The sequence below is a fragment of the Zingiber officinale genome, chromosome 3B (assembly GCF_018446385.1).
Source record: "Zingiber officinale cultivar Zhangliang chromosome 3B, Zo_v1.1, whole genome shotgun sequence".
Taxonomy (NCBI): Eukaryota; Viridiplantae; Streptophyta; class Magnoliopsida; order Zingiberales; family Zingiberaceae; genus Zingiber; species Zingiber officinale.
This window is the reverse complement of record NC_055991.1, coordinates 125744304-125814892: the sequence shown is the minus strand read 5'-3', so window position 1 is coordinate 125814892 and position 70589 is coordinate 125744304. Positions and strand designations below refer to the sequence as shown.

The window sequence follows — 70589 nt, the reverse complement described above, 5'->3', positions numbered from 1 at the left end:
GATAATTGTATTAGTATGTTGGTATTATTTTATGGATTTAGGATACGATGATCGTTCCAGATGTTAGCAGAATCAGAGTCATTTGTATTAGTAGTGAACTTGTGGGAATAAAAATTTTCCAAACTGTTTGGATTGTTTTTAATTGAACAAATTCTAGCGTGGAATTTGACAATCTTTTGCACATTGCACCTCACTTACCCCAGGCAAAGACTCATACGACGCGAGAGTTTTTCAGATGAAAAGTGGAAAAAGGTTTACTATGTGGCCAATGGAAATGGATCAGAGATGAGATGGTTGGTTCCTTTCATCTGAAATAGGAAATGACAGGTATCAATAAGAACCTTCATCTTGTAAACAATCTATTGCATCATACTGTAGTTAGTTGCTACTGGTTTACATGTTTTGTAATTTTATTATAGCTATCCATAATATGGGTTTATTATTTGACCAGGTACTCTTACTACAAGCTGAAGCTTCCGAGTATTTGAACTTGTTTCCTCTCATCTCAGAGACTTTCTTCATTATTTCCCCTTATTGCTGCATCTCTGCAACTCGCCGTTCGCCATCAAACCAAAATATAGCTTCCACCAGCTCAACTTCACCACCGGAGTCAGACAAATTCTGTAGCATGACAAAACGGACTTCATGTTTTTTTTCAGCCTTGTTGGCTTAATTATGCAACGATTTGATTGAAGATCATTATGCAACTTGTTATACCCCAAACCTAATAACGAAAAGCTGATCTCTTTGTTGATCGGGAAGTTCCTCTACTGACATCCTTTCATCGATGCAAAATTTGTAGCAGCAGATCTGGAGTATGTATGCCAATGTTTTTCTTTGGCTTTGTTTCGTGTTCATTGTATCTTTGAAGCTGTCATTATTTAAATCCAGACTATGAATGAACCCACTATTAGCTTTTACTATAAATGATACTGCTTTATTCCGATTGAAAAGTCAAAATATGGTCAGGGAACAAAATTTTAGACATTATTTGGAAGAATACACACATTACGATTTACTTCATGGTAATTTATGAATCAAATATACACTCCAAACAACCTTTTTTATACCTTCAACCTCGTGGCTGGATTAGGGTGATAAAAAAAACAGAAAACCATGAATGAAAGAAAAAAAAGTGTTTCTTTTTGGTAAAATAAAAAAATCATTGCAAAAACTTGAGACCTCAGTCTTTAATCAGAGAAATTCTCGACCGGAACATCTGATCGAGGACGACGACGACGGCCATCGCGAGGCACGCGTCAGCCGCCGGTTCCACCACCAGGCAGTACACGTCGTCGCCGAATCCCACCCCTCTGGCGGCTTCCTTCCGCCGTACCTCCGCCACCGCTCGCCGTCGCTCGTCATAGACCGTGCAGCTCCGCCGGTAGTACGACCCCTCCACCTCGTACCCGGCAGCGGCGCCGCCGCCGCCTCGCCGCCTGCAGTCCGCCACGCGAGCGAGGGCGGCCTTGGCACGGAGGCGGCTCGCGTACTTCTTCTTGACGGAGTACAAGGGGTCGACGGCGTCCTCGCCGTTGTATACCTTCCAATTCTCACCGAGACTCAGTTTCTGCGATCATTCAACTAGTTTAGTCCAATCAAATGCTTCATATAAAAACTGATTTAATAACTGGTCACACACCTTTCGCCGGATGGTGAGCAGAGGCTTCCCGGCGGCGTCCATGAGCACGATCTCGCCGGCACGGCCGGAGCCGTAGTTATCGACTCGAAAGACCAAATTGCCCTCCTCGTCGAAGACCGTGAAGCCCCTGCAACCGAAGAGTAGAGACTTCCTCCACACCGTCAACACCCTACTCTTATCTTTCCGGCCGCCAGCGTCGACCTCCATGCTGTCGACGCAATTTTCTTCAGTGTTGGGGTGAACCTTCGCCATGATCCGCAGGACTTGGATTTCTCCGGTTGACTGAAACTCGAAGAGAAATCAAGAAGAAGCACTTGTTCAACTTGGCGATTGCTGCAAGAGAGCTCGAAGATATATATGCATGATTGATGGACCAAAACGCCATAATATTGATCTTTAAAATCTGTGTAAAATAATAAACAATTTATAATCATTATTATTTTTATTTATTTATTTTAATTGGTATCATGTATTTGATTAATTGGGATGATCGATTTAGTCCTATAAAATTTTTTTTATTAGTTATAAGAATAAATCAGGAAACACGTGAATAATTCATCAGTCCAATATTCTTAGATCAATCATCCATTAAAAAAATTTCATCTATTAATTTATTAAAATTGAAAATAAATCCTTAAATGTCAAGGATACATATAATCATTATTACTGTAAAAAGATGAAATTTATCATCCTAACGGTACGGTCTCTCACAATTATCTATACTTTGTAAAAGAGTAAATTAGGTATTAAAGAGCCTATTTGGGACGATATTTTATATCGACTTCACTAACATTCAGCCCTTGCTATATATTATAAATTTATCGTATGATTAACGAGGGCTGCTTCATTATTGATGAGACAGAGGGAATAATACAGACATTTTCCTACCAATTTGCCACACAAATGCACAGGTAGTTAGGCTGAGGAGCCCATCCACACAAATTGGCAATAAGCACAGTCAACTCAAATGGAGGCTTTTTATTGTTGGATCCCATCATTTGATTTGATGATTGCTCAACAGTCAGTTATAAAAAAAAAAAAAAAAAACATGTTTCTCATGTTTTAAATAATCCACCTGCCTGAGATATTATCTATTAGGGTCTAGTCAGCTCTCAGCATAAAACATTTTCTTTTCAATAATTTTCTACATTTAATTAGCTCGCAAATCTTGCTCCTATTTCTTTTATTTATTTATTTTGTACCGTATCATCTTCCTTCACATTTCCATGCGATCATAGTTCAGTGCACCTTCCTCCCTTCAATGTAGCAGCAGCACCATTATCTTGACTGGTACTAGATTTTGGAAACCATATTTGTTTTGTTTAGGCCTGTTACTCACTGATCATGATGTTGTATCATGTCCAAAGAGAAATCCACATTTTGAGCATTTATTGGGTTTCCTGTCATATATCAATAGGAAACAGAAAAAAAAGTATGAATAGGGGTTTTGACACAAAATAATGGGAAAGCTTCTTTTAGTCTTTGGTTTTAAACAAATTTGAAGGCAATTAATCTTAGCCACTAAATAACTCCAAAATCTTCCAAGTTATAATGAGTATTTAAGGCCATTCATATTATCATTGTGTGAAAACCCCTTTTATATTAAGAAAGGTAATACCGAGTCTGCATCCCAAGACACTCTTAAGGTATTATAATAAATGCAACTGCTACAGATTGTCATTATTTTGACATTTGAAAGAATATACAATCCAACAGAATATGCTATTTAAAACAGCACATAGAATGGCATCTTTTGGCCATAAATTTAAGGTCTGTTGAATTCAGCTCATTTGCCAGTACAACATAATCAGATTGTCAGTAGAACAGAAGAGGGTATTTGCAATGGAGGGAGAATCAAAAAACCATTTCCATATCAAGCAATATGCAAACATGATCCAAGTTACTGCTAACATGCAAGTTAAGGTAAAAACAACCTTAGAATAGAACTAAACTGCATGTTTATACCTGTCATATGTTAGCCACAGAACTAAACTGCATGTTTACAATTGGTCATCATATATTCATATTCCTTAGATCTCAACAATACATTCATCTACTACATCATCTATGTCATATATAGTCTTACCCTCTCCCATTAGTTCTGATACATGGAAACCTATCCCTTCCATATCTGTGTTGGATATTGACAATTGAACACCAATGCTCGAGTGGTCACTCAATATTTCTATTGGTTATGTGTATGTTTTTTCTAGAAATAGTCCATTCAAACATTAGGATCCACACCCATGTCAAAAACTCATATCAAGTAGCATAGCGGCCATAGCCCATTGGAACCGGAGCTCTACTCCAAATTGTTCTTATCCCAATGTTTCCCACCTGCTAGATTACTTGAATCTTTTGCCTAAATTGGACCTTATAATATTGACTCCATGTAGTGCAAGACAGCATCTGATTCCTCTTGAGATATCTTTACTTCTCGATTGGACTGGTAACTGGAAACTTCAAATCCAAAATCATAGTGGAAAGGGATTTGAAGTTTGATTTGGATGGTGAACATGATGCTGGTTCAGCAAAGATGGGAAGAGATGACCAGTGGGATTTGGAACATCCCCGACAAAGGAAGGGAAGGGATTGGGGATTACTAAGGCCTAATTACATAAGGCAAATAGTACTCTCAACATGCCCTGTCCAGCATTTATTCATTTTTCTTAGTTAAACTAGTTTGTAATATGATTCAATTCAGATGAACGAAAGTCAATTATAACTTTGATGATGCTATTATAGTATTTATAAAAATATCAGTTGGGTTTATTGACTAGGCAAGGAAAGCAAACAACTGTATTTTATTTTTGCCCATGGCGACATTGTTTCTATATTTCTAATGAAGAGCTTTATGGTTGCCAATTCCAAGTCAATACTGCATATTTTTTATGAAACAAGCAGGATGCTTGGTATCTTATATCTCAAATAAACTTTTCTGCTTGAAATCAAGAATATCAGCAGTGCCAATAAAAATAATCTCCTATGCTAGGCACTATTATGCATAAACGCTAACACTAAATAAAAAGTGAGAGTTCAACATGCTGCTTTATTATACCTTTTGAAGTTTCTTCAATATAGAAGCTTCATACTTCATAGTCTTGAAATTCAGCACCAATGATATTCTCATGCATAGGGTTCGTAGGTTCAGAAAATTTTGCAGAAAAAGGACTTGGTATATCAGGAGCCAGAGTTTGAACAGGAAGAACAAATAGAGGGTTTGAGAGACAGCCACACACAGTGTGTAGTAGCCACCTGTCATAATACATCAATAGTTAGTATATCATCTAACACTATGCAGAAACAATTAAGAGTCTAGGAGAGGACGAAATGGTTTTCATTTGTAACTTTTATATAGCATTGCTAAATTCTTACTAATCTGCTAATATACACATAAGACAACGAAACAAAGAAAATAAAGCAGAACTAAGGCCAGATCACTTGTGCTGCAAGCCTCAATCAACCATTTACTAGTTACATATTTTTGCAAATACACTTGAGTAAATTCCAGACTTTAACTACAAGAGAATCTTTGTACCTTGCCCCCTCTCCCTTGATGTTTTGTATAGTAGATTCACAATATTTTTGTTTCCTTCTATTCTTTTACTCGTAGTTTTATCTCCATCTTCCTGTCATTGTTGAATGGAACTACACATAGAAGTGCAGTCTTTTAATGAATTAACCATTTAAAAGAGCAGTCCCCTGTCATTGATATATGTTGTATAGGATATCAAGTACATCCCTAACTACATAACAGGCATGTACAAACAAACTCTTCATATGAATAACTTCTGGCCAGCGTCACCAACAAAAGAGAAACATAACGAGAGAATGCTAGGATTGAGAGATATTGAAGAGAAATAAATTAGATCTTATAAAATAACATACATAATTAAAAATAAATTTAATTTGTTAAAAAAAGAGCTCCTTTATGACTTTATCCGTTAGAACCATAATGAGTTCTTTTGTAAAATTTGAAGCTTTGATCAAAGAATGAGATCATGCAAATCTTTAATCATGTAAGCCTTATTGTTTTCCATTCTCTTATAAAAATATATTTAATATATTAAAAATAATGGTCCTAATTTTTAGAGAATAAGCTCGTGCAAATCTTTTATCACGTGGGTCTTACTATTTTCCATTATCTTTATAAAAAAATATATAAAAATATATTTAATATATTAAAAATAATGGGCCCCAATAAAAATTGGGGCCTTAGGCCTGATCTCTTGGACCACTTTTTGTGGTCCAGGGGATGTGTCACTCGCATTCGTGGTCGGATCATGATCGCGATCCGGCCGTAAATGGTTGTGATTCCTTCCTAAGTCCACCGTCCCCAACAGGCAACAAGTTATAGTTTTTGTTCGGAGCGGGCGGCCGGAGGCCGCTCGGATGACACCCTCGCTCGGTGCCCAGTAACCTGACCACTTATCCACCACCGGAGGTCTTCGGGAGGCCTCCGGCCGCCCGCTCCAAATAAAAACTATAACCTGGTGGGGACGGTGAACCCATGAAAAGATCGCAACCATTTGCGACCGGATTGCTGTTGAATTTTGTATTAAATTCAAAGCATTTGTTGGTAGTGTTTTTAGTCCCACATTGCTAAGTGGAGAAGCTTGGAAGGGCTTATATAGGAAGCCCTTCCATCCTTGCTTAGCAATGATAAGGGGACCTACACGCATGCGCGGGCCAAGCCCAAATCGAGTGGATTTGGGGGGTTCGAGCCGGAAATCCATAAACCGGGCGTCACGTACGCGATTAACGCGCGCAGGGGGGGTGCAAATCCCCAGCCCGTGGGCCTTGCGCTCACGGGCGGCCCGGTCTGTTTTTGCTAGTTTGGTTCAGTCTGAACCAAACCAATTTGGTTTCCAGTTCGGTTGGTTCGAACCAAACCAGAGTTTGGTTTTTGTTCCGTGTAAGGAACGGACGCAACACCGCGTGAGAGGAGACACGGACGCGACACCGCGTGTGAGGAGACGCGGACGCGTTTCCTCGTTAGCGAAGCAGTGCTTCGTACCTCCTCAGAGTGAATAAAAGGGGACAAGCGCCTCTATTCTTCACTCAATCTTCCTTCTTCTCCCTTCTCTATGCGATAAATTCTGCACAGCACCTCCTCTATTTTTCTTTTTCGAGTTCGAGTCTTTCTGCGCCTTTGTTGTGTCCTGAGGCTTGGTCTTTCGGCGATCTGAGGTTGGGTCCGAGTGTCGCGTCCGTTTTGGAGTGCACCTACGGACAAGACGAGTGGTTGTCGGATTTTGGGGGAATTTTGCCGGGGAGCCTTTGCACCGTGAGGCGGCAATAAATTCTCTAAGGACAGTCGGCGTGCCGACGCTTCAACCGGATAACTATATTCTAAACCCGACTACTTTATTTATCTGTCTATTGCATGCTATTTTTGTGTCAATATAATACTGCTGTTTATATTGCTTTAAATATATTACCAACATTCTTAGAGAATTTATTTGCCTGCATCTATAGACATGATGAATGATAGGGTAATAGGATCTGATGAGGCTAGTGCTAGACCCGAGAAATTTTACGGGCAAAACTTCAGACGTTGGCAACAACGGATGAAATTTTAGCTTACTACCCTAGGGTTATTCTCCGTTATAGAAACATACCCTCCTTCACCTACTGAAGAGGAACCTGCCCGTAGTGCTGCCTTAGAGAGGTTTAAGCAAAGGGATTATCTCTGCCATGGGAGAATCCTGTCTGCCCTCTCAGACGCACTATTTGATGTATACTGCTCAACCTCTTCAGCTAAAGAGCTGTGGAAATCTTTGGATAAAAAATATAACTCCGAAGATTCTGGTTTAGAAAAGTATACTGTGGCAAAATTCCTGAACTTCAAAATGGTTGAAGGCAAATCTGTGGTTGAGCAGACACATGAATTCCAAGTTCAAATTCATGGTCTTGCTGAAGGAGATATGCCATTACCTGAAAAATTTCAGGTCTTGTCTATCATCGAAAAATTGCCTCCGAGTTGGGAAGATTTTGGCATGACTCTTAAACATCGGAGAGGTAAAATCTCTCTAGAAGATTTGATGATTGCCTTAAATATCGAAGAAGAACATCGGAAGCAACATAAAAATGATGATACAAGAATGCCTATGGATTTTATTCCAAAGGCAAATGTAGTAGTCTCATCTGACAAGAAGAAATTCAAAAATCAGAAAATGAAGAACAAGATGAAACCCAACCCAAAGGTTCAAAAGAAAACTGGAACTAAACCTAAGCCTTGCTGGGCATGTGGACAGGTTGGACATTATGCCAAATTCTACCCTAAGCGAAAGGACAAGAACCAAAGCAATACGTCCAACACCAAGGCACAAGTAAATGTCGTGACTGCTAGTGACGACACCAGCGATAGGTTTGTTACCTTCAAACCCGAATTAAACTTGATCTATCAACCCAATGAATGGTTAGTTGATACAGGTGCTAATGTACACTGTTGTGCTGATCGATCTGCCTTCCTTACTTATCAGGTAATTGAAGGCACTTCCGTGACCATGGGGAACCATTCTGCAGCCAGGGTGTTTGGGATAGGACAAGTTGACCTGAGGTTCACCTCTGGAAAAGTCCTGTCACTGCACGAGGTGCATCATGTTCCAGCGGTCCGTCGGAATTTGATTAGCGGATCAAAGTTAGTCCGTGCTGGTTATGAGTTGAACTTTAAATGTAATAAAGTTGTAATATTACATTTAGGAACCTTTATTGGAAAAGGTTACCTTAATGAAGATTTATTTAAACTCAATGTAGAAAATGCTACTTTAAATAAAACTTCTGATATTGGTTGTTCATATAACATTGAGTCTTATGATCTGTGGCATGACAGATTAGGACATGTCAATTTTAATACCATAAAAAGGATGATGAATCTTGACATGATCCCTAAGCATGCTATAAATGATAAGAAAAAATGTGAAATTTGTGTGCAATATAAACAAACCCGTAAACCCTTCAAATCAGTTGATAGAAATTCTGATATTTTAGAATTGATTCATACTGACTGTTGTGAGTTTAACGGTGTAATAACGAGAGACCATAAAAGGTATTTCATTACCTTCATTGATGATCACTCTCGTTATTGTTATGTTTATTTGCTAAAAACCAAGGATGAAGCTTTAGATAAATTTATGATTTTTAAATCTGAAGCTGAGAATCAAACCGATAAAACTATTAAGAGGTTAAGGTCTGATAGGGGTGGAGAATTTACCTCGAACCTGTTTCAAAAATTTTGTCAAGATACAGGTATAATCCATGAGGTAACTGCTCCATATAGTCCTCAATCCAACGGTATAGCAGAACGAAAAAATCGAACCCTTGAAGATATGATTAATTCCATGTTAGGCAGTTCTGGGTTACCCAACTTTATGTGGGGGGAGGCTCTATACACTGCATGTCATGTGCTAAATAGAGTCCCAATGAAGTCAAGGGATAAAACCCCATATGAGCTTTGGAAAGGCCGAAGGACAAGTTTGAAATACCTTAAAGTGTGGGGGTGCCTTGCAAAGGTACTAGTACCTGAACACAGAAGGAAAAAACTTGGTCCAAAGACCGTAGATGGTATCTTCTTGGGTTATGCTCAAAATAGTATTGCATATAGGTTCCTGATTATTAAATCAGAAATTCCTGGAATAGATGCAAATACTATTGTAGAACTTCGCGATGCTACATTTTTTGAGGATATATTTCCTATGAAGACGAGAACACCTCAATCTAGTATTCCTACTAGAAAAGAGTCTTCTTCTGTAGAGGTCCCATTATCCGTAGTGGGTACACCTTCCTCAAGTCACTCTAGACTAGATGAATCTAGTGAGTGTACAGAACCGAGAAGGAGCAAGAGGCAACGTGTGTCTACGGATTTAGGCCAGAACTTTATCACCTATAATATAGAAGGTGACTCTGTGACATATAGAGATGCTATGGCTTCTCCTGAAGCTAAGTACTGGAAAGAGGCCATTAAAAGTGAAATGGACTCTATTATCTCTAATGCTACTTGGGAGTTAGTAGATTTACCTCCTGGGTGTAACACTATAGGATGTAAATGGGTGTTTAAAAGAAAACTAAAATCTAATGGGTCAGTAGATAAATTCAAAGCCCGCCTAGTTGCTAAGGGATTCAAACAGAAAAAAGGGATTGACTATTTTGACACTTATTCTCCTGTTACAAGAATTACTACAATCTGAGTATTAATAGCATTGGCGTCCATATATCATCTTGAGATCCATCAAATGGATGTTAAAACGGCATTCCTTAATGGAGATCTTGAAGAAGAGATATATATGGATCAACCTGAGGGATATGTAGTTTCTGGAAATGAGAACAAAGTTTGTAGGTTAGTCAAATCTCTTTATGGTTTGAAGCAAGCCCCAAAGTAGTGGCACGAAAAATTTGATAGAGCTATGCTATCATTTGGCTTTGAAGTGAATGACTCTGATAAATATGTATATGCTAAAATGAAAGGTGATAATTGTATTATCCTATGCTTATATGTAGATGATATTCTACTGTTTGGAACTAACCTTTCTATTATAAATGAGACTAAGACCCTCTTAAGTGGTAAGTTTGATATGAAGGATATGGGTTGTGCTGATATGATTTTAGGGCTGAAGTTGACTCGATCAACTGATGGAATAGCAATTTCTCAGTCACTCTATGTTGAGAGACTATTAGAGAAATATGGCTATAGCCAAGTTAAATCTGTAGTCACACCCTATGATCCTTCAAAAACTCTTCACAAGAATAAGAGTGGTGTGGCAGTGTCTCAATTAAGATACTCACAAATAATAGGTAGTCTAATGTATTTAGCAAATTGTTCTAGACCTGATATTTCTTTTGCTATATCGAAATTGAGCAGGTTTACCAGCTGTCCGGACAGAACGCATTGGGATGCATTAGACAGAGTACTCAGATATCTGAAAGGCACTATATCCTTGGGCTTGTGGTACGGGAGATTCCCTGCAGTCCTGGAGGGATATAGTGATGCTAGTTGGATAGCTGACACTGCTGAGTGTAAAGGCGTTATTGGTTATGTCTTTACACTTGGAGGCGGTGCAGTTGCTTGGAGGTCTGTTAAACAGACGATTATAACCCGGTCTACATCTGAGGCAGAATTGTGTGCTTTGGTTACCACAGTAACTGAAGCTGATTGGATTAAGGGTCTTCTTTCTGAAATTCCCTTGATGATGAAGCCAATACCTTCTATTTCAGTACACTGTGATAATCAAACAACAATAGCTCAGATTAGAAGCTCCAAGTATAACCAGAAACAGAAGAGACATGTACGAATAAGATTAAAGTCTATTCGTGAGCTAGTGTCTCTTGGAGTGGTGTCATTGGACTTTGTAAGTTCAAAAGACAATATTGCTGACCCACTCACTAAAGGACTTGATTCTGAGAAAATCAAGAGATCCAGTAAGGGAATGGGACTGAGGCCTGTCCTGGTTTCATTTATAGCGGCAACCCAACCTATCTGATTGGAGATCCCAAAAAGTAGGTTCAATGTGGTACAAACAAGCTATAAGGCTGAAACGTAAGTATCAAATTGATTGAGATGTAATCTCATAGTCTCTTCCCTGGATAGATGCTTGACTGCTAGTAAGGATGAGCTTAGGAGCTCTTAATGAGTTCAAGGTCTTAATGACAGGATGCTTGCAGTACATCCTTGGAGAACTCACCTATGTAAGTGTAACTGTGTGGCCGCAGTGTGGGGGGTCTAGGCAACTCCCCTTAGCACTTATGAAACAAGATTCGGTGGCATGGTCGTAATGCACCAACCCAGAAGGATTCAACCGTCGCCCGTGATGAGTTGTTACCAATTGACTTCACATATAAAAAAGAAGGTTTAAGTTCAAGACCTAGTTCACTTCAAACCTATGTGAATAAGATTGGTGTACTCAGGTGAAAATTCAAACCGGAAGGTATTTTCACTAAAAGCTCATTGCAACCTAGCCTCAGGACATATTTTATCTTTTAAACCGAAATGATTTGAATTTGTGGGGGATTGTTGAATTTTGTATTAAATTCAAAGCATTTGTTGGTAGTGTTTTTAGTCCCACATTGCTAAGTGGAGAAGCTTAGAAGGGCTTATATAGGAAGCCCTTCCATCCTTGCTTAGCAATGATAAGGGGACCTACACGCATGCGCGGGCCAAGCCCAAATTGAGTGGATTTGGGGGGTTCGAGCCAGAAATCCATAAACCGGGCGTCACGTACGCGATTAACGCGCGCAGGGGGGTGCAAATCCCCAGCCCGTGGACCTTGCGCTCACGGGCGGCCCGATCTGTTTTTGCTAGTTTGGTTCAGTCTGAACCAAACCAGTTTGGTTTCCGGTTCGGTTGGTTCGAACCAAACCAGAGTTTGGTTTTTGTTCCGCGTAAGGAACGGACGCAACACCGCGTGAGAGGAGACACGGACGCGACACCGCGTGTGAGGAGACGCGGACGCGTTTCCTCGCTAGCGAAGCAGTGCTTCGTATCTCCTCAGAGTGAATAAAAGGGGACAAGCAGTGCCTCTATTCTTCACTCAATCTTCCTTCTTCTTCCTTCTCTGTGCGATACATTCTGCACAGCACCTCCTCTATTTTTGTTTTTCGAGTTCGAGTCTTTCTGCGCCTTTGTTGTGTCCTGAGGCTTGGTCTTTCGGCGATCTGAGGTTGGGTCCGAGTGTCGCGTCCGTTTTGGAGTGCACCTACGGACAAGACGAGCGGTTGTCGGATCTTGGGGGAATTTTGCCGGGGAGCCTTTGCACCGTGAGGCGACAATAAATTCTCTAAGGACAGTCGGCGTGCCGACGCTTCAACCGGATAACTATATTCTAAACCCGACTACTTTATTTATCTGTCTATTGCATGCTATTTTTGTGTCAATATAATACTGCTGTTTATATTGCTTTAAATATATTACCAACAATTGCGATCGTGATCCGACCGCAAATACGAGTGACACATCCCCTGGACCACAAAAAAGTGGTCAAGGAGATCTGTTCTCTAGGCCTAAAGCCATCCCTGTGTATTATTTTCCATTGTTTTTAAATTTTTATTTAGGATTTTCGAGCATTTGCTTGCATTCCATATAAGCTACTTTCCATCCTGTTGTATAGTTGTTGTTTTTTGACATTTTTACTGTGTTTTGATGGAGAAATTTATTTGTCAAAGTTTAAGTTCTAGGAATTGCTTCATAATATTACTATTATACTATTATTTTACACTTCTAGATTTAAGCCGAGTCTCTATTATAATAGATATATGAGTAGTCAATGCTTTTGTTGAATGCAGTTGAATCACGCAAGGTAGGCCTTTGAGGTTTCTCATTCCCATTTGCTTTGACATATGAGAATTGTTCTAATGATTTGAATATTTACTTCATACTGTATTTATAAGTGCAAAAGGATGATCTTTAAATATTCTTATGCCTATCCCAAATATGACTGTCTCTGTAATTTGTTAGGCATCTGAGCAAAAAAAGAGAGAAGGTAGTGGAGGAATTGCAAAGGATAAGGAAAGGATGTTGAGGGTCTCTTGGAAGAGTAATTTGGGAGACTATACTGCTATGAAGTTGCAACAGCTGTTTGAGATGTTTGGTGGTGTAGAGGATGTTGTGATCAGGTCTAAGGCATCGAAAAAGAAACATTCTGCCATTGTTGTCATGGCTTCCAAAGATGCTGAGTCTAGAAAAGATTATCATGAAATGCTATGACTCTACAAACGCTTTCTCCTTTGATCAATAAGAATATGAATTAGAAATTTTTATCTTATCTATACAATGTAAAATAAAAATACTATTTTTTTTTTTGAATTCCCCTTCTTCCCCTTTTCCAACTCTCTTTCTCTACTTCTCTTGCTCGTTGAGATTGAGGAAGAGAAACCACACCTAACACTATCATGCTAATCTGGTTGATGCTATTATGCTTCTTGCTTGATTAAATTCAAATGTTGATGTACTCATTCATATTTGTCTGATCGAAATGGAAGATTTTATTATTTTTTAGCAATAACGAGTTAGATACCTCTACCATTTCACTTCCTTGATAGACAAAATTTACTTTTATTTAGATGTATTTACGGTCATAAATTATTTGATTTCCCCTTTGTCTCCATTCTATCACTTACAATTATTACCGTTTAGGTGATGAAAAATATGATTCATTTTTTTCTTTTAATTTGTGCCTAAAAATAGAGGTGAGCATTCAATTAATTCAGTTAATTTAGTATTAATTTTGTATAAATTATTTTTATTATTTTTTAAAACAAATTTAGTTAATTTAGTGTTAACCAAAATAATCGACTTTTAATTTGATTCGATTTTAATAAAACTTTGATTTAATTCGGTTAGCCAATACTAAATCGATTTTTGATTAATTCTGTTAATTTATTGACGGAATTAATCAAATGCTCACCCCTACTTAAAAAGATTCTAATTTAATTCTTGATAAATGATAATGGCTGGTTTAGTCTTATTACGATCTTTATTTTCTAAGGATTGTAATGAGTTTTGTCATTTTGTACATGTGCTTTTTATTTTTTTGTACTTTGCAGATGATGATAAGTTGAGCAAAGCATGTTTACTTATTATCTACCTAAATTAGGTTATCAAAATTTAAATATAAAAATTTAATTAATAATTTTATATTTTAAAAGAGAAAAATTAAATTTTATAAAAAAACTTATTTTTTAAAATTAATTTTTAAATTTGTTAAAAAAATTTAAACCTTCATTTCGACTCAAGTCCTGATAATTTTTTAAAACTTATTTGAGGATTTTTTTTTTTTCAAATAATGTCAAAGGGCTAAATTTTTTTTTAGCCCAAGGCCTGCTTGAGCCGGCCCTGATAATACATTACCTTGGAAGTCAGATAAAAAGCAAAAGTAGGTTCTTTGCCTTCATTACTGGAACTCGGCGAGTTCCTCCTGCAGACGGGCCGATTAGTTGCGAACTTTCTCCGCTTAGCATCGCGAGCGAAGTCTCAAAGGACTCGCTCGTGGCAACCGCGAAGGCAGGCATCAAACATGCAACGGGCAGCCTCATCCTTGAGCACCTCGAAGGAAGGCCGGAATTTACCCATGCTACATGCGAACCAAACTCGTACACTATAAAGACTAGCAGAATGACTCTATTTAAGCAATTTAATTGTTTTGACAAAACTATTAGATGATTTTTTTAAAAAAAATCAAACAAAAAAAAACAAATGCACAAAAGACTTCAAACATCCTAAAAATACAACAGATAATATGAAATTTAATATTAAAACTACTAAAAAATATTTTAAAACTTGTTAATAAAAATAATTCCACAATAGGACCATAAGTACCAAATAAACATAGAGTAAACCCTCATCATTATCAACTATCATCTTCATATAAATATGGATTCGAGCCCCGATCTCACTCACGAGTTCGCATTCGTAGTTTTATTTCTTGGGCGGTGTGAATGAAAACCCCAAGAACCCAAGATCAATCTTACAAAACTAAACGCCGTCGTAAAGCAAAAGCTCTGTAGTAATGACTTCTTACGTACACTAGAACAAAACTAATTCTTGGTGTTGATCAAGCTCCTAATGACGTAATGAAGGATTCCACCATGGTCATAGTATGCCAGTTCCACCTGCATCAAACGCACCTTAACTACTATAACAAAACAGTAGGGCGTAAAATACATTGGTGCAACAGGTACTAATATACCTCAGTGTCGAAGCGAACAGTGCATGTGAAAGACTTGCCATCGTCAGTAGTTACAGTGACATCTTGTCCAGGTTTAATGTCGCTCACATTGCTTGGGAGGTGCATAGTGTAACGTTCGTGGCCTGTCAAACCAAGGGTCTCTGCGTCCTCCCCAGGCTTGAAACACAAGGGCACGATTCCCATGCCAACAAGGTTGCTACGGTGAATTCTCTCAAAGCTCTTCGCTATTACTGCTTTAACGCCCTGCAATGGTGCCAATGGTTAGACGATATTTGCAATCAGGAACGATCGTCACACTACGACAAGTTGCTCAATTTGATAGTAACAAGAGGGAAATACATACTTGAAGCATGGGGCCTTTTGCAGCCCAATCGCGAGAACTTCCGCTACCATATTCCTCACCCGCCAATACTATAGTATCATGGCCTTCACTTTTGTATCTCTGCAGACAAATTGCAAGAGTGTATCAGTCAAATGGAGCCAAATGCTAAAGAATTTGAACAAAACCAAGGACCATAAATGCGGGTTTACGCAGTATCTAGTAAACTATTTATGGCTAGAAATCCCAACTAGCTTACCATGGCAGCATCAAAAACAGAAAGTTTCTCTCCTGTGGGAATGTGAATAGTTTTGGGACCGACTTCTCCTTTCAGTAGTTTGTTAACAAGACGAATATTTGCAAATGTTCCCCTTGTCATCACCTCATCATTGCCACGCCGACTCCCATACGAATTAAAGTCTTTTGGATCAACACCATGCTCCATCAAGTACTTGGCAGCAGGACTATCCTTGGGAATGGCTCCAGCAGGTGAAATGTGATCTGTTGTGATACTGTCACCAAAGTTTAGCAAGCAGTAGGCATCTTTGACAGGGTGTGGCCCAGGAGGAGACATCCTCATGTTTTTGAAGTAAGGAGGTTCATGAATGTATGTTGATGTATGATCCCAGGTGTACTCTGTACTTGAAGGAACAGAAAGCTGATTCCACATGGGATTGCCTTTGGTTATTGCCTCATAGGTACTCTTAAACATGTTTGGCAACACGCTGGATTGCACAACCTTAAGAAACAAAAGATAGAAAAGTGAGATTTAACCAAGCCTTATGGATGAAGTTCTTTGTAGGAAAAAAGGGAGCAGGGTTAAATATACCTCTGCTATCTCTTCAGTACTAGGCCAAATATCTTTGAAGTAGACCTTCTTTCCGTCCTTTGAGGTCCCTATAGGTTCTTTTTCAAAGTCAATATCAACCTGCAAAATGATTGTCGTTAGGCAAACAAATGGCAAGTGTTAAAATCCTCTCCCTAACAGTTCTTTTTCTGTCTTTCTTTTTCCATTTTTTGAGGTATCTTTCTATCTCTATGTACGTTCCTGCTCTCACTCTTAATACATCTCTTCCTCTTCGCCGTGAAGCTACCCACCAAGCATGTCATTTGCTAGAGAGCATCAATCCCCTTCTCTCCTCTCTGCTACTCTTCTCTCTCCCTCAGTCTCTGTCCCTCTTGTCTCTCTGTTTCCCTCGTGTGCACCACATCCACTTGGGATGAGTCGCAAAGCAAGGAGAGCAATCAATCTATTCATGACTTGAGAAGCTCAAATGCTAACAACTAATTTGTCTTGCATGTCACTTGGCGGGCAGTATAAAAAATTCACTTGCGCCGCAATCCACACAGCTCGACACTTTAATCTATGATACAAACAGATCATCTTAATGTTGGTTTCTCTCTCTCACCTCTTGAAATACCATTGTTATAATTTCTTTTCTAATTATCTATTATTTCAGGTCATTAAAGAAGATTGGTTTCCATTTTTTCTCCGCCAATATCTTTCTTTTCCAAAAGTCGGTGTCACACTTTCATTGTGTTTCTTCCCTCTATTAGAATAAAATGATCCAAAATCACAATTTCTCTTAGCATGTCTCCTCTCAAAATGCCTGTCGGAACTCGGAACCCTAGTTCTCACTTTTGGTTGCAACATTTTTATCTATTTATGTTGTTGCAAAGCTTTGCAAACTTCAGAATTTTGTGATACCTTCAGAATGAGAGGCATCAAATAAGCACATGGTTCTGAAAGTAAAATAAACTCATTTTTTGAGGATCAGATCAGTTCATCAACTTCAATCTAAAAATTAATGTCCTCAATGAATCGTTGCTACTTAGAAATCTTGATCATGTATTTTTTTTTTATTTACAGAATTATTTTTGATATAACAAGATAAAAGAACAATATTTATAATTGAACAATGTTTTCTATTTGTGTGTGTGACTACTTTATTATTTCTTACTATGTTCAGCAAATGCTAAATAATAGAAATCACAGAAGAAGCTCAACTTTGTTTTCTACTTTCCCATAAATGAACCATAAACTAGCATAGCATATGTACCGTGCCAGCAAGAGCGTAAGCTACGACAAGTGGAGGCGATGCTAGATAATTGGCTCTGGTCAAAGGATGCACACGCCCCTCAAAGTTTCTATTTCCAGACAATACAGCAGCTGCAACTATGTCTGGAAGTGCAAACCAATTTCAGAATTCATTTCGGTAGAGAAAAAGTTGTAGAATATAGGAATTATAGGAATGAGAAATATCACCATTCTCTGCTATTGCAGCAGAAACAGACGCATCAAGGTCCCCAGAATTCCCAATGCAAGTGGTGCACCCATACCCGACTATGTTGAAACCAAGTTGGTTTAAATACTTTTGAAGGCCACTGAAGCAAACATTCCAGTGTAAAAATTTTAAAAATCAGAGGTTAGAAGTTACAATCAGTAAGGGTATTGCTGCTAATATCATTGAAGCTACCTTTTCTCCAAGTATTTGGTTACAACTCCAGAGCCAGGAGCAAGGCTCGTCTTAATCCATGGTTTGACCTGAAACATAATGAAAGAAAATCAAAATTCGGTAAACCATTGGCATCAATTATAAAATACGTCCTGAACTTCATCATGGAAAATCAAATTTATCCAACTCAATAATGAACAATTTTACCACAGAAACTAATGTGTGGATAAAATGCATTCAGATAAATGCAAATATAAAAATAGGATATAAAAATAGGAGAAAGGATATAAACTTATTACCTCTGTGAGCACAAGGATATAAAAAATAGGAGAAAGTATAAGACCTTGAGAAGCAAAAGACGATAGAAAAAAAACAAGCCAATGGAGAAAACAATGATTATAAATTCTAGTTAAATCAGATGCAATATCCAATCAGTAGTTGGAAACATGTCTTCAATTAGTTGATTAAAGACATAAATTGGAAATACAAGTACATCAATTGAAATCTAAATTCTAGAAAATATCAATCAAGGTTACAATAAATTTATGTTAATTGCAAATTTTCAAGGATGGTGGCTGCCAATGCTTGAGAAGATCCATGTGATCAGGTTGAGGATGATGGATTTATAATGCCATGTTCTTTGTTCAATTGTAGCAAAAGGTGGAATCCGTCACGCAGCAGCCCCACACGGTCGGCCCCATGACCATCTGTGAGGAGGTAAATCGAAAAGTTATAGTTGGCCACTATAGGGGAGGGTTGTTTGTTCGGCTTTGCCAAGAATCGACCCCTGCCCATTGTAGCAAGTTCTGCCACGCAGTAGCCAACTCAACCTTGCCTCGGAGGTGTCATGTTCTTTGTTCAACAATATAAGAAAGGTATGACTGGTAGATAAAAATGAATAATAAAGCATATACAAGGAAAGATACTTTTAAAGTATTCTCTTTTACAAGTCAAAAAGGAAAACAAGAAGTCATAGCATGCTGTTGAGAAGATGTTCAAGATTATTAATGTGTCAGAATATTCAAAGTAGTCATATTTTCAAAGCAATAATATTTATTTAAATATCTTATTTTTGTACTTTGCAAACATTCATTTATGAGAAAAACAATGATCAAAATTTGAGAGAGAAAAATAGGAAATATGCATTATTAGGAAGCATCAAAATGGAATGTAGTAGCCAACCTCCAGGCCTAGCTCACAAGCTTTCTTTGCAACCAAAGCCGCACCAAGCATTACACTTGGATTTGATGTGTTTGTGCAACTGGTAATCGCAGCAATGACAACATCACCATGCTTTATCTGGGCAGGGCTACCATGGAAAGAGAATTCTGCAATTTTATTTTGAGATTCTTTTGGCACACCAAAACCCTACAAAAACACACGGTACACCAGTATAGAAAAAGCACATTGCACCCAAAATGTATTTTCTATATATAAATGCACTTTGTTGCCAAAAGTAGTCTGTTCACTGCTGGATTGTAAAGTCCAGAATGATAATGGAATGATTAAGTATAATGTTCATAGCCTTCTATCTAATGTTGCTTCAAAAAGGGTATATAGAAGTGCTTGCAGCTGTAATACTGATGACTAACAAGCAAATAAGAGGTATTATGTAGATCAATGGTATTCATAAAAATTAGCAATATCTTGAGTACCTTGAATCCAACTTTGTTATCCAAACAAGACTGCCAATCCACTTTCATTTCTTTCAAAGGAACTCGATCATGAGGCCTGCACAATAGTATGTTCAGTAACACTACAGCTAGGACTTCAATTTGTGTCCAGGGTCTCTAACCTTTTAGGTCCTGATGCACATGGTTCAACATGTTCAAGATTCAACTCCAAATAAGATGAATACACTCTATCAATTTGAGGCTGGAAATGAGTTAGGTGTCAGAACAACTATCAACAAAACTATAATTAAGTAAATACTGAGTCAGGAGCAAGTTACCTGGCTATAGTCAACAAACATCTTATTAGCCCGTAAGTAGGACTCTATCATGGCAACCTAAAATTTGAAATAATATTATTGAACATAGAAGCATTTTGAAAAGTCCTCAGAACAAAAACAGGAAAGTAACAGGAAATTACAGTTGCATCACACCGCCCAGTCAATTTCAGATATTGCAGCGTGACATGATCAACTGGGAAGAAACCCATAGTTGCTCCATACTCAGGGGACATATTTGCAATTGTGGCTCGATCCGCCAAAGAAAGTTCGCTCATGCCTTCTCCTGCATTAAGAAAATAAGAATTTTCAGCAATAGGAAAGGAGGATAAATGATATAACCCATAAGTCAACTTACCATAAAACTCAACAAACTTCCCAACAACACCATGCTTCCTTAGCATTTGGGTCACAGTCAAAACCAAGTCTGTAGCCGTCACACCATTCCTCAATTTCCCAGTGAGCTTGAAACCGACAACTCTAGGAAGCACCATACTCATTGGCTGCAAAGATTATTACATTATGATTTTTTTTGCATATTATGCATGTATAACAAAGTCATCATGAAAAGTATTTTTTGATGCTGAAATTTAGTCTTTGGTTGGAATGACACAGATTTAGTACTATATTGTATTGTGCTAGTACAATTTTAGTGCTTATTTAATTGAATTATTAATGTTAGAATGATTAACTTTCCTTAAAATAAGTTGTAAGTTTTAATCAATTATTTTATTGTAATCAATTATTTACATAATAATTATAATATACTTAGGTTATAATTATTTGCCGCTAATTATAATTAATTATTTGCTTTTAGTTTACTTGTAATTATAATTATGATTATTAATTACAAGTAAATATTTACTATAAGATATAAGTAAATAATTATACTTTTAATTACTATTTAATAGTAAATTATCCTATACTTAATTACTATTTACTATATTTTTCCTAATAGCAATTAATAGAATTATTTTAGAATTTATAACAAAAAAATTAAGCTATATATATATAATAACACTAATATGTATGTGTTATATTCTTAAACAGTTTGTTGCAGGTAAAAACAAAAACAAAAAATACTCATTCATAGAAAAAGGTTCAAATCATCTATCCAAAATTAAAATAAGGAAATGGAGATTCTTGTGAACCAAGAAATTTCCAAATCAACAAAAAAATGCAAGCAGATGATAATCTAGATATTTTCACATTGCCAATCAGCTAAACTTACCTGTCCAAGCATCACAGCTTCTGCTTCTATTCCACCAACACCCCAGCCAGCAACACCTAGTCCATCTATCATTGTTGTGTGAGAATCAGTGCCAACAACACTGTCCGGGTAAAGAATTCCTCCAGTATTGAAGACAACTCGACCTAGATACTCTAAGTTCACCTGCAGAAGAAATTTTCAAAACCAAAAATTAAAAAAGAAAGTAGAGAGAGAGAGAGAGATCCGAATAAGGACAACTAAGGAACATATTTCAAATGCCAAGTTAGCATCACTATTTCATGGTGGAACAATGCCAGCATTACCTGATGCACAATGCCAGACCCTGGTGGAACAACAAGCATGTTTTGGAATGCATGGGAACCCCACTTGAGAAAACCAAACCTTTCCTTATTGCGTTGGAATTCAAATTCCATGTTTGCCCGCACTGCATTCTCTGATCGTGCCACATCGACTTGCACAGAATGGTCAATAACAAGATCCACTGGAACCTATGTGATAGATTGCAAGTATACTAAGTATTTTGTAGATCAAATAAAAAAATTCTAAAAGAGAGAATAAATTGCTATCTGCTAGTAGTAGCATGTTTCATTCATCTACATCTTTTCTTATTTCATATAATTTCATACCCCAATAGGAGAATGCTAGCGATCCAAAACTCAGACAAACAAAAGAATTTTCTCATCAATTATTCATCCTACCAATTCAATGGATAGAAAGACAGAAAAAAGGGTATGATTGTATCAGTCTATAAGTAGCTAGGAAGATGCAGCATATGCCTGCATCATCATTTACAGAATAAGTTTTCAAACCAAAAGAATAAAGGTTTACCAGGAGACAGAGTCCCTGTTTTGATTCTTTCTAGGAGTAGGTGAACTTCACCCAAAAAAATTTAAAAATATCACAATAAAAATAAATGTACTGCAGAGTTCTCAAATAAAACCATGGCTATATTACGGATAAGATTTAGTAGTCCTAAATTACAATACCACCTTCTCTTGCCTATATGCAATGTTTTCATTAACTCGAACATCGATCTTTAAGAAAGGAAAAAAAAACACAGTTCATAATTCAAGTGGTTTCCGGTGTCAATATACTCAACCAGTCCACAAAAAAAAAACATAAATGTCACAATTAATGAAAACATATTACATATTTTAGCTTCTTGAGAAAAGAACAACAACCGCTGAATGCTCAAAAACAAAAATGAAGAACCACTGTTTTTAAAGTCATTTTGGAGATGAAAAAAAAAATCAACTGCATTCATGACACAAAATACACAAAAAGATAAATAGTTGATCAGACAAGTGAGGAATAGTGCAAGTAACATTTTAAAGGACTTACTAACGGGTTGATTTTATTTGGATCACTTCCCAGTTGTTTCATAGCATCTCTCATGCAAGCAAGGTCAACCACAGCTGGAACTCCAGTAAAATCCTGTAGTAGGCAAATTGAAGATCCAGGAGGTTATAACTTGGAGTCTTGGACACAGAAAAACATGTTAACGAAATTATATTACTTTGAATAATGCCACAAACCACATTAAAAATGAGAAAAAAATTATAAACTGAAACGCTTGCAGTAATTTTTCCCTATCTCAATGATTACCTACATGGTAAAGGAAGATATTTATTCCTGACCCCTGAATATGAAGAATACGAAGCAAGATTGCAAAAGGTATCCCTACTGTCTATGCAACTTTAGATTACGTATTACCGATGATACTTGAAAAGTTGTAACAGTAAAATACTGAACCAGGAAATTTGAGAGCTTGTGGACATGAACAAAGATTTTTTTTTTTAATCATGTCAAATATCTCTTGCAAAGTGTATTATGACCCCTCTCATAAAGAATCTCTTGCATAGTGGCCAAAGGTGTTACATAAACTTAACTTAATATGAACTCAAAAACAAAGGCATTGGGTAGCCTAGAAAGTCCAAGAAATACAACTAGAGTTCATTTATGAGATTTAGGTGCTTTGAATTTGGTAGTTTTGGGCCAAAAGTAGTATGCGAATTTAAATAGACTTAAATTAGAAAATGAAACCATAGAACGACATCAGAGGACTCAAGGAACACAAAAAAGGTTTATATTTAAAACTTGGGTAGAAATTAAAGCATGGGCTTAACTTGATGAAAATTGGAAAACCAAGAACAAAAAAAAACGTATAGAACACAATAGAGGGCATCATTTGTAAAATTTAGACATTTTGGTTACTATGTAGCATTTTTGGACAAAACCACTATTAGACCTAAATTGGAAAGCATAGGGTATAGAATGAAACTTTAGAGGGTGCAAGGAACGCATTTGAAACTCGGACAATTTAGGTGCATGTAACATTGCTTGATTGAAAATGCAAAATAAACCTAGTCAAAATTGGAAGAAAAAAAACATAAATAACTACAGAGGGTCTAGGAGAACACAACAGAACAGAACAGGGTATTCATTTGTGAAATTTAGACAATTTTAGTCCATGTAATAATTTTAGCCAAAACTATTATATAAACCTAAATTGGTTTGAATTGGAAAACAAAGGCAGAGAATGACTCTAAAGGGTCCGAGGATTACAAGTTATGAAATTTAGCTTAGTTTTGACCAAAAGTGTTGCATAGCCTTAAGACTCGAACAAAAAAACTAATACTATATGATGAATCCAGAGGGTTTAGGAAACACAAATGAGGTTAATTTGGGCAAGATTAGGTCAGCATCACAGTTTTCTCAATCATCCTAAGCTCGTCTAAATTGAAAATAAAGTCATAAAATAATATAGAAGTTCAGGGAACGGATCAGGGTTTGCTTGTGAGATTTGGGAAATTTAAATTCATGTAGCAGCTTTGGCAGACACTCTACTGCTATATAAATCTAAATTGGTTAAAATTAGAAAACAAAATCATAGGACAACTTTATAGGTCCAGAAAACACAACAAAGTTTGGAAATTTTGATATTAGTAATTTTAATCAAAACTATTATGAATCTAAAAATCTCAAAATAATAATAATAATAATAGCAAAGTGACTGACAGCCAGAAGGCCCAAACCTATTAAGTGCATATAGCATTTTTATCCGAAAGTGCTAGCTTAGATGGTCTTCTATGGCTCTAGCACTGTAATAACTGCACGGACTTCAAATAACATAAGCCATAAAAGCATAAAGTCTAAAACTCCTCACGGTGTTCCTTTTAATTTTTGCTCAAGTAATAGATAGCTTCAGACACAAACACCACAAATCTATAGGGAAAAAAACTATGGGGTCACAATAGTTTCCAAAACTAAGCAGGGAGACGAGAACATACCTGGAGGAGAACACGAGAAGGTTTGAAGGGGATCTCAACTTGTTTGTGCGATGTGTTCTCCCAGTCCAAGATCTTTTCTACGTCCTTTGCAGTTACCTGGAACTCGTCGCAATTCCGAATCGCAGATTCCAAAAGAATCCTTATTGAGTACGGAAGCCGATCTAAACCACCACGACAGCTTATCCAAATTAATACAATAATATTAACTCCAGAAGAATGAGAGTCCCACCGGAAGCCTTACCGATCCTGGCATCAGAGAGCGCCGGCAAGCTGTAGTACTTCCCAAACTCCCCACCTCCCGGATTCGGCAACGTCGCCAAGATGCTGTCGTACGAATTCCTCATCGCTACAAACCCCAGTTGGAACAAATAACTCCAAATCCGATTGGGAAAATGAGCAAAGGGCAAAGAAGCAAACGCGTAGGAGAAAGAATACCCATGGTGGCGAACCGGCTCTCAAATCGATCGGAGACTGCAGAAGAAGAGCGGACAAGCGCTCGGTGGCTGATCGTCGACCGCGGGTCGGCGAGGTGGCGCGCAGGCGGCGGGGAGGAAGCATGGCGCGAGGGCCGCGGAGGGGGAGACGATGCGGAGAGCGAGGGTAAGCAACGAGCTGACATAGAAAGCGAGTAGGAGGAGATGCGCGGCGAAGAGCGTGCGAGGAGAACCCCCGCCATTGGTGGACTTTTCGCGAAGGCGATGGAAGACGGTGAACGGGCGAGTGCTACGACGACGAGGGCGGTGGGTTTTATAGTGCGAGATTAAGAATCGTTCAATATGACAATCGGGCAGCATCCTCTAGTGCAAAATTCTGGATCAGTCTTAGACCCGCATCTATTGCATAAATGAGTTATATTCTGAGCACATATCTTCTAGACATTTTTTTTTATGGTCCAGATAATATATCATTCGTATTTACAATTGAATCATGATCATGATCCAGTTACAAATAGTTGTGATCTTTTTTTGAGTTCACCGGCCTAATTAGGTTATAATTTTTGTTCGAAGCGGATGACCGGAGACCGCCCGAAGGCCTCTGGTGGCTAGGCGTCGAGCAAGGATGTCCTCCGGACGACCTCCGGCCGCCCGCTCCGAATAAAAATTATAACCTGATGGTGGACGGTGAACCCAGGAAGGGATCGCAACTATTTACGACCGGATCGTAACCGTGATCCGACCGTAAATACGAGTGGCACATCCCCTGGACCATAAAAAATTGTCCAAGAGATACGGCCTCTTATATTCTACTATTAAATAGATAGGGTTCAGTTCATTCTATCAATATATTTAAGATAATATTCTTCCTATTTGAGCCTACTTCATCGTCACCATCAACAAGTAATCAAGATGATAATGTTCCTCATTGCATGCTTCTCGTTAGTAACATTTATAAATATTGTCTACCAATGACAACTCAATATCCCCTTTCATTAATTCTAATGGTCTCTTCGAAATCCATTCAACCAACTTATTTTACACAAGCGAACAATGATATAAATTGGTGTAATGTAATGACTATAGAATTTGATACATTTCTTCGTAATGGAACGTGGAGCCTAGTTTCGCGTACTTCCTCCATAAATGTAGTGGGCTCTAAGCATCGAACTGATGGTTCTCTTGAACAACACAAAGTTCGGCTTGTAACCAAAGGATTTAGTCAACAACCAGGTATTGACTTCAATAATACTTTTAGCCTGGTCATCAAAATTACATCTGTTAGACTATTGTTATCGATAGATGTTAGTTCTAATTGACATGTATGATAATTAGATATTGCAAATGCATTTCTCCATGGTCATCTTGAGAAAACTGTATTTATGGAACAACCATCTTAGTTCATTAATTCACAATTTCCATCTTATGTATGTCAACTCAAGAAATCCTTATATAATTTTCGAGAAGATCCTATTGCATGGTTTTATCGACTATCTAATTGGTTACAAACTCAAAAATTTTCTGGATCAAAGATTGACTCATCTATTTTCCACAAATATAATGATGGATCTATGATATTTTTTCTTATTTATATGGATGACATCCTAATAACCGACAATGATCACAAGGGTATTACATCTTTATTAAGTTTTCTAAATTAATAATTTCCTACTCAGGATTAGGGTATTATAATGAATACAACGTCTGAAATTATTTGACTTCAATAACTTCTCTAAATTTCGTCTTACATCAAATATTATACTAAAAATTTGATATGATAATATTAAAATAACACATCTTACAGCAAATCTAATCTTTAATACTTGTACAAAATATATAAAAATTAATTTTTATTTTATTTAAGAACATATGACAACTCAATAATTATCAATTTATTATATTTATATAAAAAATTAAATTACTGATGTCTTTATCAACTCTTTATTCAAACAACATTTCAACCAGCTGATTAGCAAACTCAGCGTTGATTTTAACACGAGGAGCGCCGAGATGAGACGGAGTCGCTGTCCTGCCTGGGTCAACTTACCGCAGTCGCTCTCGGCTCAAATGGGGAGGGTTTGTGCCAGGCTGTCGCCACAAAGCCTTGTGAAAATCTAGCTTTTTAATTTACTTCAGGCAATGTTAATATTTCTCAAATACTCCACAAAGCCAAAAAAAACAAACAAATTAAGGCGCCCCTAATTATTAAAGAATACCTTTAAAAAAAAGCTCCCATTATATGTTAACAACTAATTAATAATTATTATATATTATAATAATTAATTAACTTACTACTATCCGTTTTCAATTAAGTGAAATTATAGCTGTCAATTTAATTGGCTGCTAAACTTTGTAGCAGTCAAATAAATGATTGCTATAAATATAATGTAGCAATCAAATAAGGGGCTGCTAGAAATTATTTGACATAAAACTATCCAATAATTATAGTTGCGGATCATTGTTGGCTGGGAAAATTAAATAAGAAAGAGGAGTCGGTGTAAAAATTGGGTTTCGATTCTTCCTTTTAATATTCTTGGAGAGAAAGCCAAACAGAAACCGAATGTTATGGCAACCTTGCAATGACTTTCCCACGTTGCCATCTTTCTAGATTTGGAAATATCAAAAATAGAAGGAAAAAGGTTACCTTTTTACAAATCGCTTTTTTATTTTAATTTATTATTTAAATGTTGTCGCATCCGGTTTTTCCAATTAAATTCATCCTTCTAAATTCATGTAAATAGTTAGCATTCTACTGGCCAATCAAAATAATACTAATAAATCAGCCACCAAATTAATCTAATACGCGCAGTTAATAAATTCGTATAACAGTTTTAAACTCACTGTATTAGTCATACATTTTAAAAATATACAATTAAAATGATAATTTATTTTTAAATAAAAAAATAAGAATAGTCTTTATTTCTATAAACAATGCGCCATTCAATTCGAATTCAATGACTTTGTATTCAATGATTCAGTTCACTTTAATTTATCCATCTAATTTTTTTTAATAAAATCTAAATTTAATATATATATTTGAAATAAAAATTAATATCTACGGACCTTATCTCATACACTGTGTATAATTTGTTGAATCTCTTAGGTATATGAAAAAATAATGGATTAAGATACACTTGCATGTCTAAAAATATTCAATAGTTTTACATTTTTAGCCTTATAGTTCATTATTGTCAACATTTTGGCTTTCTATATTATGAATATTTTAAAATATTAATTATGATACAAATATATGTATATTTTTTAATTAAATAAATATATTAGTAAAATTTTAAAATTAAAATCTTATCAAATGTTGCATTGTCTCTTGGTGGTGATATGGTTAGGGATAATAATGAGTTGGATTCGAATTGGATTTCTATATCTTCCGTCTATCTACTTATCGAGTATCGGATATATGATGATATATCTATACTTATTAAAGGATCGGATTCCTTTTATACTTATAATTTTTCTATTCAACTACTATCATTTAATAAAAATATATTAAAATTAACATTATATATAGAGAGAGAATTGTTATACTACGGGTTATTTTCTACGGATTGCTACGGACCTTACCATGTCATTTTCTTTTTAATTTTTTAAATACAATTTTTTCTCTTTTCCTTTTTTCTCGCTGAAACAATTTGTTCTCACCTAAACTCACCGCACAGCTTCGCCCACCAGCCACTTACTCGGCCGCCCACCGCTTGCCGACCGTCAGCGGCCTTCGACCGCTTGGACCCATCCCAATGCTATAACATGGGGGAAGGTGAACCCTTAGGGGGATCACGATATGGATTCCAGCCGCGATCACTTATGGATTCCGACGAGTTAAGCACGGTGGCGCGGGCGGCAAGGCTGGCATGGTGGGCAGGTAGTCGACGGGGGTGGCATGCGGCGAGGCTGTCATGGTGGGGGATCGCGGCATGGATTCCGGCCGCAATCCAGCTAGATCACGCCGGATTGTAGCCGCGATCCGGCTTAATCGCGACCAGAATTCGATCACTGTCAGACCCTGCCCGGTTCACGGACAGATTGCAATCGGAATCCGGTCGAAATCTGGCGCGATCCGACCACCACTCTAGCGACCACGATCGCAGCCGGATTTCAACCGGATTGTCGCTAGGATTCTGGATGCAATCTGGTCGGCGATTGGGCGACAATGGGTGGGTGGCTGGAGGCGAGGCTGTCACGATCTTTGATCTGGTATATTAGGTATTGATAACAAAGAGATACCGTTAGTGAAAGTGTTGTGACAAAGTCAACAATATGAAGAGGCGATATGAGAACACGAGGATGATATGAGACAGAAGTATCCACACTTGTTCTAAGTTCGAGGATCAACTTTTTTACAAGGTATGAGTATTGTAACAACTGTAAAAAAATTTTCCTCTAAAAGAGTAAAAAGAAATAGAAGAAGAAAAAAATTAAAATATCAAATCCTCCCATTATAAAGATTAAAGAGATATTATAAAATAAACAATATAAAAATAATAAATATAGAATACTAATTACTATATATTTATTTATTTGATTAAAATAGCTCCAAATTAGTTGTTTTTTTTTAAATTAACTTTTGCCTAACTTGGTGGCAATGATGGCAAAAGATTACTACACCATCAACGCCCCTATCAATCTATTCCAAAATGAATACGGAAAAAATAAATGACGGTGGCTAATAGCCTTACAATTTTAAGCCTGCCCAACTTATACTGCGAGATAGGAGTTAAGTCAGTAACCAGATTTTGCCGTTGTGAAGATCAGGCAAAGTGAGTCAGCTATAACTAATAAAAGAAAATTCTAGTCGTGTTCCAACTCGGCAGTTATTGCTTTCGTAGACCATTCATCACACGAGACTTGTGAGCTCGCCTAGAGAAGTCCGTTTTGAGAGGTACGCGAATTCCGTGTTCAAAAATCAAAAATAAAAAAACCACGGCACGACCTCTTCAAACCACCACGAGCCTGTGCTGCTACTGCACCACGCTACGCTAAGCCAACGGCCACGGAAGGGGGTTTCCCTTTTGCATTAATTGCTTCTTCTTCTTCCTTCAGCATCCGCCTTCCCTCTGTCCCCCTTCTCTTTCTATATTATCATCACTTTGGCTTCCTCCATCAGCAGATCGAAAACAATGGACGGATTCGCCCGCACTGCTTCCTTCAGATCCTCCACTTCGTTCCCGTCTTCGGCGGCCATGAGAGGCAGGGAGAGAGGCAGCCGCCGATGCACTGTGTCTTTCGTGGTAAAAAGAGTCGCTTGTGCCGTTTTCATCTGTGTTTTTGCAATAGGTTGGGCTTTTCCTTCTTTTTTTTTACCCCTTTCGTTTTGTTCTTCATTTTTGTCTCCATTCCTTCGACTATCTGTCTTTTTTTATTTATTTATTTCTTGTTTGTTAGTTGAATCGCTTAATCATAGCCTGCAAAGGTATCCCGTCTGTATGCGATTATTATCGATTTTAGTTACATTCGACTATGCTTCATCTGATTTCCGTAGCAGGGAGAGGAACAAATGGGAGAGAATCGGAACCGTATTACTCAGCGCGCCTGCCTCTTTCTAAAGCTGTCATATCCGGGTTGCTGCAAGTTTACTTTTTATTGCAATTTATTTGGTGATCTATTGAATAAGTCATTTAATGGCCGTTCCTTTTACTCACTTGCTTTTTGTAATTTTTTTATTTACATATCCAACTTAGGCCTAATACTAGAGGTGACCCGGCGACCCACCTAAATGGTATATCTATAATGTTAGACTTGACTAATGGTTTCCACCGAAATTTGATTAACGATCTCCTGAAGCAACCTAGACAGATCAATTTCTTACAAGTATCTGCACTTTATTGAATCCGAGCAACTATATGGGTTGGCACAAGTTTATAAGAAAAAATATGATCGATTGTCAAACCTACTAAAGAACAGGATATTATTCGAATTGTAAATTTTCATGTGATATCTCTTAGTTTGAGAAAAGAAATGGTAGTTAACAAAAGGGATGGGTGCCGCATGTCATTGATACGCTGCTCTTTAACTAGCTTTTTCATTAGAGGACTTAAACATCTCATAATCAATCTACCTTTACAGAAGAAAAATGTTCTACGGGTTATTCTTTCTCTAACTTCTATTTCTTTTTATTTTGGAAGTTTTCTTTATTTAGGGTTCATTTATTGAGTTTGATGTTTTTATTTTCCTTATGTGCAGTTGGTTCATTAGTAGGGGCAATCACTGGTGCTCTTATTGGCCTAGCTACTGAGAGCGGATTACTACGTGGGGCTGGAATTGGAGCTATTTCAGGGGCAGTCTTCTCCATTGAAGCTGTTGAGTCATCTCTATATTTATGGAGATCCAGAGAGTCAGGAATTTGGAGTGTTTTATATGTGGTAAGTCAGACTAATCAAATAGCTTTGATCAAGAAAACTTCACTATAATTTGCTTGGGTGATGAAAATCATTGCAGTCTAGAAAAAGGATTTGTTGCACGGCATTATATTTCTCATTTTCGATGGCTTATTAAAACTGAAAGTAAATGGCTAAAAAATGGTGAAGTAGTCAAATTAATTGAGGGCTTAAACAGTATGCACCTTCAATATCCAGGTATTATGAGTATAAACAGTTTGGCAGCTTATAATATGTTTGCAAAGATAGGGCTCAAGCAATATAAACTTGCTACAAGTCATTGATGTACATATTAATTGAGGACTTAACCAGTTAGTAATATTTCTGAAATCCAATAAAACTTTACACAAGTTTTGGTTGCATAACATGGCGGAATATGTTATCCTATATCATGGCTGAGTCATTATCTTTTATGGTTTAATCAATATGAATTTGCAGTTACTTAAATGATCTTGCTATATGTATATATTGAGGAGTTAAAACAGTACCATTACTCTAAAATTTTAACTATTAGATTATTCAAAACAACAAGCATTTATTTGTATTTTGTTTTTTTCTGAAAAGTATTTCGAACTTCATTCTCTTGCAGTTCGACATAATATGTAGCCTATTTAGTGGAAGAATTGTTCGGGAAAAGGTTGGCCCAGCAATGCAGAATGCTGTACAAAGCCAGGTACTTGCTCTTTCTGAGTTGTAAATAAGCAAGCAATTGCAAGGAAGATGCCCATGCTACACTCTACTAATCTAATTTAAAAACTTTACTCAATCGCAGATCAGTGCTATTGACTTGCCTTCTGTAGAGCCCTCTGATTTATTCGCAACAGATAGCATGACAGGAGGGTTATCCATGGATTCTGTGACAAGGCTCCCAAAGATCAAAATTACTGCAGCTAATATTGAAGCTGCAGGTGACAAATTCTGCTGTTCAGTATGCCTGCAGGTAGATTTCCTTGTTCATATATACAATCTAGATGTGCTTTAGTTATTCTTTAAAGTTGCTTTCATAAAATTGCAATCAAACTATTAAAAAGCAAATGCATCTGATAAGGTACATGAACTACATTTGTCAAAGTCTATGAATCGCTACCATTATTAAGTGTTCTATGCTTACAACTTTTTTAAAAATAACTAAGGTAAATGTTAACTTTCAGGAGTAATGAATCAACAATTCCGCTTGCATAATTTGTTATAGCTTTGTGGAAAACAACATGACATCTGAGCATGTTTTGACCAACGATTTTGTGATTGTGGTTTCAGGACTTCGAAACTGATGAAACAGTGAGATGTCTGCCTCATTGCCAACATTTGTTCCATTTGCCATGCATCGATAGCTGGCTCATCAGGCATGGCTCTTGTCCACTTTGTAGAAGAGATATCTAGATTTTCTCTCTCTCTGTAAATTCCAGAATCCAGAGAGTAGCTTGGGCTCTATCTTTTAGCAGTGTGTTTGCTTATATATTTTCTTTCACATCCTACTTGTTTACCTTTTGCTGGCACACATCTTTCTGTATCTTGCGACTGTAGCTGTAGAGTGCTTAATATTAGATGCTTTAGTTTGTAGTCTAATTAGCAAAATCCTTTTTTTTTTCTTACATATGAAAATATTACAAAATATGATGGGATCAGATTGTGAGGCAATTCATGTTTTTTTGTGTTCAACTTTGATGATTGATACATAAAGTGAATAAGACAGGATGAGATTGTTGAAGCACTTAGTTCAACGATCCATAAGATTTTGGGTAAATTTGTATGCACTCCCTAATCATAAACTCATCTTAGCATTCAGTCCTCATCCATAATATATTTTCTATCAAATTGAGTACGATTCTTTTTTCACCTCAATTGGATGGAAAATATACTAGATTTTCTTTAAATGATACTCAATTTGATGAAAAATATACTAGATTTTTTTTAAATGGTAAATGGTGCTGAATTTACGAGGAATTATATTAAACAAGAAAAAAATCGTGCTCAATTTAATAGAAAATATATTCAATTCTAGTTTAATGTGCTGAATTTGATAGGAATTATACTCATTTTTAGATTATTTGTACCGAAAAAATATGAGGATTAATTTTGATAGAAAATATATTCGATTATAGTATAAAGTACTGGATTCTAGTATAAAGTGCTGAATTTAACTCCCTGCATATTCATTTTTTAACTTTTTATACCTAAAAAACTGAGGGGTAATTTAGGTAATAATATTTACACGAGGGAGTTTATAGTGGTTTTCTGTTACAATGATATATAATTTTGTCATCGCTTTATTTTACTAAATATGAATATTTTTAGTCATTTAAAATAGGTGAAATTTATAATAAACTTCAGATTTCATTTTTAAATTTTGTACAGTCAAGTGAAAAATAAAAAGTCGAGTTTAAATCATGATTTCTAAGTACATCTGTTTATCTAATAATTTAATTTTAGTAATAGATTTGTTACTTATTAAATACTTTTGAATAAAATTTAATCTAAATTGCCCAAAATAATTTGACGATATGTAAACATTGTTTTGTTAAATAATAAAATAAAATGTAATAAAATTAGAGTAATAAACGGACGGCGCGAGAGCTGCACAAGAGGAGAGAGACCCTCGCTCTCTCGTAGGTCGTAGCTCTCCCTCGGGGCTCCGTAGCCCGTAGGCTGAAGTGACTTTTTGTTTTTGTCCCCTTCCGGGTCTCGGCTCCCGGCTGCTCCCGTAGCCCGTCGGTTGCGGTGATTGTTTTTTTGTACCATCGTCGGAGTCTTGTTGGCGAAGAAAACCACCTATTATATTCCTTTACCTTCTCTACATCCCATCGCCGGCCAAGTTCCCGCATTCGTCACGCTATCCCTAACCCCTCCTCTGTCTCATGGCCGCCGCCGCCGCCGCCGCCGCTGCTGATCCTTCTTCCCCCTCCCTCTCCCCGCGTGCCTCATTGGCCGCCCGCCACCCTTGGCCTCTGGTCAACGGGGCGGAGCCCGAGGGTCCTGCCGCCGATGTCCTGCCTTCGCCTTCCTCCCCATCGCCAGCCGTCGCGATCGCCGACCTGGAGATCTCAGATCGATCTCCCCAGGAGGTGCATGCAGAAGAATGGTTTACGGACGCCGCACAAGGTACGAAGCAGGCTTGGAAGCGGCCGGACAACGTGTCGGCGAAAGCGGGCGGAGCGGTGATGGGGGGAGCCGCGTCCTGGCCCGCTCTCTCCGAGACCGCCAAACCCTCCCCCAAATCGTCTTCGTCCGATACGCTGAAATCGCTTGCTGAGGCGCCTCTCTCTGCGCCCGCGGTGAGATTTTCCTGGTTTTGGTCAAAATCCCATAGGTTTTGTAATGACATCGATCTAAGCAACTGCACGTGCTGTTCCGGTAATTTATTTATGATTCTTTATCCTGCTTAGGGTACTACGATTTCTACTTCTTCGCCAAAACCAAACTCTAATCCATATCTGTCCCGGAATCATACGACTCCTGCCCGTCAGAAAACAATGAAACGTGGCGGGGGCAGCAATATTAGTAGCAGCTTCGCATCTGGTGATGGTGGGATGACACTGCCTTCACCATCACCGACTTTATCACCTATGGCAAATTCGGAGAAGCATGCACCTTCAGAAATCCCATTCTCACCTCGAGACCAGATTACCAGGAAGAACACGAATTGGGACCGTGGAAATACCCTAGGAAGGTCGGTATTACATGCCAATGATGGTAGCGACCTTAAAAGCTATGGTGGCTACCGGAGGTGGAACAATGGTGGGGGTGCTGGTTCTCACAACAACTATAATAATCACCGTGATGTTGAGCGCGGAGTCTATGATGGATATCGTCGGAATGCAGGTGGCACAGATGCCCGCATGCAGCCACGGAATGCCAGGCTCCTCAGGCCGCCTACTTCACCAGTGGCGCCTCCTTTCCTCGGTCCTCCTCCTCAGGTGGGGCCTTTTGGCAATCAGATTGTTTTTCCTGGTACGTTATCCCATCTTGATCTTTGATCTGGTATTCTCCTAGCTAGTTTAGGTATCGTTTACCTGTCATGGCGGTTTAATCTGCCTTTCAGATGTACCTTCTCCTGTCTTTTATATTGCTACTCAGCCACCTCCTGGAGGTGTGCCCTTTGTACCTCATCCAGCAGTGCTTCCTCAGATGTTTATTCCAACTATTGATCCGCAGCGTTCTAATTTATTGAAGCAGATAGATTATTATTTCAGGTGAACATCCCTTTTGCTATTTGATATGGTTATTATTGACATAATTTAAGGCGTGTTTGATTTCAGCAATTGCTTTTCCATCCTTCAGTGCAGAAAACTTGTGCAGAGACGTTTATCTGAGGCAGAATATGGATGAACAAGGATGGGTCCCAGTGTCTCTGATTGCTGGTTTTAATAGAGTAACTTATAACCGTTTACTGTTTTTTGTTTTCCTGCAATTACTTCATGTTCATACCATGTATCCTTTGGTTCTCTAGTTGTGTTGCCTTTGTAGTGTGTAGTGCAACATGAACTGTCATTGGCATGTTTAACATAATGTTATTCTAAACATTCCTTCTCAATTATCAAAGAGCAGGTAGTACTTTTCTGCATAATTGTCATAAGCTTCCTATTTAATAGGTTGCAGTGATATTTCCTTAGTTATGAATTACTCTCGGTGCATTTTTGTTCGTGATTTTGAAGCAAGTGTGCAAGGTTCTTCGATTGTATTTTTTTTTTCTTTCATTTTTTATTAAGATCAACCAATATGTTTAAAATAAATAATTTGGTACATCTATTGTGTGTGTGTTAAAATTTTAAGGAGCAAGTATATAAATATAACAACTACAAATTGTGAATAAACTATTAGGGGTTTGCATATCCAATTTTTTGTAAAAAAATTAATTACTATTAATATCCAAATCTATTAATTTTAGTTTTATTAACTATTTAACAGGCATTAAGATCCTATCAATTCAACTTGTAAAATTATAATTTATATTTGTATTTTATCTCTTCTCCTTCCCTTCTCCACACCTTTCAAAATCTCAAGGTTTAATGCTTATCTCTCCATATTTAGAAGTTAGAACAATATAATCTTCATTCTTACACAATGATACTAAAATCATTTTTGAAATTCTGTGTTGTGTTGAGACATGATCAAAATTTATTGTTTTGGTAGATTACTGAAATGCAATACTAGTTGGCAGAGCTATTCTCTCCCATGTTACCTGTCCCAAGGAGTATAAAACACATCAAAGCATATCAAGATAAATTTAACTAATGGCACCTCAACCATTTTGTTAATCTAGATATTGTTATATTCTTGTTATTTCTCTAAACTTTTAATCCTATTGACTATTCGATTACTATAAACTATAAAGTGTGAAATTCATTTGAATTTATGTTAGCATACTGAAAATTACCAAGTATTAATACAGTATCGTATAATAAAATCTTATTTCAGTTGATTATCTATTTGTTGTAGTCCACTTCTTAGAAATAGAAAAGCTAAGTGGATGGAATTGAAGGAAGAAAACTCCTCTAAGTACATCGTGGCATGCTTTTCCATTTTTTTTTTTGACCTTTTCTCCAACTTATTTTCTTCTATAATATATTTACTCTTCTATACCTCTGTCTGAAAGTATTCTCTTTTGCAAATGGATAACATAGTCATATGATCATGGTCTAATTTCTACTTGATCTCTTTATTCATCATTTGCATATTGAGGTACTTAGCTGATGAAGGCAATGCCCATTACTTATCAGTGATGATCTAATTTTATTACCAACAAAATTAAAATTCTTATTCACAGGGCAATGTTTTTGGTGTTATTTTGCTCTGGGACCTAACATAACCCTTGATTTTTCCATTTCAGATTTGAGAGAGACTCAATGTAGCATGTTATGAAAAAGTCTATGGATAATGCATATATATATATATATATATATATATATATATATATATATATATATATATGGGATTTTTACCTGCACACCCACCGTGTGCGACCACAGGTGGGTGCCCCTCACAGCGGGGTGCCTAGAAGTGATTTGGGTGCCCGGACCTGTGAAAGGCGCCCACCGTGGTCGCACATGGTGGGCATGCAAGATATCAAACCCCTATATATATAGATCTATGTTTATGGCATTTGTTTTTGTAATGTTTCATACTGATTTTTTTAACAAGGTTGGTGAATATGCAAAACCATTGGTCTTTCCTCTTGTTGTTAGCTAGAGTAATCTCTATAATTGAATAGTTAGATTACTGTTATATGATAGGGTTCATATGTTCCAACTTTTTTTTATTATTTATCTGTTTACATAAGTTCACTGAAAATATATATATATATATATATATATATATATATATATATATATATATATATATATATATATATATATTTTTTTTTTTTTTTTTCAGTGAACTTATGTGCCTAATGGTAACCTTAAGCATGTTATGCAAAAATAGTCAGTATTTCATCTTTGTTACAGCAGGATGAATTAATTCTGAGAAAACATTGGGTGTCATACTCATTAGGTCAATATATCTTGATCCTTCCCAGGAGACTTTTTTAAAGAAACATTTTTCTTTCTTTCTTATGGACAAGATAAGCATTGCCTAATATGTTATATCTATCAGGATTGGGAGTGTTCTTCCGCATACTAGGAGGTAACCCATCTAGTGACAAAATAATAATAATAATAATAATAATAAATATTGCATATGCATTTTCTTAAAAAATTGAACAAATTTATGGAGTGCAGAGAAAATAATCTCATACAAGAAGTGAAAGTGCTAAACAAAGAACACCTTTCAACAATAGATAAATCAACCTTGGTATTCTCATGATTCCAAGGTCAGGGAGGAGGTTCACTAAATGATAAGCATAAATTCCTTACCTCTTCTATTAGAAATTCAAAGGATGACTTCTATTGTCCCAAATCAATAATTTCTTCTTCAAAATTCAAAAGCCTAATGTTTTCCCTCTTTTCTTTTTTGTCTTCTTCTTTTTCCTTTATTTTTCTCTCCATTTTTGTTATTTTCTAAACAGCAGCAACCAGCAACAATTTTTAATCAACAACAACCAGCAACTATTGACATAAGAGGAAGAACTTTTTTCTCTTCTATTTCTAAATGAAGAGGGGGTTGTTTGGTTGCTAGCTGGCATATATCACAAGAAAACTGATGAGAGAACCATTTGCTATAGTAACATTAGTAGGATGAGATATTGTCTGGGGTTTGAATCTCGACAAAGCCAAGGTAAATGTCTTTCATCAAAAAAAATTAGTAGGATGAGATATTGTTAAAGGTATTATCGAATATGGTCTGACACCCTTTGAGTTTAGAATCCATATTTTGGTTTTGGATATTTGTATGATACAAGCATTAAAATTATCTTCATCAACTAAGGAGGTCATGGACTAAATTGGTGAATTACTAGTAGTACGCTGATGAAGAAAGTGTTGGGGTTGCAAGGTTGCAAACATAGTCCCACATTGAAAATACATGAGAAAGATCATGAGTTTATAAGAGAAAAGATATTTCCATTGGCTTGAGGCCTTTTGGGTAGAGCCCGAGAGCAAAATCATGAGGCCTTATGTCCAAAGTGGACAATATTATGCAATTGTGGAGATATCTAAATTCTTTTCGATCCTACAAAAAGCATAGGCATTCATCAGCAAGGAATTTTCTTGAGCCATGACATTATGCTAGGTTGTGTGATACTGTCACATGCTCACTCCAGCTACCAGAGTCAAGGACAACTCAATTGATGATGGAATATCAGATGCATTGCCAAAGAAATAAATGCAAAAGAAGACTCTGGGATCCTCAGGGAAGAAACAGCTGTGAACAATACAATTTCGTAATGATGTAGTGCTCATGGAAAGGATGGATAAGATTCAAGTAGTCACAGATTGATAATGATGATAATATTCAGAATATCAGATGTTTAAGTATTTCTGAAATGATATTTACGAGCTTTAAGACTAATATGTTATAATCTATTTGCATTTGCAATTGGAGACTATGAATAGGCCATTTGCTTGCAAGGTCTGCATATGCTATTTGCGGCCTATTGTCCCTTAAAACTCTGAAACTACATTTGCTTCTACTTTCTACCCCTAGATACAAGTACTGTGATGTCAAACTTCAGGGATTCGTTACCAATTTATGGTCTCATATAATATTTTCTTTTTACTAAGATTTTCATATATTCTGCCAACGGTAGTGTTTTTCATGCCATTAACAAAACTTTACCTTTCTGTCTTTTCCAGGTCAAGCAATTAACAAACAGTATAGAATTTATATTAGAAACATTGCAGCTATCAGCGGTCCTTGAAGTACAGGTACCTTCATGTCGTGTCTCTTTGTTTGTGGATCGTTTTCTATATCATTTATATCTATCACTTTTTGCTAGACATTTTATTTTTCGTTTTGATTCTTATTGCAGGGTGATAAGATAAGGAAGCATCATGATTGGATGAATTGGGTCTTGCCGCCAACGGACAAACAGTCAGCTAATGTTTCTAGTCAATTGTCAACATCTCCAAACTTCAATAATCTGGCGGCTTGTCATGGAATAGGATATACTTACCAGAACAGCATGAGATTACCAAATCCTAGTGAGCTTCTTCTTAGCAGATCAGCATCTGGGAATTTGAGTAACCAGATAGAAGTGCCAGTAAATCACAATTGGGATGCAAATGGTCAAGTCATGATTGCAGATTCTGATAAGATCAAACCTGGACGAAGTTTACTCAGGAGCGACACATTTTGAAGTTGGTTCACTCTCGATGTTCAAGCATAGGTAAACATTTGCCATGCCAGAACTGGGAGGCTTTTCTGAGATTGAAGAATAAAAAACAATAAAAACTTGGAAAAAATCTATGAAAGGAGAAATTCGAACAACAAAAGAGAAACAGAAATAAAAGCTACTATTGTGAGGAGGTTTCATTTATGGACGGATGCCAGTACTTCTGCCTAACTCTCTTTGATTATTAGTATCTGCTACTTGGTTATTTTTGGATCAAACCATTTTTTTTCCTACTTGAGAGTCGTGCTACTCTAATTTTGAGTTCCTCGTTTCAGATGGTCGAAACACCCCGTAGGACATGACATTATTTTCGGTTCCCGTTGCCTAAGGAATTTTGCTGCATTAATTTTTGGCTAAGAATTTGAAGCTATTTTGCTAGGGTTTTCTGTGATGGATGCGATTCAATAGATGCCGACTTTATCAAAAACTTAAATGAATTGATCTGAGCCTATGCACTCATCAGGTTTTCTGTGAATCATATTCAATTATAACCTAGGACTTGCATATAGTTTGTAAGACGAGGAGCAGGTAGGATAGGAAGCCACAAGACAACTCAGGAACTTTGAGAGCTCGGGCAAGTTATGAACTCAATGGCTCTAGGATCTCGAGAACAGCTTATATAGGGACTGGATAAGTCGAGCCTGCGATGATTGATCATCAGGGTAAATCGAGACGTCGTAGTTGAGGTTCAAACCACATGTACCTGGGAGACAAATTAAATATCCTACCACGATATCATGATCCCACGATATCATGATCCCAAAGACAGACTCCGTTCAAATAGGAGAGCTTTGATTCGAAAGCTCAAATGACTCGATCAAAACTATTTTAAGAGATCAGACTTTTAGATTTGGAACATATATTACAACGTAAAGAAGCCACATACGTCTAGCTTGTGGAATTCGAAAACCCATACTATCATTTAACAAATTTGATTTATTAAATTTATTTATTAATTTATCTAATTACCTATGATTATATTAATATATATTGTATTCAAATATATTAAGAGATTACTTTAAATTTAAATTATTTACAGTGTATTAAAGTAAAGCATTATTATACATTGCATAAATCAGGAAGCGATCATTAATCAGAAAGTGGCAAATGTGATATTTTGAACAATGCTTGGACGTATAAAAATAAAGCGAATCCAGAGACTTCGAAAATCGCAACAGACGATACACCATCCCAAGGTCTCGGTTTCCTCTCCGGTTTGGTTTCATCGTCGATCGAAACCCTCTCCCACTCGAAACCCCTGCGGCGATCTGCAGCGCATCCAATGGCGTTGGACGGCCAAAAGAAGGTAACCCTGTTGAGCTCGGACGGGGAGGGGTTCGAGGTCGATGAGGCGGCGGCTGTGCAGTCGCAGACCATCCGCCACATGATCGAGGACGGCTGCGCCCATAGCAACATTCCTCTCCCCAATGTCACCTCTCAGATACTCGCCAAGGTGATCGAGTACTGCAACAAGCGCGTCGACGCTTACGGCAGCACCGGCCAAGATGGCGCCGCCGAGGGCGTGGAGGACGAAGGGTTCAAGGCCTGGGAAGCGGAGTTCGTGAACGTCGACCAGCCTACCCTCTTCGACCTCATCCTGGTTCGTTTCTCTCTCCCTTCTCACTTTCTTGAGACCACAGTTTGTAATTGATTGGTAATCCCCATTGGATATTCTTTTATTCCTCTTGATCTTGGATAAATTTCGGTTTCTTTCTCTGCGTGAACTAGTTCTTGTTGAAACAAATCCTGAATCTCTACCGAAATGTTGTTGAGTTCTTATTGATTGGGCAGCAGAACTCGGCGGTGTGTTTGCACACAAGTCGAGGCAGCACGCCTGGGCATTCCCACCGCCTCGTTTTTTTGCCATTGCCGCCACAACCTTTTAGGACATGCACATTGATTATAGAAGATCAAAGAGATTTTTCTTGTATTTCTCAATTTGGTGTCGAGGAAGAGGTTTAGCCAGGCTTATCTAGGTATCTCTGTTGTTATTATAGAAATTTTATTTCTCTATGTAGATGTAAGCATAAATTGAAAGGTATGTATTTGAGTAGATTGTTTTCATCTGTACATGGTATTTGGTGTATTGATATTCTCATCTTATACGAAGATTTTGTTAAGTGGCTTTACAATGAGCTCAGTGCATCAAATGTTACTCTATGTTGAGTTTTTTAAGGTGATAAATTATAGAACCTCTCTCTATGTTGAGTTTGTGGGGTTATTTTATTTAGAAAGAGACAAAACTTGAAATAAAAGCGAGGAAGATTGAAAGATGGAGGCAATAGGTAGCGTTAGAATATCTCTTGCCAATAATGTCAATATAGTGCCTCAAGTGGTTATAACATATCGCATCATATAGAGGTTGGAGTATTTTCAGTAACAAAAATCATCTCATTTCGATGCCATATAGGTTTTTCTAGTGCCTTGCGGATGAGTTAATTTGAACGAAGATATCAGATAATATGAACTTGTATCACTTGTGAGCTCTGAGCAAGGTTTTTTTTTCGTCTTCTTCAAATGTCTATATTTTGCTTAGATGGAGACTGGAAGAGTTTGTAAGGTGAAGGATCTTTGCATTCGAAGAGCTTGATGTGATGTTTTTCTTTTGTTCGCCTCATCGATGTTGAGATGGGAATCTTGGGAGGATGAAAACCTTGACTGTGTGTGAGCACCTAATAGGGCTAATGCTTAGATGTGATTGTGAATGTAGGACCAGGCCGAATCACATTATATCATTCTTGTGTTCCTTTGTTGTGTTTTTTGTGCCCATTTTATTGTGTCCAAGGAGGAAGCAGGTTGTATTTACTTGCAAACAAGATTTCAATATATTGTTTCTAACAGGGGAAATTTTGTTATGGGTTTTGGATGATGTGCTATTGTTGTACCAGCGTCAATAAATGCATGATAGTTTGATATGACACATTAGAGCATCTTATTGAGAGTAATCTTATGGTGGTTACCTGGTAGTGTTGTTGTCTTCAATCTCCATTTGCATGGGATGGATTACTAGATTAGAATTATGAAATAGTTGTGCAGGATGATTGCAGCAAAACGAACAAGCAATAAGGGAGATTAGGACAATACTAGAGGTTCATTAGTAGTATAGTGTAAGAGAATCAAAGATGCAAAATATTATTCCAATTTTACAAATAATCCATGTACCACTTGTTTTTTGTTTTGCAATATTCCTATATATAATGTTCTTGGGTGTTGAATTAATGTCAAATTTGTTACTTATTTTAGAAAATTCAGCAGTTTCATCTTGAATTTCCAGTGAATTCACTTGATAGAGAAGTTTATTTAGTGGGGTAGAAAGATGCAAATTCAAATTAGGAATTTGATTAGAAAGTCTCAAATTTTATGGGTTTTAAAATAAGTGAAATTTTATTTTAATTACTCATCGTAAATTGGGATCTTGTTTATTCACTGCTAAGTTTGAATAAGTAACTTTAGTAATCAGTTAGCTATCATCAACTTGAAGGAAAATTGGTCATGGTTGAGGCCTTTAAATGGGATCCTATTATCTCTTGATCTTGTCTTTCAACTTAATAAAATCTTGTTTTGCCTTTTGTTCATCTCGGTGCAATGCCAGGGAGTCACCCAATGATTTGAATGATCCTTGCCATCCTTACTTTTATGGTCAATGGCAACTATTCATCATGGATGATTATCCCACCTAAATTAAAAAAATTGACTATTTGAAATGAATATTGAAGTTACGCTCGAATTGGGCTATTTGAAAATATATATTTACCTAGGCATCTAGTTGATTGTTAGGGACTGTAGTTAATTGAACAATCTCAGGATTATATGACTGTCTAGGGAGGCATCAACTATGCAAACCAAGAAGTCTATGTTTTTAGTTTGTTTTTTTCTGTTCTCTCTCTCGCCTCAGTCTCATTTTATCTCTATACCCACCCAAGACCCTCTCTTTCATTTTTTTCCGTTGGATTTTCTTACGACTTTTTATGCTTTGTGCTGTCCGGCCACTTAACTTTGAATTCCACCTCTGATGATTCCTTTTTATGATTTCAGGCAGCAAACTATCTGGACATCAAACCGTTGCTAGATCTGACTTGCCAAAGTGTTGCCGATATGATTAAGGGCAAAACTCCAGCAGAAATTCGCAGGTCTTTCAATATAAAGAATGACTTTACACCTGAAGAAGAAGAAGAGATCCGCAGAGAGAACCAGTGGGCCTTTGAGTGATGTAAGGCCACTATAAAATCTGTCACTATTTCCCACTTAGTTCGACTTGATGTTTGCAACTCGAGAAACATCAATTTGTGGTTGGAGATGAATAGTTGCAATTAGTGGACGTCAATCTGTGGCAGCCACTTAGTTCTTATGGCTGGACAGTAATTGCAATTTGTGACCTTCTTCCTGTTTGTAGTTGGAGATGAATATGTGAAACTAGTAGGCAATGCTTTTCTCGGTAAATGATAGAAGAAAGCAGCATGTCTGATAATCGAGGATGCAAGAAAATATAGAAAACTGCTAGGACATTTTTCTCTTTTTTTTATTCGTAGGAGGAGGTGGCAGATAAGCTCAACGTCAAGAATACAAGGTATCCATTTATTCTTTTCCTTCGTATTTCGTTTAACATATTCTCTTTTTTTAAAAAAAAAAAACAGGAAAAAGAAAAAAAAAAGAGGTCATTGGATATGTATAATGATTAAAACAATTTGAAAAGATCACAAGAAGTCATTTTTCTCTGAAGGTGCCGAAGATTCGCCTGAAACCACAACTTGAAGAAAGAAATAAAGAAAACCATGTGGCCGTGGATTCTGATGTCGCGAGAGTGGTCGGTGCTCCACCAGCAAAGCACTTTCCTGATGTCATCATCAATCATTTTCCCCAAAAATGACATCGTTTTTTTTCTTCTAATTAAACAAAGTAAAGAAGTGCGAATAAATATTAGATATATATATCCAGATAGTTCATAACAGAATTACAAATTAAAATTAACTAGCTTGTGATTAAGCCAAGGCAAGTGGGATTATTTACAATTAATTGAAAAAAATAAAATATTGGCCAATATTTATTTGTGGCAAGTAGTTATAATAAATAAAGCACCACATACACGCGTATAATATTAAAGCCGGAGCGGGTTTCCGTCGCTTTCCGCGTGGCCCGCGAGAGCAACCCCGAGGAGGCAGATGGCCGTCCGATGGCGGCATCCCCTGCCATCGTACGGACCACATACAAAGGTCGGTCGCCGCCCCAGCACTAGCTCACACGTTATTATTATCATCTTTGTGTTTGTCTCGGGATTCCAAGTAGACGCGATCGCGTCGTCACCTAAACAACAAGATATCGATCATCGTCTATGGTGAGAGCGTCGAACGTCGATCCTCCTGCTGCTTGCTCCTCCTGTATAAATGAAGCAGCTAGCCATGGAACGTGCAGATGATCGTATGTAAATTGGTCTGGTAGGTTAATTTTCATTGAATTTGTTTATTGAAATGGAGAGCGTTATGGTAGATCAAGCCCGAAGAAGAGTCGTCGTTGATTCTTCGGGGGGAGGAGGAGGAGGAGGAGGAGGAGGAGGAGGAGGGTTTGCAATGAGGTCCAGACACACGTCTCTCAACTCATCATCCTTGAATCAACTCCTTCCTAATCACCAACATTTTGGACCTATATCGCATTATAATTTGCAGCAGCAGCAGATGAGTTATTGGGCCTCTCTTCCTCCTGCTTCTCTCCAGTTTCCCCCTCTTCTTCCTCTTCCTACCAAGGCAACGAGATCGACGGAGAAGCAAGCGAAGCCCGTGAATCAGAGGAAGGGAAGCGGCAGCTCTCAGGCGCGGGTAGAGAGGAAAGTGAAGGAGGAGGAGGAGTGCATTTACTCGCTTTCGCCGCCGCCCAGCGACCTTCCGCTGCCCAGTTTTGTTCTGACCATGCAGAAAAATAAAGGAGTTGCCGTGGAAGCTGCTGCGGGTGATGCACGATGAATATTGCAAATTAACGATGGTTGTTTTCTTTCTTTCTTTTTTTTTTATTTTTTTTAATCGACGGTAGGGAGGAGAACTACGTTGATGTGTAAATATGGAGATGTTTTTTTTTTCTTTCTTATTCGGCTTTGCATGTCCGAATTAATTTGTTCAAGGGGATGGATAAGTGCAAAGGACGAAGAATAAGCTACGGAAGAAAGAGAGGGGTAGGAGTTTTGGGATATATCCCTTTCTTTTATATAATTTTTATATATGTGAGTGAATTGTGTGTCACGGTAGATCATGAGGCTAATGCCCACGTGTATCCTTTTAAAAATTTTAAATAAAGTTTTAAATTTTTTCCAATGCATCATATATTCTAAAATTTCTATTAAACTTAATTAATGTTTAGTTTTTTTATAGCAATTTTCTATTAAATAAAAAGGGGTTACGAAGTCCAATTATGGAATTAGACACCTTATAGATTATCTCACCTTCCGAGTAGTGTTTCATCGACTTTCGACGGGAATTCAAGACTACCACATGGACCATCTAGAAAAACTGATGAATTTGCCCTCGGCTGCATGGTAAGAGGTGGAATAAACCGCTCAAAGTAACGAGAATTTAAATTTTATGCCGGACACTTTACAATTTAAAAAACTTTTAAATTATATTTTTGAATTGTCCGTCACGATCAAAGTACACTAACCGATTTATCTTGATCAGACCGATTATTTTAAAATTAATCGAATCAGTTATATATATATATACCGTCAAGCCAAGTCATTTCACAATCAAGGAATTATGGATTTTACATTGAATTCCGTTGCTGGTAAATTTTTTATTTCTTTTTCTAATTGTCAAACAATGAAAGCATTATGCAACTCGGATTATATTTCTAAGAACTTTACTGCTGAAGCTCTAGATTTGTCGTAGTAATGGATGATAAGCAGATTCATAGTCTAGAGAAAGATACATCCAGCAGATCCTTTTCGTGAAATTCACACCCGTTTCTGACTAATAAAACATATTTTTGGAGCAAATCCTAGGCTCTATACTTTCATCAATAAACTACTTGCTCCAAATGTAAAATGTCTTCCAGATCGACAGATACAAGTCAGTCATCCGCTGTCAATTTTGATTGGATAATTTACCAAAGATTACAGATCGCCAATTTGTAAGATTTAAAATGGAAGAGAAGTGGTAAATCCATTTCATTCCAGCACTCAGCATTTTAGCCTTCAAACAAAACACGATACAATAGTCGGAAACCTGCGTACAAAAACAGGAGGGAACTGAACAATTTGGTATTACACAGAGCTAGCTGACAAATTTAAAAGATGTGCTCAAAATAATAAAAGTTGCCTTAAGCCCTTGAGAAGCCAAATTTAAACGTTTAATTTAACTATGAATCTATCATAATATTTGGCAAGCATGCGAAAAAGTTGATGCTATAGTGAAATTTGCTGAAATAAATTCTGAAAATAATGTACAATTAGAGGAAAACGCACATGAGATTCCACATCTAGCATGCAAACAGGTAAATATCAAACATTGTTCTTTTCAGTCCAAGGGAATTTCTAAAATAATTAAACGTGAAAATGAAATTAAGAAAAATACACCTCAGATATGGTACAGTTGGGCGGCCTTCCTCATGCTTTGTATGCCCTATTTTCTACGTTTGTACCTGCAAGAAGAAAAAGAGTTCAGAGAAAAGCCTTGTTAATATGATTTAAGCTAAATACAAATCTACAAAGAAGTAAAAGAAAAGCTAAAAGAAATATCAACAGAAAAAGTATTAGTATGATTTAAGTTAAATAGAAGTCTACAGAGATGCTTTTTTCTTCAGAAAAATAAGGAAATATGGGAAGCTGGCACTGATAATCATAAAAGTAGATTTAAGGCACTCTATCCACAAACTAGCCCCTTAAACTTCTCAAGCATAATCATTCACTTGAGAGTAAAACAGTCTCCAGTTTTCTACACTACATTCGGCTTACTAAATTGCCTTCCTGACCTTGAAAAGATCTGCAAACACAGTTTAGGTTCATTGATTTTGCTGCAAATGCATGCCGACAATAAAAATATCTCCATTAACGTTCAAATAACTACAACCTTGTCATTTGTCAACCATGTTCAAGCATTTTTTGTTTTTCTGCTCAAAGAAACAAGTGTGGAGCTAAGGAACAAACCCCAATTAAAGATACAAGAAAAAACCAATAAACGTAGGCAACTATTGAATTGAAGTCAAAAATAAATAAAATATGCAAACATCAAGAATACCTTGATTTGCTCTTGAAGGAACCATTTGATTTTCTCCGCACTGAAACATTCTTATTTTTGTTAGTGATCTGCGCTTGCTTTTTGTCACTCATATCATTTTGGAATAGCTCAAGCATTTCTTCCTTCCTCGAACTGTTCTTTTGAGCAAGTTGGTTGTTCTTTGCACTCTTTGGTAACTTCTTCCCAGCATCTTGCATCTTCTTCATGGCCTTCATTGATTTTGCCCGCCGATAGCCAACATCAACAAGTGACCGACCAGTCTTCTTTTTCTTCTGACCTTCAGCTTCCTGCATTCAATTAAAAATTTTGATTACTTGCACATAATCTCAACTGCTATCCAGCATAAGAGGGCTTGAAGCATTTGAATTGGGCCATTCAACGGAGGCTACAGGTACACAGCATAAATCAACAGAAAGCAATTTCATATGAAAACGCAATGAAAGAAAATATAAATATAAATGAAAAATTGTCAAATGGTTCTCAAGATAAACTTAACACACCAGACACAAAATCTAGATAAAACTCAAACCTGATCTTCATCATTATCTTCTTCATTCTCCAACATCTCTCGGGCTGCTTCTAATCTACGGCGTTTCTTCCGTGGCAAATTTTTCTGTCAAATATCAACCCAAAGGTTATTTTCATTACCACAAATACACACAAAACTTACCAGTGTGGCATCAAATTCAGATTAAAGTAATACCTCACGCTCTCTCCTCCTCTTCTCTTTCAGTTTCAGCTCTTCGGCTTCCTGTGCACTCATTACTGGGTTACGGCCATTTTGAACATTGTCCAAGGACACCTGATAGTGAAAGGTACAATGAATGGAAAATCATTGCATTAGATAGAATATCCATAACACTGAAAATAAGAGTAGCAAAAGAAAATTGTGGTAAATGGAGAAGTCCTCCATAATAGAGTTTCAACTACTGGAAATAGGAACATAAGAGCATCCACAAATCAATGCTTAATGGATACAAAAGCTAAATCTTAATCATGCTAAGATTTGAATTAGGATAACTTCTTCCTGGAAAATGCAATTGTGTGCGCCGACCCTTTAGCTGCCCAAAGAGATTGTAATCAGCCAGAGCATACAACTACCTGAGTTTGGTTATATGGACCTTATTCCACCATTGTATTGGGTTATTAATAGCATGGTCACATAGATCCCTTTAGCTTCATGTTTGGTTGGCGCTATTTATAATAAAATATAATGGAATAGTTTATTCATATATTCAATCTTAGTTATTCCTCCCATCAACCTAAGTAATAATTATTTCAACCTATCAGATGTGTTATTTTTCCTTTAAAAAAAGTTTAGCAGAATTTGTACTATACAGAGATTGTTTCTTGTGATTTACCTATAAAATTCCTGTAAACCAAACAAAGAAGAATGTAACCTTAGTTCTTATCTATTAAGGCAAAATGAAATAAGCACATTGTTCTAATATCTTATATGCTAGAAGCAAAACAAACCATGTGCATTATGTGCATATCATGATAAACATACTTTAGTGGCCTTTGCCAAAGCCTTCTTCTCCTTTTCAGTGACAAACCAAGTTTTTTGGGGGCGTGAAAAGATTTCTTCCTTGTGCATTATCATGTTTTCAGCCTACAATACAAAGATCTTGTGAGGAGGAATTAAGGATAGTCTTGTATCAGTCAAATTTTACATTTCATCCACGCACACATCAAATTGCTCAAAAACTACAAATGTTAAACTTAAAAAAAAACTGCAGCATACTTTTGTAGCTTCCATTTCAGCTTTCCTGAATGCCCTCTCTTCTCTGAAGAAATACAAATTAAGAAATGATTACTGATACAGTCAAATCGTTATTGTGTAAATATGATAACATTATACCGCTCTTCTTCAAAAACAGAAGCAATTTGATCCTCCATTTCTTCTATTAGCTTTGTCCATTCAGCTACAGGTTTTTCTGCAACAATGCGATTCTTCAATTGTGAACCAGCTTTCTTTGCCTGTCAAAAACAACCAAATTATCAAACCACTTAAAATTAAATCTCAGCAACTACACAACAAAAGAATACTGTCAATTTGTAAGTAAATAAACAGATAAAGGTATCACTGAAAGCAATTAACTTGAGATTCAATTTCTAGCATACATACAAACAAAACGACAAATAGAAAAGCATATGCCAAAGTGTAGAACATGGCCTGGATGAATATACACAGATGCAAATGAAGTATTTTTCACAATTTAGATCCTAATTAACTAAGTTGCATGTGCAACCATATTATGGCTAGGGAGACCAAAATACATGTACTACCCAAACCGAATTCTAGTGTCTAAAAGATTAAGATCAAGTGAATCCTATATAAACAGCATAAGTTTGGATCCTCAACCAACTCAATAACTTCCATGTACTTGTGCTTTTCCTATTTTCTACCATATACTAGATCTTGAGACTATTAATCAGTGAATCATTTCAAAGGTGAAAACAAACATACAATGGCCTTTAATAGAGATCTATCATCATCGGTGAGAAATGTAACAGCATATCCTTCACGCCCAGCTCGAGCAGTACGACCAACACGATGAAGATAACTGTGAAGTGAAATAAAACAGATCATTAGATAATGGCAAAGTGATATATAACATTACATAGAAATATAGAATAACTGTAGATCAGTGAAATGGAAATACATCAATTTGTGTCTGCAGAAAATTCAAAAAACAAGTTGTAACTGTACTAAGCAAGCACTAATACAATGCTAATTCAATACAGAGCCTAAGTCAATCATGCCATCTGCAGCAAGCAATGCCAAGGATACCAATATAACCCTTATAATGAAATCAAGAACATGAAATTTCACAAACAGAACAAAATTTCTGGAAAACGATAATACAGAATATAGAAGATTTAAAAAAAAACAGTAAAAAGACAATGTATGTCATTTACATTGAAGAAAATTATTGCAAGTCATTCAGTTTGTTTGTTGATGTCCATTATGATTTGAGTTCTGTAAAAAGCATATCAGCCTACTTCAAAGAAGCTAGGTAACAACTAAATTCTAAACGACAAAAGATTCTTATGTTAGAGTGATTTGAGTTCTGTGGAAACATAGCAACCTTCTTCAAAGAAGCAATGCAACAACTAATAAATCTTGAAACCAAGATGCTCAGGTTAGAGAGATTTCTAGCAACATGTGGAACAATACGCGGGAAATGTCAGATGCATAATTCAGTTGTATCTGATAACAGGATATCGCCAATAACTTTAATTAATGCAAGACATCCTAAACAACAGTAATGTTTACAAATATAGGCAGGGGAATACAAACTGCTATGCAAAAGTAAAATTAAGAAGAAGAGCCAATTCACAACTTTCAAAGTGATTAAGATGTTGGCATCTTTTCCTAAAGATCACATGTTTAATTTTGTATCCAAGTGCAGATTGAACAAACTTCCACCATACCTTTTATAATCACGTGGGCAGGCAAAATTAATCACTGTCAGAACACCGACGATATCAAGACCCTGTTCAAGAAAAATGAAAATGTAATGTCCAACTTAAAGGTACTAATTTGAGAAGTTCCAAGAGAAAACAGCAATACAAAGAAATGATGGCCTTTAGGCATTGCAGAATCAATTTAATAACTTGAAAACAGTTGGCTAACATAACACCAAAACAACAGTGATGTAAACAACATGGTGAAGCACGAATCTGAAACAAGCATGGTACATATACAACTGCAAAGGTACTAGTCAGCTGTCACTGGAGTAACATCACGAACTATGCCACATTTATACTTACACGAGCAGCAACATCAGTTGCAATTAGAAAATCCACTTCTTGCTTTCTGAATTGTTCCAAAGCCTGCATAAATGCCAATGTAAGAAAAAGAAAAATAGAAATGCAATAAGGGAGCATATTGAATCAGCAAAAAAACAAATTCTTAATGAATATAATTGATTTTACATTGCTGAGCCGCTTTGTCAAATTAATAAAAGGTTTAATGAACCCTTAACACTAACTTCTAATAGGCAACCTTGAATAATCATGTGAAACAATAATGAGTAAGAATCTCAGAAGGACCACCTTTGCTTCAAAATGTAGAAATGGATTGTACAAGCACAAAACAAAGAATATATTACAAATCTCTGAAGATTACTCACATCCAGCCGTTGTGCTTGAGTAAGATTACCATGGAGCTCTGCGGCTTTCATGCCAGCTAGACCAAATACAATTCTCAATCTGTGTGCAGCTTGCTTTGTCCCACTGTAAACAATTAAATTGATTATCCATGAGAGATATGCCAACTTACACTAACAGTTGATGAAGTCAAAAAAATAAAACATCTGCTCAAGAAAATCTATCTGAAGAAATCTAATAGCTATCAATTAAACTTTTGACATACAAATCTCAAGTGATTACAAAGATTTGGCATAAAAGAGATATAAGCAAACAAAGGCTTTAAATCAATGACAGACAAAAAATCAAAATTCAAACTCAGAGTTAGGAATTATTTAAACATCCATAATTAATCTTCATATGCTACATAACCTTCAGACAAAAAAAACTAAGGCATTGCGTGGGCTTAATTTTCTTACTCAGCATAAAAGAGTGAAACAAAACCTGAAAATTATCACTTTCTGTGTGAATGATTTCGAACAAAGAGCAAGAAGAACTGCTTCCTGGTTTGCTTCAAGTGACCGACGTATTCTAACAACCCTGCATTATATAAATACAAATGTTTGGTGATTAGGCATTTTATTCATGATGAGCATCTGAATTTTGCTACAAGGAAATGTTTGCTATAGAACTGAAAAGCTAAATATAAGTGCTTAAACATTTTCATAGAAATGCAAGAACTCAATTAAAATCAATGAAGAATATTGGAGTTGTAAAAACATCGTGTTGATCACCAACAGAATCCCATCAAGTAAAAGCAAGTATAATTGTAAAATTAAAATGGTTAAACAATAAGGGGAAAAACAGATTTTTTGCTTATAAAACAGACTTAACCAAAAAACTGCATAAACCAGTTCTTCCTAACAACTCAAAGTTTTAGAGCAAGTGGTCAGAGTAGATGGAAAATATTATATTAGTCATACTAGATATTACAGTATACATATAAGTGTTAGTGCGCACAAAACCCAATAACTAATGCAACATGTTGAACTAAACCTAGACATAATTCTTTGCAGTGACCACAAGTTAAAGCATAGATATTGATCTCCAGCAGGTTAGAGAACTTATGAAAAGTGATTAAGAGGCTTAATGAGGATTATAGCAATTAAAACTTGATGCTCTAAGAAGATAGAGTTGGCATCTGGACTTAAAAAGATACAAATTGATCTCATTTTCCAACGAGTAAAATGGTCTTTCCTTAATTTTCCATAAACTGAAAAATATCTAAGATTTTAAATTTTATGAAAATGAATTGACAACTTGCGAAAGGCCATAGAGAAAAAAGACAGACTCAAATAAACTGGTGTGCCAGCAACTAAAGCTGTACCACTACAGCTTTAAGTGTTGGAATGAACTAGTTCCTTATTGATAATATGATACTGATAATTGGCAAAACTGGTGTTTTCCTTTTTTTTTAAAAAAAAAAAAGGTTTTGTGAAGATAAGCTTTAAAGTAAGGCATCATAGCTTCTGAAGTAATAGCCAAAATTGGTTTTATTGTTTTAGTTTTTACTACCAGGTGGCATTAAAACATCAGTTAAATAATGGGCTTATGCTAGAACATATTAAAATTTTCTAGATTGCTTAATCAGCATCCGCTGGCCTACAGAAAAATCTTCATTTGGATGTTTTGTTTCCTTGGCTTTGCAAAGTGAACACACAAGCAAAGATGAAAGTTGCAGAAATAAAGATATTAAGGTGGATGTGGATTGACAAATAAAAAATAAGAACGTTAGAGAGAAAGACAAAGTTGTGCCCATTGAAGGAAAACTCCAAAAAAAACACATTTAAGATGATATAGACACTTACTTAGGTAACCAATAAATGCCCTAATTAAGCGATGTGAGACCATAACAAAAATGCACATTAATTGAGGAAGAGGGAGACCAAAGAAAACTTGATTAACAATGATAAATCAATAAAAAAATCATTTAAATATAAATGAGGATGTAATAAGGGAACGAGCCCAATGGCATAGGGGGATTTATAGTCAACCCCACTTAGTGAGATAAAGGCTTGGTTGTTGTTGTTGTTGGAATTGCAAAATTGATTTCAAGATACTTTATCAAAATCTTGTAATTTCTTGGTTTCCTTAATTTAATGTAATAGGGCATAGGACAGTCATGAGGGCCTCCTCTCTCTGGATTGTTTCTTCTCTTTTTTTCCGCTTATCCTCGCCTCGTCTTTTCCCTCTTTCTGTCCATTAGTTGGTAAAGTGCCTTCTTGATGTGCTTGGTTTCTTGTTCGATACTTTGAAGTTTAAAGAAGCACAAGAGGCTTAATTGCTTACTAATCCTATGGATTTTACCCATTTCATTTAGCTTCCATAAAGTACACAGACAAAATAGAACATTGATGCACACGGGTTCAATTGTTCATCTTAGAAAACATTGAATTATAAGGCTGGAATGCTAGTCTTCTTTGTTCTTAGGAAACAAATGCTCTAAGCATTGCATCTGTGAATTGACATAATCAATATAATCTCATTTTATTCTTTGGTCCAAATCACCTGCGTTGATTTGTCATAAGTGTACGTGGCTTAACTTAACACCTACAACTTTAAGTGTTGATAGAAACTAAGATCAAATTACTTTCAGATGCATGCTTCAGATGAATTGAAAACATGTTTCAAAGATATTTCAGAAAACAAAAAACTGTTTACTCCTCTGTCAATGTAGCTGGTTTTCTGTATGATGGATCAGCCTCCAGGCGTACAGGTTTATTTAATGAAAGATTAACAAGCTGATCTACTTCCTCAGTCATAGTTGCAGAGAAGAGCATTGTTTGCCTCCGTTTGGGACACATTCGTATCTGCAACATGAAACCAATGTATCAAGCAAATGAGTCACTGGGGAATGTACTAATTCTGGTGTAAAATACCAGTACCATGTGGAAATTACAACTAATAGTGGTCCAGCACTAACTAAAAACAAATTTGGGGCGTTTAAAAAAAACAATTCGAGGATATGAAATATTATTGTGTTTTATTTTACATTTATTATTCCTGGAAAAAGAGAGAGAGAGAGTACCTACACAGATTATAAACCTATTAAGGTCCTAAAAACATCCTCACTGTATTGACTAAGTTGCACTGTCATTTAAGTTTACTAAAGCGAGAAACTTCTCAAATAACACCAAAATTACAAGTTTTTCCATGGAGTGGTACAGTTTTAAACCGTATTGTTCCAACACTTTAGGAGTGTCAAAATTGACTCAAATGAATTTACTTCCATAACCCCTACATACTATATTTCATTTCAAATATAAGCCAATAGAAGTTATAAAGTAAACTGAAATAACATTTTGGAGCAACAAGTGACATAAAATAAGAAGCACCTCAACCAATTATATACCTACTAACACTCAAAAAAGTGTCATGCATTGGATGAGAGCATTAGCTCTCCTAGAATCTTAGTAAAATCATCCCAACAATTTTCTACCCAAGATTAAATAATGCTATGAAGGCACCTAGTACTGAAATTCGTTGCTCCACATATCCATAAATATATCTCAGTTAACACTAAAAGTCAGACTTTGATGGCACAATTGGAATATGAATGCATCTCAGTTATTTTGATGTCTCTCTTTGTCATTGTAGGCATCCTACTTGATTCTTTCCCTCTTCCCTTGCACTCTCTTTTTTATAGTGTTTCATCTCCGCTCCAGAGAGAGAATTGAAGGATGAATCATGGGAAAAGAATATTCATGTTTCAACCAGTACTAAAAGATACCAACTGAGATATGCACTGTATCATTGATACCACCAGATTTGTTGGCACAAGTAGTCCAGTGATATTTACTCGTGTTGACACAATATCATTATCGGCCAGTGGCTGGAACAATATGTTTCTGTCATGTTGATCGATATAAATAGACACTTGTAACCAAGATTCTTACTGACAGAAAAATTCCTCCTCTCTCTAGCCAATTTAGTAGTACTGGAATTGTCTCCAGAAATTGTACGCAGCCAGAGACCAAAACTACAAGATAAATAATGGAGTCACATTCAGTCCAATTTGGCATATGGGTATCATATTTATAGGAAAGGTTACGAAACCAGAGTAAAAGATTGTTTATAATTTTGATGGTGCTTAGTTCAACTAGAGATATTGTCCTTAAGGCATGAAAATAACTTGATGGCATGAAGAAGACCGACAACCAAAATAGTTTAAACTTGACAGTGTTAATGTTTGTTTGCTTAGTCAAAAATATTTGAAACTGTGGCTACAATACATCCATACTAGGCAACAATGAAAATACCAGTTCATGCATTTCAGCACTAAAGCCTAATTCCAAAAGACGGTCTGCCTCATCCAGTATTAGAACAGCGAGATCTTCAAGCCCAACTGAAAGTGAATTCCGCAGGTGATCTATTATTCGTCCTGGAGTAGCTACCACAATGTCAGGCATTGATCTTAAGGCTGCCTCTTGTACCTGAAAAAGGAACCATTATGTACATTAAGAATAGATAAAATATCATCAACACATGATATTAGAAAACTCTACCATAAGCAGAACACAAGATAAGATAATGATCAAAACATAGATTAATTGATCATTCAGATAGATACCAACAAAAATTGGTTGCTCAATAGTGGGATATATACTACAATAGGGCACACAGGTCAGTAAAAAATGACTGCCATCAAACTTCCAGCTTCATATATAATACATACTCATTTGACCTTATAGTCAGAAATTGATTGAAATGTTGAAGAAAGACAGGTGTATGAAGGAATCACATAGGTTAGCTGTGAAAAAAATAAGAGAAAACATGCTTTAGGTATTGTTCATTGGTTTTTTTGCTTTGGAATTCTGACAACAATCTCAGTGTGCTTTCTTGAATCAAAATGAATAATCATCCAAAGGAATACAGAGGTAACAGCTGTGATAATGGAACTCCTATGGATGGTGTAAAATAAATGTCTAAAAAGGGTATGAAAGTTATTCTCAGAAATTTTTCATTTAATTTTGTATGGTTAAGTGACCAAACATACATTGCTACTGGCCCACCCTAACAGTTTATTTGTTTTGGTGGATGAATAAAAGGTAGAGGGAAGAGGTTGAAGAAGGAAATAAAAAAAAAATGGATGATGTAAAAAGGGCTATAAAGAGTTTGGATAACAAATTATCAGCTAATTGCACATATATTCTTGGATATTCGCTCTTTTTCTTGGGTAGGAAGCCAGTATAAAGGCAAGCAAAAAAGGCTACAATAAGTTTGAATGAGAAAGATCAGAAAGAAAAAACTCAATGCTTTGATTTCAATAACCATCATACTAAATGTACACCAATTCATGAGTTGGCATAGACAAAAGATAATAAAGTCATATTCCTGTGTATTGTGTCCATAGAAAGTGGCAAAGATCTAGCATTTGTATTTATAAGATGATCATAATTGATTTATGAAAAGTAGCCACAGAGCAAGAACAATTATAATAGACTAACATTAGACAACAAAATGTTTGAAGTTTAATTCATGACTATTATATATAGAAAATTGGATATTACAACAAACCTTTGTTGAAAGGCCACCAACAACAAGGCAACATCTGATATCTGTAAATTGAGCAAGTTTCTCGATCATACTATGGACCCTGCATTATGTTGAGCTGATAGTTATACTTGATGCTTTATAACCATTAACTAAGAATATTCATAGGAAAGGTCAAATTTTGATTTCCAAAGATAAAAATCACGACCACTGGCAAAGGCAAGAGAAATTGATGGAAAATAAAGTAGCTAAATACAAAAAATGATTCACACGGGTACTAAAAAAACCTACAATTATCTGTGTTACTTCTTTCAGAATACCTAAGACCACCATTCAAGTATTCATGGTGCAGGATCAGGGCCTAAAAGGCACAAAACCATAAATAAAGTTCAAACAGCAAATGGATACATCTTCCTAGCAAATTTGAAGTTATCCAGCTAATTATGTTGTTTCTTACATGAATCCACTCTCATCTATCTAAGGCTATGCCACAGAAGGAACAAATTACAAAGGCCAGCATCTCCATATTGGAATAGAAGAAAAGATTGCATCAATTGTGGTAAGCAGCGCACACAATCAAAGCATGCGTAATATAGCAAACATGCTCTCATGCATCCTCCATGCCCATAATAGATACTTCCAAGCTCTAATAGAGATGACATGACATGATCATCACGTTCTATTTAAAAATGCTTCCTGGCTCTAATACTAGGATTTTCCATCCATCACCTCTGTATCCATATTAGACGCTGACACATGGATACCAATAGTCTGTGTGGATAAAACATCATTGATCAAGTGTACAAATTATAAAAAGGTCATGTTAGATACTTGGATCCACATCCATGTTGGATACTCACACCCAAGGCCAAATGAATAACTTTGAAATAAAAATAATAAAACATCAACATATCTACTATGGTAGAAAAGAAAAATCAAAATTTCCCACCCACTTTCTTTGATATTCAAACTAAAGGATGATAACAAACATAAAAGAAAAACGGCGTACTTCATGATCCTGACATGCACAGATCTTTAGCATATTTTTCTGTGACATAGCTCATGTTTGTATTAGTAAAGTTCTAGAGCAGTATACAGTAAACGCAATACAGCTTATTGCAGTTGTTGTTGTCTTTTTTTTGATATAGCATGATTATAATTTTTTGTCCAGTGATCTGTTTAGCATGTTAAAGTGAATGTTATAACTCTAAATCATAAATGAATGAACTTTCAAGCAAAAAGTCCTAAGAATAAAAGAAATGAAAAGAAGTTAGTGAAATGAATAGGTTGCAGACAGATATGGAAAATGAAAACAATAACCTACTGTGCAGCCAATTCCCTTGTCGGAGTTAAAATTAGCACTCTGATTGCATGGATACGCTTCGGGCGAAAAAGTAGACGTTCCAATACAGGCAGGGAGAAAGCAGCAGTCTAAAACACAATGAACATAGGTTTGGAGAAACAGCAGCAAATGTAAGTGGGCAACTAGAAAGAAATCAGTGGCAGATACCTTTCCAGAACCAGTAATGGCACTTCCACATATATCGCGGCCAGTTAGTGCTAATGGTATGCATGCAGCCTACACATACAGAGGGTTGTATCTGATACAGGCTAAATATTTTTGGGAAAAAATAAATAGTTGTTCTTAGTCTACTAGAATCAAAAACAACAAATATAAAGACTAAAAAAGAGAAGCAACAAATCGGACAATTGAAGACGGGTCTATTGTATGCAGTCTTACCCTCTTTTACAAGAGGTTGTTTCCGAGACTTGAACCTGTGACCTCAAGCTCACGGGCAACAACTTTACAACAACTTTACAGTTGCACCAAGGCTTCCTTCAAATGACTAAATTTATGCATAAAGAAAATTTATCTAAACCAAACTAATCCATCTCTCTGTGGATCTTTCAGTTTCCATAAAAGATCTGGTCTATCGAACATCATCATCATCAAGCCATGTTTCTCCCAACTATTTGGGATCAGAATTTTGTGTGTTTTTCTAGATAACCTCTATTAAGTGCTCACAGGTGCCCATTTTGATGAAGGTGGATTTTGATCCCAAAACTGGGCAGCAACTTCTAAGGCTTTTAGCACTTGGCTAACTGGCACCTTCATCTAGGGTCAGCAGTTGAAACTCCTAGAACCCCCTAAAAAGTATGAGCGCCTAAACTAAATAACAAATAGGTCAACAAAGCAAGTAGGCAAACTGTTGTTCAACAAGAGTAGCCGTTTTGGTCTAGATAGTTAACTTTGTGCAAACTCAGGATTAATAATTTAACAAGGTTTGATCAAACTCTAAGTTCAGTGCTGCCTGTGGAAGAACTAATAGTTAGAATATATAGGTCTAGTCATGAGATGAATGTACATATATGAGAAATCCTTTTCTAATAGAATAATGTAATATCATCCTTTAAACTTGGAATGGAGCTGGAACACCAGCACCCCCAAGTTAAAACTAGGGAATTTCAGGTTCAAGAGATTACCACAGTGGCAACCTCCTTGCCTCCAAAATTCTTTTTGGCACTTATGTCCAACTCCATGTTGGAAACAACTCTTTGTGAGATCACCATTATGAGAAATCATTTTCTAATAGAATATTATAACTATCTTTAGCACCATGAGATTGATGCAGCAGCAACCTCCTTGTACCCCAAACCTCCTCTCCATATCTCAGTATCAAGATCCTCCCCATTAAATTCCTTTAGACAGTTCTCCCCAACTCCGTGTCAGAAGCAACTCTTTGTGAGATCACCCGTTGTTCTGACTTCATAAGGTGCCGATGCTGTTCTTATCAAAGAACAGCTATGCTATCCCCATTCCAAGTTCTCACTTGCATCAATACTGATGTCGACAAATTCATCCAGACCTCCCAGACATTGCAGTTCCCTCTTCGAACTGCCAAGTCGACTGTGTGTTGGAATCATCCTCACTTCATCTACAATGGTATCGTTAAGATCAAAGCTCCTGTCCTACACCCAATACAAATTTGTAGCTCATCCAATTCTGCAAAATTGTATGTCATGCTCTTACATGTATGAGGCCAATATGTCCACTGCCTTGACGTCACACTACCTTTGACCACATTTCTACCTTTGACCACATTTCTAAACTTCTTAGATACATATCCATATCCAACATCTCCACATGCATTATCAGTAGAGATCAAGCTGTATTTATCCTTCAGCCTCACTATAGCACTCCAACACCATCAACCCTCCACAATCTTACTCTCAACCACAGTCATCGCCTTGCAGCACACTCATTGTTGATGCTCCCACCAACATGTCCACTTGCCAAGTTGCACTACTCACTCTTCCACCATAGAACAGTGCACGAGTGCAATCAAACCCCTCCTTCTCTTGGTCATTGTTGCCTTCCTCTAGAAGGAAGCTCTCATTGTGATATTATAAAGTCAAATCTTCAACATATTCCCAACAATTTGTTTTTTCTCTTGCATTTGAACAGAAATCTATTGTAGTATGAAATTTGTTTCAGCATTTAGAACCTCTTCATGTGCAACAAACAGTGGGGTTGCTGAATTAGTGAATTAAACATGTAGTATTTTTATGGTCATCTATATTATGTAAATAATAGCACCAATCTCTCATCAGATAGAACAAGACAAAGTTGCAAAACTCAATTAAACTAACCAAAAATAATTAACTTTTTCATTAGTAATGAATTTCAAAGAACAGCATTCATGTGACATATTAGATCTACTGAATAAGCATGAGATTTTGTTTAACTCATTTATTCTTTTTGAGGTTTTAATAAAAGCATCAACTAACTCCAAATTGATCAACATCATTAAAAACAAAAACTTATGAAGGGACAAAACCTGGATAGGAGTTGGCTTCTGATACCCCAAGGCTTCACATGCTCTTACCAAAGGACGAGACAAGTTCAACTCAAGGAAAGAATTTGCATGAAACGATGCTCCTTCATGTGATGCAAAAAAAGAAGGCCTTCCACCTGAGCTTCCATTGATCTTGTGATGTTTATGGTCCTGAAAATTTAAGAAGCGACTGTAAGAAAAGCTCAAAGATACATGATCTAAAATAATGCTCTCAGAAGAGCATACTTAAGGAACATACTTTAAAGCATAGCTGAAAATGAAACAAAAAATTATAAAGAAAGGAAAAAAAAAATGAAGTGAGATAAGGACTAGAAGTTGTATGGCACTATATAAATCATTAGCCTTACTGAGTAGAACAGTCTATTCTCTGTTTAACTTCATGTTACCTATCTTCACTAGTTAGCAATATTAATGAAGAATGAATTACAATATGTCATCTATTTATCCTCTTGTCAAGACAAACAATTCCACTGAAATTACAAGGAAAATAGGAAAAGTTATTGAAATAGCTAGCATACTGGATTTTTTTTAATTTAATGGTTAAGTGATTATAACTATTTTTATCAAAAATAAATTCTCCCTAAAGGTAACTTTTGGCATTACTAGATCAAGGATTAGAAAGCTTAGAAATATCAAAACAATGTTACAATTAATGATTTGATACTGTTCCAGAACCAGACAAGTAATTTTTGTGCCAACACCACAAATCAAGATGTGATTCAGAGAACAGCACATAAACTGCAACTGGATAAGGCAGTTTTTCAAAGAAAGGTTGAGGTTCAAAAGTTCATTTAATAAGAACTACCATCTAGTATTGCAGCAGCATTGTTGCATAAAACCCAAATGAGCTCAGACTGAAAAACGGTGAGCTTAGGTTAAAATCAAAAGATCAAATAGATCTAACCCCATATTATCCCATTAGTAAATAGGCCCGTTTTAAAATTCAATAAGGAGAACTGGAGAGCGTCGATAGTATAAGTGTCAATGGCTACTTGTTCTAAGGAGTAGTTAAAACTTACAACAACACAACAACTTAAGATGAGCACCATCTAAAATTGAGCTTTGGTTTATCAAATATATCTCAATCTTAGGCGGAACCAACTCAAACCTCAAAGCAATTACTGCAAGTATATGCAAAGTTTTTACGTAATCAAACCAAAATGCTTGCTAGCCCCTAGGAATTTGATTTTTTGGATATCCAAAAACAAGTACAACCAAAGGGAAGGGTTGGAGAAAACTGGTAAAACTCAAGAGACTGCATTCCTGTCTAATTTTCCATACCTTAGCTGGAGAAGAACAAACATCCCTTTCTTGGAGTGTAGGAAAACAAATATTAACTATCATATTTCTCCAGGATGTTCCAGACTTAAACTATTGAATTACTCAAACAAAGGATTATCATCACCTCTGTATTCATACATCAAAAGTACAAACCAGTTATTGGTGATGGATGAGTCTGTTGGGAAAAACAATTAAAAATAAAAAATACATTGGGATTATTGTACAAGATTCAATAGCACGACCTGACAAATATATACGATCAGTACAGACATCAGAACCAATAAGCATAATTTCTAGTGAAAAAGGATGTATGAATCCAGCAGTCGTTTGAGTTCCATCGCCTATGCAATAGAACTTCATATCGATCACTCGGGTCCAACATAGAAGTAAGAAAAAAAAAGTGCAACATAATGTATATTTTAAAATGTTTCCCTATTAGCTGGAATACTGAGCACTTCAAGCGTGACATTAAACACATGAAAAATAAACATCTTGATCTCACGAACAACTGCGCCAAGAAAAAAAAAAACAAGTAGAAAGTCATTGATATACAAAAACAGGAGAGATAAATATCATCTTACATCTTTGCCTAGTTCATCGCCTGAGAAAACCTCGTCGCTTGGCTCCTCTTCCTCATCGTCCCCGACGTCTGGATGCGAGACGACGCGCTCCTCGAGGGCTTTAGTGATCTTAGCATCAACCGAGGTGGTATTGCGACGAGCGTGCTCCTCAGCTACGGACTCCGAGTAGGAGGCGAAATCCCATGGGGACTGGGAAGGCCTGTCCTCGACTTCCGCCTCCTCGTCCGAACTAGCCGCGTCGAAGTGGAACTCCGGATCCATGGTCCGTCAGACGAAAACCCTAAAACCACCGCCGGCGCCGCCGAGGGAGCAACGAGGGGCTGCAATGCTCTTACTGCGCAATTTTCGTTGCCTATTTATTATTCGAATATATATATATATATATATATATATATATATATATATATATATATATATATATATATATATATATATATATATATATAAAACTTTTTATTCAGTAAATTTTAAAACAAATAAAAAAAAACTTCATTGATGCTCCTCGAGGGAGCAACGAGCATACCTTTTGATGGGATTTTTCATTTTACCCATGGTTAATAATCATATGTGATTTATCTTTTTTGTATTAGTCTTAAAAATAAATTAGTAAAAATATTGGATGAATGAATCATCTTTCACCATATTAAAAAATGACCCCCCAACTAAAGTGCAATGTTAAGAGCCCTCAATTATCTCCCAAACACTGGGTTCAGTTTCTAGCTATGACATATTTACATGGACTTTTCCTTGAAATGGAACTTGCAACTAAGGGATGTTGGACTTCTAATTCGCCCATTGATCGTAAATATTTCCTGATTTTACCCTAGTAGCCGATGAAAAAATTTTATAAGGTCGGGCCGGCTGATTAATCATTTTTTAAATGACTACCTTGTCTCCTAAGGGCAGTGCGGTGGTTAAAACATAGGGTGTTGTCACATTAGATATTGGGGGTCAAAACTAGTCTCATCCGAGTATGCCTTCCTCCGTGTCTTGGCTACTACACTAATGGTTAGTAATCACCCGTGATTTACCTCTTTCGTATTGGCATATAGATGGATTTGCGGAGGCACTGGGCAAATCGCCTTTACCACATTAAAAAATGACTACCTCATCCTTTCGGGATGATGCGATGGTTAAGGCATGAGGTGTTGTCATATTAAGTCATGGAATCGAAACTAGACTCGTCTAGGCATGCCTTCCCTCATGTTTTAACCATTACACTAATGACTAGCAGTCATCAATGGTTTACCTCCTCCATGTTGGCTTAAGGAAGGGTTGGCGAGGCTGCTGGGGTGAGCAAATCATTTTTTGCCCAGCTACGGTATATTTGTAGGGATTTTTCCTTCAAATGAGACTTCCAACTAAGGGATGTTGGGTTTCTGGGTCGCCCGCTGCAAGTGCTTCCAGATTTACCCTAGTGGCCGATGGAAAACTTCCATGGGGCTAAGCCAGTCACCTAGGTTCGATGTTACCCAGCCCGTTAATCATTTTTTTAAAATGACCCAATTTATTTTTTTTCCCTTAGGACAGTCTAGTAGATAACTCATAAGGCGCAGTTAATTTGAGGTCTAGGCTCGAATCTTATGTGACGTTTGGTTTAGAGGTTTGAGAATAAGGGAATAGATTCATTTACAAACCTTGTGTTTGGTTGATGGGAATTGAATCAAAATTTTGGAATGAATCCCAAAAATTTGGGTATGGATGAAACTCACCCTCTCCCTTGGGTTTTGATGGAATGAGAATAAGAATTAAGTTTGGACCCTTAGTATATTTGTTCAATTTTTCTTTCATGTCACTCTCTCTCCTTGTTCTCTCTCATCATACTTTCTCTCTCCTCATTCTATCATCACATTTTATCTCTCAACATACTTTCTCTCTCCTCATTCTCTCTCATCACACATTCTCTACCATTTTCTCTCTATATTCTCTCTCATCACACATACTCTCTCATTATTTTTTCTCTCTTCATTCTCTTCTAATTTTTTCATCATACTTTCTCTCTCTTCAATCTCTCTTACCATACTCTCTTTCCATATTTTTCTAATCACACTATCTCTCTCTTTATTCTCTTCCATCACACTCTCTCTCCTCATTATCTCTCATCACAAATTCTCTACTATTTTATCTTTGTATTCTCTCTCATCCTACACTCTCTCATTATTCTCTCTCTCTTCATCCTCTTTTTTTTTCATCATACTTTCTCTCTCCTCAATCTCTCTTACTATACTCTCTCTCCATATTTTTCTCTCATCACACTTTCTCTCTCTTCATTTTCTTCCATCGCACACTCTCTCTCCTCATTTTATCTCATCACACTTTCCCTCTCTTCATTTTTGTCCATCATACTTCATCACATTTTCTCATCATACTTTCTCTCCTCAATCTCTCATTTTCTCTCATGACACTTTCTCTATTTTCATTTTTTTCTCTCAGTACACTTTTTCTCTCATCATACTTTTTCTTTTCTCAATCTCTCCTATCACGCTCTCTCTCCGCATTTTTTCTCATCACACTTTCGCTCTCTTCATTTTTTCCATCATACTTTCTCTCTCATCATATGTTTCTCTCACATTCAACTTTCTCTTCCATCTAATTATTTTTTATTTTCTTCTAAGGGTAAAAAAGGAAATTTAGGTTCATTCCGATTGAAAATATTCAACTAACCAAACATTAGTTTTAAGAATCATACTCAAGCTCATACCCATTCTCATTTCACTATATTATGATACTCATTCTCATTTTGATTTCTAGGAGAGAACCAAACGCCACCTTAGTATAACTGAAGTAAATGTTTCTCTCATGCGCTAGTCATTATTCCAAGAGTCAGTAGTCATTCGTAATTTACCTTCTCTATATTGCCCCTAAAATAGATTAGTGGAGAGCTAAAAAATGACCCTTTGAATCTCTACATAGCCAAGGAAAAAAATCCTCTCATATACCGATCAATTATAATTCCTTGATTTACTTTCTCACATATAGGGGTGTCAAAAATGAACCCAACCCGAGTCGACCCGAAAAAAATCAGGTTCGGGTTAGGCATTTTTGGGTTTGGGTCGGGTTTGGGTTGGAGAGTAAAAAATTTTCGGGTTGGGTCGGGTCGGGTTCAGGTTGACCCAGGTTGACTTAAATATAGGGTTTTGTGGATTTTTTGGAGTTAAATTAAATTTTATTTTAAAAAGTTAGATTTTTTTATGTATATTTGTATGATAATGATGGAGTATTGAGATAAAAGTGAAGAATTATAGGGAAAATAGTCCAAAAAAATCATTTTGAATCAGATTTTTGGGTTATATGGGTCAGGTTCGGGTTGATCGGGTTGGTCGGGTTCGGGTTTAGGTGTTTTGGGTTGAACTCGAGTTCGGGGTTGGGTTTGGATTTGGTTAAAAAAAAAAATTTAACCTGACCCACCCGAATTGACACCCCTACTCACATATGATCGCGAGATTGATTATATGGATCACTATGAAGGATTTTATGTTTTACTATCTTTTAAAAATGAAAATGACCCTTAATTTTAAGGTACAAGACGATTATGTTTACCGTTCGAAACCGCCTATGGCATCCGCAATGAATACTGAAGATTCAAAATTATTATTATTATTATTATTATATAAAACTAAAACTAAAAACAGAATTTAAACTGATTTACCTATTGGAGTATAAGAAAATCAAATCACTTAGTTAGTTAGTTAGTTATTTCAATATTAAAATCTTCTATTTATCATTTAGAAGTTACATTTATTTTAAAAAACATTATATTAAATTCTAAATAATTTTTATTTGTTTGATACTACTAATTTTTTATCAACACTAGTGTGATCGTGCACACGCGTTGCGTGTGCAATATAATAATATATAAATTATTTGGGCCCCAGCAATAAACTATTGTATTGAGCTTCCCTATAAAAAAAATTATTTTAATTTAATATTATACTTATCTTAGTAAAAGAAATTAAGAAAAATATATTTTTTAATATTGCCGGCTTAAAATATTTATAGAAGTTTTTTTGATTATAGTGTTATCAATTCTAAGATGTGGGACTAAAGAGAACTTTATTTTTTTATATAAAACAACCAGAGAAAATTAATGATGAGAAAAATTCATAATAATACGTCATAGCTGAGTCTGGAACTCTAGATCACTGATTGTTTCGCTTGTAGAATTACTAATAAATCTTGGAATTATTTTTAATGTGAATAGAAAAAAGGACAGTAATGTAAATTCATTTTAGGCTTCACCAAAGTTAGTTAGTAAAGGAGGGAGATTTTTAATAAGATAGTAAGATAAATATAATTATATTTTGATATGATAAAACATATATATCATATAAATTATATCTTTTAAATAATTTTATATATTTGATGATAATCTTCTCTATGTATATAATTTTATTATTAAATAAATTGTATTGTTTAAAAAATTATTATTGAATATATCATAGTCAAATAATTTTTATAATCTAAATATTAAATTAATAAAATGAAAAATAAGACCAATATTAATTTAAAAAGTTTAAATTAGATTAATAAATTTAATAAGTTAAAAAAGTAATATAGTCCACGTCAAAAACATTCAAGATTAATAAATTATAAAATTAACTTTCATAGAAAAGTAGAATTATATTCACAAATTCAAAACAAATAAGTTTTAAAACTAACTTTAATAGAAATGTATAATATTTTCATATTAAGGAATTCAAGTGGTTAAAAATTAGTTTCAGTAAAATAATAGAATAGGTTAATTAATAATTCAACCACATCATTAATATCATTAAAATATTATTAAATAAAACTATGATTAAAAAAACTAAATAAAATTAAATAATAATAATATTGGTTCGTCGAGGACCCAACCCTTAATGGGCCAATTATTGGTCAGGCATGGTTACGAGTTTGGGCCAATTATGGATTTAGGTCTGTTACGGATCCGTTCGAACTCATTAAACGGATTTAATATAAATAATATATTTTTATTAAAATATAATTTTTATGAAGAAATATGATGAAAAAATATAAATGATATTTTTTAGGTTGAATTTTAGTGGCAGAAAATTATATTTAGTAATTGACAGCCCCTAGGCCGCCTCTGCTATCAGGATTATGGGATAACTTTTTGTTGTTTTTGTGGCAAAGGCGATTTGTTCATCCTTAATGCCTCCATTACTTTATCTTTAGATTAATATGGAGGAGATAAACCATAGATATCTAAACATGAAAAAGATATATCCAAATATATTAAATTTTGATTCTAAAATTTTATATAGCAATATCTTGTATCTTAATTATCTCATCATCCAAAAGGACAACTCTGTGTTGTTCTTGACTTATGGTGAGATTTTTTTTTTTTAATTATACATTTAATCAAATAATCTTATTTTTCTGTTTTAGATTCGTTTAAGAGAATTGTTTCGAGTAGAATTTTTTAGTATTGATAAAATCCCAGGTCAGTGACTTACCAAGGATCGAGCATGGGATTGGCTATAAAGGTTTTTGGTTTTTATAATTCATGTGTTCAAGTTGTTCGAACCAATTAATCGTGACCGATATAAGGTAGTTTTAACATACAAAGATGATTACAAATTTCCATGTTTGTCGAATCAAGTTCACAAGATGGGTGATATGGGGAGTATTGGAAGTATTACCAAGAGGATCAATAGTCTTATTGAGATTGAGATCAAAATCTGGATGAGTTAATCAGATCACCTCCACTCGGGTCATTCGAGGCAAGAAGATTTTACATTTGGTTCGGATAAATCGAGACGAAAAGCTTCACTATTCAACTTGGGTCCACTGTTCTGACAACCCATCTGACTCAGCTCCATTGACTCGACACACCGCCGTAATCAGCTCGTTTGACTTTGTTGGTGCTGGAAGCACCAACTAATCAAACTTGTATTTTGATATTAGCAAAGATTCAAAGTTAAGTTATGTTGTTATTCTAACAAGTTGGATTGAGTGTGCAAGAAAGTGCTAAGTGATTTTAGGAAAAGGAAAGTCCTAATTGAAGTTAGGCAGGTGGAAAGTCCTACATGCGGTTAGATAGATGGAAAGTCCTAGTTGCGGTTAGACAATAAGTATTGGTCTAGGGGATTGAATAAAGTCTTGGCGGGTCGAGAATGTTGGACGAAATCCTAAGATCAAAGACTCTAGGTGAAACTCCTAGGGGTCACGGATACCAGATGGAAGACTGGACAGGTCGGGGATCGAACGACCAACATGAAGTCCTGATGTCTCGGACGCTAAGCAAAAGTCTAGATAGTCTGAAGGACTGATCTGCCAAAAAGTAATCTCTCCTGAGAGAAATAGGTGAGGACGTGCTCCCTGAAGAGGGAACAGCTGGCGTCGATCCGACCTAGAGTTTCAGCGAAACTTAAAGTCAGGACCAAATAGTTCAAATACTGTCAAAACTTATTATGCTTCATATATTATTGTCTGGACTAACTTTATTTTGTAGTAAGAAGATGTTGCAAAAAAGTTGGTCGAGGCGCTCAGAGTTGATCTGGGCGCCCAAAGTTGCTCCCGGCACTCGGGCAAGTTTCATCGAGGGAGAGCCCCGGGTGGGGGTGCCTGGGCAGGCACCCGAGTGGTCTGAGCGCCCGGAGTTGCTCCAGGAGCCTGGACGACCAAAATCTCATCGACATGTTAAGTTGGAGCACGACGATTGATCGACACATGTCAGCAGTCCAGGCGCTTGGAGGGGGTTCGGGTGCCCAGACGTGGATAAACTTCGAGATGAAGTTTCAACGAGAGCTCTCTATATCAGCACAATCCAAGCGCCTGGGAGGGGATCCAAGTGCCTGAATGGGGCTATAAAAGGAGACTTCGACCAACAACTTCAAAACATCAATTTA

At 36.3% G+C, this 70589-nt stretch overlaps 8 protein-coding genes across 12 annotated transcripts in view; 5 read left to right on the top strand and 3 right to left on the bottom strand.

Annotated features, from left to right (window-relative positions):
* LOC121967613 overlaps positions 1–877 on the top strand; it is a 6289-nt gene extending 5412 nt beyond the window's left edge. The window contains exons 7-8 of the mRNA XM_042517940.1: positions 204–327; positions 452–877. Coding sequence (XP_042373874.1) covers positions 204–312 — 109 coding nt within the window. The 3' untranslated portion in view covers positions 313–327; positions 452–877. The remainder of the gene's footprint in view (positions 1–203; positions 328–451) is intronic.
* A 200-nt stretch (positions 878–1077) lies between these two features.
* LOC121967614 (protein LURP-one-related 8-like) lies at positions 1078–1993 on the bottom strand. Its single transcript, XM_042517942.1, has 2 exons — positions 1643–1993; positions 1078–1570 (listed from the first exon to the last, which is right to left on the bottom strand). The coding sequence occupies exons 1-2, from the start codon at positions 1892–1894 to the stop codon at positions 1184–1186; spliced, it is 639 nt and encodes a 212-aa protein (XP_042373876.1). The 5' UTR covers positions 1895–1993; the 3' UTR covers positions 1078–1183.
* A 12877-nt stretch (positions 1994–14870) lies between these two features.
* On the bottom strand, positions 14871–25308 carry LOC121967612 (aconitate hydratase, cytoplasmic-like). Its single transcript, XM_042517939.1, has 20 exons — positions 25001–25308; positions 24807–24911; positions 24566–24726; positions 22617–22709; positions 21578–21763; positions 21276–21437; positions 20403–20547; positions 20188–20330; positions 20048–20104; positions 19892–19971; positions 19752–19827; positions 19279–19464; positions 18118–18185; positions 17907–18025; positions 17701–17822; positions 16470–16568; positions 15900–16379; positions 15665–15763; positions 15322–15564; positions 14871–15244 (listed from the first exon to the last, which is right to left on the bottom strand). The coding sequence occupies exons 1-20, from the start codon at positions 25239–25241 to the stop codon at positions 15170–15172; spliced, it is 2940 nt and encodes a 979-aa protein (XP_042373873.1). The 5' UTR covers positions 25242–25308; the 3' UTR covers positions 14871–15169.
* A 4507-nt stretch (positions 25309–29815) lies between these two features.
* Positions 29816–32949, top strand: LOC121968586 (NEP1-interacting protein 1-like). 5 transcript variants are annotated; one of them, XM_042518905.1, is made up of 6 exons: positions 29816–29893; positions 30122–30288; positions 31195–31373; positions 31978–32061; positions 32161–32328; positions 32646–32949. In XM_042518905.1, the coding sequence occupies exons 2-6, from the start codon at positions 30132–30134 to the stop codon at positions 32766–32768; spliced, it is 711 nt and encodes a 236-aa protein (XP_042374839.1). In that variant the 5' UTR covers positions 29816–29893; positions 30122–30131; the 3' UTR covers positions 32769–32949. The 5 variants fall into 5 exon arrangements, with proteins under 5 accessions (XP_042374839.1, XP_042374841.1, XP_042374838.1 ...); XM_042518904.1 differs by lacking the exon at positions 29816–29893 and adding an exon at positions 29907–30014; XM_042518907.1 differs by lacking the exon at positions 29816–29893 and having other exon boundaries at positions 29904–30242.
* Positions 32950–33961: 1012 nt separating this feature from the next.
* Positions 33962–40512, top strand: LOC121967609 (la-related protein 1B-like). Its single transcript, XM_042517935.1, has 6 exons — positions 33962–34660; positions 34772–35336; positions 35428–35578; positions 35667–35757; positions 39617–39688; positions 39793–40512. The coding sequence occupies exons 1-6, from the start codon at positions 34244–34246 to the stop codon at positions 40117–40119; spliced, it is 1623 nt and encodes a 540-aa protein (XP_042373869.1). The 5' UTR covers positions 33962–34243; the 3' UTR covers positions 40120–40512.
* Positions 40513–41325: 813 nt separating this feature from the next.
* On the top strand, positions 41326–44595 carry LOC121967611 (SKP1-like protein 1A). The gene is made up of 2 exons (XM_042517937.1): positions 41326–41755; positions 44191–44595. The coding sequence occupies exons 1-2, from the start codon at positions 41438–41440 to the stop codon at positions 44362–44364; spliced, it is 492 nt and encodes a 163-aa protein (XP_042373871.1). The 5' UTR covers positions 41326–41437; the 3' UTR covers positions 44365–44595.
* Positions 44596–45403: 808 nt separating this feature from the next.
* On the top strand, positions 45404–46454 carry LOC121967610 (protein AF-17-like). The gene is made up of 2 exons (XM_042517936.1): positions 45404–45570; positions 45640–46454. Exons 1-2 carry the CDS (start codon positions 45537–45539, stop codon positions 46107–46109), a joined length of 504 nt encoding a protein of 167 aa, XP_042373870.1. The 5' UTR covers positions 45404–45536; the 3' UTR covers positions 46110–46454.
* A 597-nt stretch (positions 46455–47051) lies between these two features.
* Positions 47052–64107, bottom strand: LOC121967607 (DEAD-box ATP-dependent RNA helicase 28-like). Its single transcript, XM_042517934.1, has 20 exons — positions 63739–64107; positions 61859–62026; positions 59530–59598; positions 59344–59450; positions 58044–58122; positions 56786–56959; positions 55188–55336; positions 52971–53066; positions 52511–52613; positions 52149–52211; positions 51810–51871; positions 50842–50938; positions 50233–50351; positions 50116–50158; positions 49882–49983; positions 49075–49173; positions 48901–48984; positions 48372–48658; positions 47711–47775; positions 47052–47360 (listed from the first exon to the last, which is right to left on the bottom strand). The coding sequence occupies exons 1-19, from the start codon at positions 63997–63999 to the stop codon at positions 47757–47759; spliced, it is 2181 nt and encodes a 726-aa protein (XP_042373868.1). The 5' UTR covers positions 64000–64107; the 3' UTR covers positions 47052–47360; positions 47711–47756.
* Between the last annotated feature and the right edge of the window lie 6482 nt (positions 64108–70589).

Bases quoted from the DNA above. Each gene is read 5' to 3' on its own strand.
- LOC121967614 (XM_042517942.1), bottom strand. From the start codon at position 1,894: ATGGCGAAGGTTCACCCCAACACTGAAGAAAATTGCGTCGACAGCATG. The intron at 1,571-1,642 runs GTGTGTGACCAG...GAATGATCGCAG, and splicing joins TGCTCACCATCCGGCGAAAG to AAACTGAGTCTCGGTGAGAA.
- LOC121967612 (XM_042517939.1), bottom strand. From the start codon at position 25,241: ATGGCGGGGGTTCTCCTCGCACGCTCTTCGCCGCGCATCTCCTCCTAC. The intron at 24,912-25,000 runs GTATTCTTTCTC...TGGGGTTTGTAG, and splicing joins GAGCCGGTTCGCCACCATGG to CGATGAGGAATTCGTACGAC. The intron at 21,764-22,616 runs GTAAGTCCTTTA...TCTATCACATAG, and splicing joins CAAATAAAATCAACCCGTTA to GTTCCAGTGGATCTTGTTAT.
- LOC121967610 (XM_042517936.1), top strand. From the start codon at position 45,537: ATGAAGCAGCTAGCCATGGAACGTGCAGATGATC. The intron at 45,571-45,639 runs GTATGTAAATTG...GCGTTATGGTAG, and splicing joins CATGGAACGTGCAGATGATC to ATCAAGCCCGAAGAAGAGTC.
- LOC121967607 (XM_042517934.1), bottom strand. From the start codon at position 63,999: ATGGATCCGGAGTTCCACTTCGACGCGGCTAGTTCGGACGAGGAGGCG. The intron at 49,174-49,881 runs GTATGTTTATCA...TTTCACTATCAG, and splicing joins CTTTGGCAAAGGCCACTAAA to GTGTCCTTGGACAATGTTCA. The intron at 48,985-49,074 runs GTATTACTTTAA...GATATTTGACAG, and splicing joins AGAGGAGGAGAGAGCGTGAG to AAAAATTTGCCACGGAAGAA.
- LOC121967611 (XM_042517937.1), top strand. From the start codon at position 41,438: ATGGCGTTGGACGGCCAAAAGAAGGTAACCCTGTTGAGCTCGGACGGG. The intron at 41,756-44,190 runs GTTCGTTTCTCT...TTATGATTTCAG, and splicing joins CCCTCTTCGACCTCATCCTG to GCAGCAAACTATCTGGACAT.
- LOC121967609 (XM_042517935.1), top strand. From the start codon at position 34,244: ATGGCCGCCGCCGCCGCCGCCGCCGCTGCTGATCCTTCTTCCCCCTCC. The intron at 35,758-39,616 runs GTAACTTATAAC...TGTCTTTTCCAG, and splicing joins TGATTGCTGGTTTTAATAGA to GTCAAGCAATTAACAAACAG. The intron at 39,689-39,792 runs GTACCTTCATGT...TTCTTATTGCAG, and splicing joins CAGCGGTCCTTGAAGTACAG to GGTGATAAGATAAGGAAGCA.
- LOC121968586 (XM_042518905.1), top strand. From the start codon at position 30,132: ATGGACGGATTCGCCCGCACTGCTTCCTTCAGATCCTCCACTTCGTTC. The intron at 30,289-31,194 runs GTTGGGCTTTTC...CCTTATGTGCAG, and splicing joins CATCTGTGTTTTTGCAATAG to TTGGTTCATTAGTAGGGGCA. The intron at 31,374-31,977 runs GTAAGTCAGACT...ATTCTCTTGCAG, and splicing joins TTTGGAGTGTTTTATATGTG to TTCGACATAATATGTAGCCT.